This window comes from Syngnathus acus, chromosome 2, assembly GCF_901709675.1.
Source record: "Syngnathus acus chromosome 2, fSynAcu1.2, whole genome shotgun sequence".
Lineage (NCBI taxonomy): Eukaryota > Metazoa > Chordata > Actinopteri > Syngnathiformes > Syngnathidae > Syngnathus > Syngnathus acus.
In genome coordinates, this window is record NC_051088.1 from 6,202,951 (window position 1) to 6,275,039 (window position 72,089).

Below are 72,089 nucleotides of genomic sequence, written 5' to 3' on the forward strand. Positions count from 1 at the left end.
TGACCTTCGTGATTGTACTGGTGATTGCGTAATTCGCCTTTGCCAAACTGGCAAAACGAATCATGCAAGCTTTATGTTTATTGATTTTTTTAAAAATGTAATTTTTAGTAAAGAAAATGATAAATTAGTCTTGTTCAATCTTGCTGATGTATTATTATTAGTTTAAATTTGTAATTATGAAGCACTTCAGTCAATTTTTATCCAGCATTCTGCCGTTTGTCCGTCCCTCCATCCTTTTTACAGTTTGAAAAAAGTTTTTGGTCGTATTAGGGTCATTGAAGACTCTTCCCGTAGGTTTGAATGATTGTTATTTCAATCATTGCAGCCACACAAAGTTGCTAACGTTTTACTTGGTAGGTACCAAATACAAACTAAATTAAAACTCTTTTGATAATAGAAGCTATATAATATAGTTTTGGTTATGATGTCCACTATTTTGCACAAACTGCACTGGTGGAGGTTTTAAAACTTACAGATGATTAAAATGTATTACTGACTACATTCTAAAGCATCAGTAGGTAATGGGTCCCCTGATGCAAAGTTTATGTGCTACCAAATTCAAATAATGACATCTCCATATGTGTGTGAGCGGATACAGGAGTGGGAATCCTGGAGGAGGACACAATATCACAAAACCACCTTTGGCTTGTTGCTGGTGAAGAGAAGCTTGAGCAGCAGTGAGAATTTGAGCTACCGTCTCATCTCTTAGTCATGAAGTGAAGGGTGGGCCGCAGAGTGCGTGTGTCTGCATGCACACAACTTTGTGTTGGCTCTTGACGCCGCATTACTGCCGGTCAGCGTGCCTCTCCCTCCTCCGCACTAGATTCCTCTTGGCTTTGCTTCACCCAGTGGGAAGGCACACTCACCCAACAAGGACATGAAAAAAAATATGTACAGCAGAAAGTCTACACACCCCTGTTGAAAGCCCTGTTAATAAACCAGACCAATATTAGTCTGCGTCATTTAACGATCGCAATCGTATTAGTTGCACTAAACCGGCCCCTGCGTCCGATTCATGTCAGACATCTTGTCACTGAAACAGCACTAAATGAAAATTCAACTCAGTGGTGTTCAAGGAAGCTAAAGAGAGCAGTTACTGTTTCAAATGCCTTTAATGTTTCAGTTGGTATAGGTTTGGAAGCTTTAGATCAAGACATTGTCAGCAGCCAAAACAAACAAACAAACAAACAACTAATCAATGATGACCGAGATTAAAATAATATACAAAGTTCCACCTTCTAAAAAATGAAAAAAAAAATCACAGTAAAAAAATCCAACAGCAGCGTGCGCTCTCTTTTTCAGTCACACACACGCACGCTCACACACACACACACACACACACACCAAAAGGTTGCAGAACAACCTCGATGAGCAAAATGTACAGTAAGACAGCTTCAGAAGAGAGGAAAAAAAACAGATGCATAGACAAATAGAAAACAAAAGTAAACAGATATGTCTTTGTCATCCCATCTGTTGGCTGTTCACGTTGGCTGGTGAAGACATTAGGAAAAATAGGAATAAGAAGCGCACGACGAGCAAGGTGAGCTGATGCAAAGACAAGCTTGACTTTCAAACGTTACAATGACATCATTAAGTTATACAAAGTGTACTCAAAACACATTAAATACAGAGTGTGGCTATAGAAAAGCACACTGATTGGTAAAGATAGGCCAAGTCAATTAAAATATTTTATTTTTCAGTCTGAACACAATCTGTGTATCAAAATGTTTTTGTGCCAATATGCCAATTGATAATAGTGCAAGAGAGACAGTACAAACAGAATGCGCACACACAGTTGTGCTATTTTGGTTGATTGTAGTTAAAAATGACCAAATTGTTTTGATCACTGCAACGATGCGTTTGAATAACATGAGGCGGTTAAGTAAACAATAAATTACGTGTCTGTTTTTTTTCTTCAATGTCTCAATGTGTTACTTAAAAAGACAGCACACAATCAGGATTCCCAAGTAACTTTACAATAAACTTTTTTTCCACGTTGCAATAACAACCACATTTTAAGAATGTGCACCTGTCTTGTAGTGTCTTTTTTTTTTCTGTTTCACACATGTTAAAAAATAAAGCAGCACAAGCGCAACGTGGGGCTTCGTTTCAAAGGGTGGGGGGATCCCATAAATCACACCGAATCTGTCACCCCGCCCAATAATTGGCGACTGGTGATGAATGGTGGGCCAGCTGTGAACGTGAACATGCACACATATGTATGGACTAACTGCTCAATTTAGCATGTGCGTTCAACTAAAAGTGAATAAAGGCCATGTGTACTGTTTGTAAAAGCATTTTCATTCTTGAACAATGAGTGTTCCTAAAAGCCTTTAGCCTTTCGAGGCTTCTGGTTGCTCAAAATGCACTCGAGCATTGACATGCGTGTTTACATGGGAAGTTTTTTCCCTCTTTAAAACTCCATAATGTGTGGGCACCAATGTTTTTGACCTTGTATACAGGAATTCAAGCGTGCTTTGACAGAACCTGACACACCTCCATAGTGTTGAGGGAATCTGTGATAAAACTGTGATGGTCAACAACACAAATCTAAACCCGGGTGGAGGAGAAATAATGCTCAGCAGTTGCCACAGATGACGAGATGATCGGTGGACAAGTGAACGCTGCAGTGACTTTATGGCACAAATTTCTTAAAGGAGCAGCTGGTGTTTAGAAAGGAGGCCCCACCGATTAATCACGGCAGTCACCACACATCGCCGCTTCTCACTTGATCCACCACGTGACCGACAAAACAACAAAAAAGAAACTACATCTGATGTTCATCCACACAATTTGAGCATCAAGGCCGCCAGCCGCTTTAACGGCTGACCGAGCACTTGAGCCGCGGCCATCCGCTTTCCTTTAAATTGGAGAGGAAACGGACAGAGCGAGCGTGTCTGCCCCTTCCGGTTCCTTCCTCCATTCTTGAACTCTTCTGTGTTACGTACATATGAGGATTTGGCCGGGGCTGGGTGAGGCCAGATGCGGGTCGGGGCTCGTGGTCACTGTCGTCGATCCTCCGTCTCTGACCGCGAGAACGCCATCACTACGTCCTCTGCACCTGTCGGACAAAGAGTCAGAAAGGAGATGGTTTTTGGAGTCCATCTTTTGGAAGCTCGATCTGTCGTCATGTCCTGCGAGACATGTCAGTTCACCTCCAGATGACCCGGCCTGTCTATTTTGCGGCGGCTAAAACTTGTGTTCTCCTCAAAATAGCACCGTGCTGATGGGGACTTTCAAAGCAGCAGACGTTTTCCTGCGCCCTCCCTCAGATCGTGTCTTCTTGCTTGGTTTGTGCTACGACATGCACAATCAGCGGTGGGACCTGATATGGACAGGTTTGTGCCTTCCCAAATCATGTCAAGTCAATTTACCATATGGAGATGGAGATGCATCGCAGATGATCAGTGAGCGCTGCAGTGACTTTATGGCGCAAATTTCTTAAAGGAGCAGCTGGCGTTTAGAAAGGAGACCCCACGGCTCATGAAAACATGACTCCATTTTCAGAATAATTGTCTACAGTGAACTTCCACCAATGTGGTCTTCACTATTCAATAATTCACCTATTAGTGGCGGCCATTTTGGAATTAGTTTGACCAGTTCTGGAATACTTAAGTCATCTATCTACATTATGAAGAAATATTGATGGAACGAGTTGGTAAATAAACTAACCAAAAAATTGTTAATCAAAATCCCGTAACAAGTCCGACATACAATAGCATACATGCACAAGGATTCAGGTTCCAACATAAACTCCAATTGAAAAGACATTTCTTGTTCAACTCTCATTCTTGCCTGTATGTTGATGAATTGAATGTTGACATAAATAGCACCAACACCTTTTCAGACACCCATGAAGGAAACCAGCCAGTGACTGGGAAAAAAAGAAAGCTGTTATCTCCACAGCCCTCAAGTGCCTGTTGGATTTAATTACTGTGCAGATATCAAAGTAGGCCAGAGACCTTGAGCTTTCGTCTTTATTTGGCACAAACAGCGGACCCTCCTCAACAGAGTCAGACAGACGATTGTGTTTCTATATGGAATTGAGGTTGAGCTTGGGGGAGGGGGTTGGATGGGTGCTTTTAATGTGAACTTTGAAGCTTCTTGTCTCATGGGAGTTTACCGGCCAACTAAATGAGGTTGTGGTAATAAAGTGAACGCAAATAGGCAGCGGCGTGTTGACATTTGCTGTTAAGAAGGTAGGTGCACCTCAGGAGGATGAACACCTCAATTTCACAACGACATTTCGGCCGAATTGTGCATCATAAAACATTTGACACCGCCTGAGTGGAATGACTAAAAGGACGAATGGAACTAGGAGAGAATGGGCAGTCCGCATCAGTTACATGTTAAGAGTCATGTTCGGACCTTGCTCGGCCACTAACAAACAGACATACACGCCCTTTAATGCACAATAAAGCACTACACAAAGAAGCTGAGGCTTACGCACTGGAAAGGCCGGGCCCCTTAAAGCCGTTGCCAGGCGACAGATAATGGCCAGAATGCTGCAGGCAAAATGCTTTGAGCTTCAGCACAGCTCAATATCCGTCTGTAGTCCATGCCCCCCCACCTCACTGTATGAGTGATCAAGCTTAACAAGTTGACAATAACAAACAGATAAGCTACACATTTCAATAATGAATCACAGCTTACTTGATTATAGATCGGTGAAATGTTTAATAAAAACTACTGTTTCCTTAAAAAGACAGTAGCAGACATGAGGGTGGAAGATCGACTTGTCCTTGCAAAACACACCTTCTGAAGTAGACATTTGGGAAGCGAGCCATGAGCTAAAAAGTGTAGATGTGACTCATAACCAACCAGTATGTTAATGAATATGTGAGCTTCACCGATGATGTTTGTACTTGCTAAAAGGGTGTAAGACAATGTGCGGAATATTTGTTGAATATTCCATGATAAAACTATGCTGTACGGCAATCATGAAAAAGCCTGCAGTGGATACACAAAGCAACTCCGACTGATTAAGGACACCTAGGTTAGACTGGCGGCATATTTGCGCTGAAACATTTTTGCAATCGAAATTAAAGCGTATTGAAAGCTAAAATGGAGTTTATACATCTTCACAGACTTGTTTTGAATTTGAAATTCTGTCTTACATAACAAGTCTGCATTTTCCAAAACTGTAAAGCAAATATAAGACATTTGACTCACTTCAAGGTCGTCAAGTGAAATAAGAAACCATATTTATGCATGAGGAGATGCCACTGACAGAGAATCAAAATATCACACTAAGGCTGTGTAATTTGCACGCCAGCTCCCTTCTTATTCAGAATCCACTGCCGCAGCATGTCGCAACAACACCAAAAGCCCACAGGGGAGCTTAGATTTCCCGGGACAAGTAAAGTTGCTATGGAAACTCCTTTACGAATCGCTCCGCCTTGGTTGAGGCAGCTTTATGTTTCTGAGACAGAGAACTGTTAAATAAGACTAGATAACGAGTTCATTGGTTTTACTGTGACGCCAACTGAAATTTTAGCTATTTAACAAATGCCGTTGTTTGAATAAAATGTTGTTATCTCAGAATAACCGAATTTCCCGTATTATAAGTGGCAGCTTTTTTCATAGTTTGGTGCGACTTATACTCGGTAGCAACTTATGTGTGAACCTATTAACATATTATATCATTTATTTTCACACAAGAGGGCGCTCTAGGCCTGTGGAATAATTGGAACTGCAACTGACGATGAGTCTGATGTAAGCGACGTAGAAGAGGAAGCGCCACATCTTCTACCTCCGGAGTTGTTTAAAAGTGACAACGTTTGCTGTGCCCCTGCTGCCCTCTTACTAATCGATGAGGCTATGTCTGACATGACCCGCTATCACGCCATGATGAGAACCTGCAGCTATTGAAAGGGACCATGTGACCTTTGCATTTTTTTTTCTGTAGCTTCAATGCATTTCTAACACATCAGCCTATTATCGTGTCATGTCGAAGGGAACACTTGGCTTGCTGAGACGGAGGAGACATCCACCCCGGAGTCTTTCAAAATGTTGTAAATATAGAATGTTTACTTTTCAATCACAGCTATTTTCATACCAATATAAAATGTATGACATACTATGTAATGTAACAACAAAGCAACATAAGGGTCCATTACAGACAATCGCACAAGCGCAAGGAAGAAGGAAGTGGAGAAATGGGTGCCATCATGTTACTAATTCGGCTGCAGTTTTTGTCAGGTTGACAACATGTCTATTTTTGTCATTCTGAAGTAAGATTTGCACAGCTTGATCCCTTTTAGAAAAAAAAAAATCAAGTGTACAATTACAATGTAGGCAATCAACTTTAATTTTCTTTCATTATCCCCAAAACTATATTATGCAGTTATTTCTTATACTCGAGTTCCTAATATGTATCACAGAGAAATAAGAATTTTAGATGAGTAATTTTCAGATTTAAGTGGCGAGCTGATTACTAAAAAAAAAATAGTTGCACAATTACAGCATATAAATGAGATAAAATCTCAGAATTCATATTAATGAATCTAATCACCTTGATGGTTGGAGCGGTTGTCCTTGAGCGGTGAACTGAACATTTCCAAGTGATTAACGGCACTTTAGGTAATTCCATGAGGCCTAATCACTGCACTTTGGATAAGATGAACACCACTAATTATTTATTAGCACACAGTGAGAGTGGGCCGGCAGTCTGCCACCAGACACTAAATGTGTCTTTTTGTGATGTATTATGCATACCCAGCACACCTTTGGCCAGCTGTGCAGGTTCATAAGTACAGAGGGTTTGCCTATTTGCCTATATACACACATGCACACACACACATACATATTATTGTTTACACACACGCACGCACACACATAAGATTATCGTTAACATCCATCCATCCATCCATACGTACGTACATACATACATACATAAACAAAAATCTTATGTGTCTATACGTCTGTCCACCTTTCTGTATGCATCTGTGTACCCATCTCTAATATGTGTAACACTTGTAATATGACGCAGAACAGCATAAAACACTGCAGCCCATTGAAGGTCTGTGCAAAGTCATGCGGTCTGTCCATTTAAACAGCGTCATCTTGTGGCAGTCTCATGACAAAGGAGTGGTTGGAGCAAAAATGTGGTCAAAAGCGCCATCTGATGGCAGAAATCAATCACAGCAACCATAGCTCACTATGAAATGACAGTCTATGAATACTCGGTTGACAGAGGTCAGACTTGCGATGTTAAGAATTCTGTACGGACACATGTGAAAAGCAACCGTTGGGGGGGGAAAAAAAAAAAGCGCACTCAGCACACAGGATGATTCATTCTCTTGCAGTCAGTTTCTTTGCTACTGTGAGTAATCTTTCAGTGCTGTGGGGACAGTGAGTGGGGGCTCGAGTCAGGGAATGTGGGAGTTCTGCCGGAGTGCACACACCAGAAAAATGTGTGAACTCACAAAGATGCCAATGTGATGTGTTGAATACCATACGCTGGACGTTCTGCTGCGCGTAAGAGTGAGAGTCAGTCTTACCCTGATCAATACTGTGCTGTGGCAGCTGGCTCATCTGACTGTGGACCACACCTGCATAATTCCGGAGAAAAGCCTCTTCACTTGGCGTAAGCTGTAAATAATGTGCCGAAAAGATGCCATTAGTAAAGTTCCCTTTTACCAAGATGCTGCATGTTTATTATTACGGTTGTATTTTCATATGACACATCAAATTATTGAATTAATTATTTATTCATCGCTCATTTTATTTTATTTTATTTATTATTTATGGTTTGTGCCTTCCTGTTTTTGTTTTGTGTCGCCTACTTGTATGTCTCGTCACCGTGGGATGGAGGAAACGGAATTTCGGTTTCTTTGTGTGTCTTGACATATGAAGGGATTGACAATAAAGCTGACTTTGACTTTGATCATGTAGCTGAAAAGGATAACCAAAATATTAGAAACAGCCCTCAGTATGAGGCAGTGCTGTTCCCAACTACTCCAAATGCCAAAATATAACAATATTTCAGTTGGTACCGATTTGAACAGTACGGTTTACAAATGCAGAATGCGGCTCATAAGGTGGTGCAGATTGAGGTCTCATGTTGTGGCAATGGAGTTCACACGATCACAACTGATGCAAGCTAATGTAGACGTAAAATCAGCTCAACATGATCATTGCGTGTTCTACGTACATTTGATCCCATTTTTTTTAGCATTAGCAGGACCCGCACTTTCTGTTGGATGTACATGTCTTCAGGAGACTTTCCCGGGGCCTCCTCGCGGTTCATCCCCCCTGCTCCTGTGGCTCTGCGTGCACACAAAAAAACAACAATAAAACAGACAGATTACTTATAAAATAAAACCACAATTAAAAACTAACTACCCCATGAAATACTGAATATACTTTGACCTGAGGTCTAAATAAATCCTCCATTTTTTTTTTAAAGCAAAGTCTTTGCTTCAAAGCTTTGTAGCGATCACTTTCCCACAAGGACTAATTGTTATTGTCACACAAATTACTGCATTGTAAAAGACGGACAATGAAAATTTTTGAATCATTTCACACTTACAAAGGAAGATGAAGCTAAATTTGTTTACCCCAGAGCAGAATTACCTAACTTACTAAAATAGGACATATATGGTCACCAACGCAAGGTATCGAGATTAGCTAATTTTTACTCTAGCCTTGAACAGATTGCATTGCCTTTACCACTGGTCAAGGATAGACACAGCTACTGGTGCACTTTCAATTACTTTGTACTTAACGGAACAAAAAGCATCAAGATAAACTGTATACACAAGTTGCTAAGACCAAAACTGACACCCGTGCACTCAGCATGCCAGACTTACTAACGGTTAGCCAGTACACTCTTTATTTGCCGACTCCCACGTCACTCACCAGGCCAGGCACACACACATTTAAAGTAACAGACATTTATGTGGAATGTGAGGACAATAATACCTGCAGTTCACATGCACATTTTGTGGTTTGATCCAAAATGATTTTTCCTATCCATTAATCAAAGGACTAGTCGAACAATCAGAATAATTTATTCTAAAAATATTTGACAGTTGTATGTCACTTGGGGTTTTTCCCTTGCGGCCGTGGGGAAATCTCGAAAAGCCAGTGCAAGTCCTGGCGTCTAAATTCTATGACAACAAATTCAAGAAGACAGACATAGCATTGTCTCCTTCAGCAAATCATGTCAGCATTCAATGTGTCATCGCCTTGTCTCCGAAAGTCACTTTGTAGATTGGCCACCTGAGCTACGCTAGCAGTAGCATTTCATGTGAATGTTATTTAACCAGAAATGCAAAAGTGTTCTACAGTCTCATAAATTGATGATCTCACACCAGAGAACCCAGCCCCCCACCCGCCACCCCCTGAGGCAGGAATAAATCGTTAGAAGCTCCTCAGTAGTCCCAGCTACACAGTTGGCAAGGCCTCATTAATATTTAATGTGATTTTCCCACAGATCTCATCCTTGCCCGCTACTTCCATCTCTTCTACCCGGTCTAACTAATGACCTATTTTCACCGTCAGTCTGCAGAGATGCAAAATATAGGAAAAGAGGGAGGGAGTGGGGATCTTTGTTAAAAGACGATAAAAGAAATCAGCAAAGCACACCCGCATCAAAGTCATCGCATTGGACCTATCACGCACCGAGCATGCGGTGGAACTTCATAAACAACCAAATCTCGTGAAATAAATGCAAGCTCTGCTTTACACAAAAGTCATGAATCTAAATGAAACATTAGACTATAACCCTGGGAGAGCAGCATATCCGTATGCAATGATTTGTTCTTCTCTAAGAATTTATCTTCAAGAGTCACAGTGACTCGGCCAGTTCTGGCAATCTAGTTCAGCCTCTTATCTCCATAAAAGGGCCACTAATACATGTTGACAGGTTCTTTGATGCAGGGCTATAGTTAATTGAGCAGTTGACTCAAATAGGGATGCGAGTACATGGATGGAGCTGCTGTTTTGGTAGCTACTGTGAGCAAGTGAATTGACTATGATCTGATCCCATGCTTCTTTACCAATGTCTGTTTCATTTGCGTGTTCCCTTTCACCATTGTCTACATATATTTTAAGCAGAGGACTGAAAACTGTTGGGTTACAAGTAACCCAAATTGGGTGAAATCGCTAACGTAGCACTGGGTCCTAAAGGGGATGGCGCAGTTATACCCAGCGCATTAGGTTCAAACCAACATTTTTCCTTGTCACATGGATGATGTGATACGATTCCATCTTCATCCCAATTTGCTAGGTCAAAATAATAAACCCAACCTGGTCTAAAAGTCCCAGTCTGCTCAGAATCTACAGCCACCCAGCCAGTGGAAAGGAAAACTACAAATTTTTTACTGTGCACTTCTCAACAAGTCATTTATTTTCAAGGATAATGTTTTAAAATGGGTTTCAAATGCTATTGAACTGTTTTGGATCATAATTTGTGGTACAATTGAAATTTGCACTATTCTACAAACATTCAAATCAAAATCTGATGGCAACGATTGTAAGACTTAAGAATAGGATAAGAAAGGAATATTTTATGAGCCAACGCATAACACATCGTGAGTTATGGAGACGGATGTAAACGCACACTCCTTGGAAAATAATCAAAATCACCACGTTTCCCTGCATTTAGCGGACCATCAATGACGAATAGTCACAAGGTGTTGCCTCAAAACCCCCCTCCTCCCCAAGAGTGGAACGATTATACAACAAAGGCTCATTAATATTCATACCTATTTTGAGACGAATAACATTTTCACATCTGCTTTTGGCGGGACAAAAGGCTTTAATGTTTCACATCCATTTTCTGTGCAAAATAGGACAACTGCTTTTATGAAAAGCGTGTTTGGATCTGCTTGATGTTGGCACCTGATGTTTGAATATGTGTACCGTAATTTTCGGACTATAAGTCGCGGTTTTTTTTCATAGTTTGGGTGGGGGGGCGACTTATACTCAGGAGCGATTTATATACATATATATGGGGTTTTTTCACTTTTTTGGGCATTTTATGGCTGGTGCGACTTATACTCCGGTGCGACTTATAGTCCGAAAATTACGGTACATATTTGGAGTCCTAACAGTATCTAGGCTCCACAATGTCCCGATGGGTGTAATTTGTTTTTTTGTCCGGCTAAAAAAGACGAAAATGTCCAGCATCAGTGCTTAAATGCAGATTTTGGTGACGCAAAATTGTCATTTTGAGCAGAATGGGCAGGACATTCATCCTTTACAACTAACCAGCGCACTATGCTTTTCTAAGAAGTCAGAGAGGAATCGGGCCTCATATTCAACCATTAGAGCTATTTCTAAAGTAAAAATATTTACAAGTTGACATTTTAAGAATTATATATGTATACACACACATATATATATACACACATATATATATACACATATATATATATATATATATATATATATATATATATATATATATATATATATATATACACACATATATATACATATATATGCACGCGCGCGCGCGCACGCGCACACACGCACGCGCACACACACACGCGCACACACACACACGCGCGCACACACGCACACACGCACACACGCACACACGCACACACGCACACACACACACACACACACACACACACACACACACACACACACACACACACACACACACACACACACACACACACACACACTTCAAACTTGGGTCTTGGAAAAGAGGGGGTCATCTTATAATCAGGGTCGTCTTATATTATTATAATACGGTATATGTAAAAGCTATTCTACAAACGTACACATTACAGATAGATTAAAAACGTTTTGCAAACGCTCAACTCACAAAAACATTTCTGATGTGCCTGTGCTCAAACATAGTGCCCGAAAATTGAGAAAATAATTTTTATTTTCCGGCTGGTGAATTGCTATGAATGCAATTCTTTAAAAAAATACATAAAGCAGCGTTAAGTGTATGAATTGAACTTTTCGGTTGAATGACAACAATAAAGGATGCCGTCAAGCTCCTTTGTGTGGGTCTGATAGGTGGGTTGGATATACACTAATCCCTTGAGGGAAGCTCGAATGGGATCAGACACATACTGCTAATATTCCAGACGGAATCAAAGACGTTCTTTAATGCTGAGCGCAGTCCAACCCCCCCCAGCATCCCCATCCCGCCAGCCAACCCCCAAATCCCTTCACCCTTCGCTGTTATGTTGGTGCTGAGGCGCTAATGGGTATCACAACTCAAGAAAAATCCCATCTGCACGACAACAACCTCATCCTTACACAGGCTTTCAGATCAATTTGGTCAATTCTGATTTGCTTTACAGGTATATTACATCTATGTGTTTAAACAGCAGGAAACTGAACCAATGTTGGCAGTATATGATGATAAAAAAATCTAGTTTTAAAATACAGTGCACACAAATCTGCCTTTTTTTAAGTTCTTAGTAGTGATGGGCAATTGAGCATAACAAATTGTTTGCTCAAATAAAATGATGATGGAGTGCACCAAACTATTTGGCGCTGTTGATTCAGTCTTGACTCATTTGTGGACTTAAGATGAAGAAAAAGGACATTCAGAACATTCTGAAGAAAGATCCTCCGATCCCCTTCACAACCCTGTAGAAACTTATGGGCGTTAATGAATAACTAATGATCATCAAGCAAATATGTAGTCAAATACCCCTTCCTATCCACAGATAACATCAACATTTCTTGAATGATAATACCGCAATTGATAAATGGATGCGTTCTCCTTTAATTCATTTTCTACTGCTGCTAAATACAATAATTTGTGTGGTTAATACTTTTCGTCCCACATTCCCTCCTTGCACCAGGACAGCAAAACGCTTTGCCATTCAGTCGGCTGGAAGCTCGAGGATAATTGTAGCATTCATGGGCAGTTTCTGAATGCTGTATCATAGTATCATTTGTTTTGACATTTATGCTGACAAATGCTTTGAATGGAGCACAGTTACCATCAGTACATGCGCGTATTTAAGATTGGAATTTCCTTTCATTGGACGACTATCGCCTTCTCAACTACAGCAGCACCGCTGCGTGGATACATGCTAAACTGAAAGCATAGTGTGGCAATTATTTGAGTTTTTTTCCAAGATGGAAACACTATTTATGAGGACTCCGTAAAGTGCCCATTTGGCAAGCTCCTGCAAATGATACGGTCTTCCTTATTTGCTGAATGCCACAGTAGTGCGACATTTCTAAAAGACAGCAGAACGTTAAATTTAGAACACTATAAATAGCACACCAATTTAGTCATTTATGACATAGCATTTAGCGTCTTAGTGAGAAGATGAGAAATTCATGAAAGATATGAACAATCACTGACTGCGCTGAGTCTGCTTTGGGGGATAACATGCAATGTGATAGGTCCTCCTATTTGCAGAGGGTCACGAAGGGCAGAGAGTGTCACTGAGGCACGGCTCTGTCCACTTGTGCCACTTGGCTGACTCCGCAGCTCACATGATGCACAACAGCGGACTGTGTTGACACAAATCAAACTCCTTCAGGAAGCAGATGCACAGGAAATAAGGCAACAATGAGTCTCCTCCCAAAAGTTTAGTAAGTGGAATTGAGACATACAGACGGTAAACGTCCACGCTGAACTCTGGATGATTTGCAGAAAAGCAGAGCAAAATCAATAGCTTGAATTCGCAAGTGGGGCGCTCTAGTAACCTCGGCGAATGTGCGGGGAAACTCAAGTAGGCTGCCAGCAAGCATGGTGCAGCGGGTGCCAACTGAACTGCCAACGGTCTGGCCCGCTTCTGGAAAGCAGCTATGTGGCCACAGGAATAAAACATACTGAATTATGTCCAAGTAAATTTGGACAGACTTCTCTCTAACTGGTATGCTGGCAACCAGCAGTAGAAGAACTCGAAGCTGCTGTCATCTGTGTTTTGGAGTTTCAACTGTCCACGGCTACACGCATTCATTTTCTGTTCCACTCTACCAAAACTTACTGGTGTTTTTTATTCATTCACGCAGCCTTTTCCGTGCCTGCCGAGGTAATAACTGCTAACTGACTCAATCGGCACTCGGCCGTGAGACTCAGATGACACGACACCAGAGGCCGAAGGAAAAGCTTTGCTTCGACTTAGTGAACGTCGACGGGCTGCCCGTATTGAACGCCACCTACTCACATGGACTGTGCCTACAACAATGGCTACAGTATTGGCAAACAATGGTAATGAACTGGATTGTGACCGATAAGTAGGTCATGTCTTGTTGTCACCACTTGAGGCATAAACTCAAACAATCTAGCTCAACCGAACAGATCTGCTTCAAAGATGGCTAAGGTGAAGCTAGAAAAGAAGCCTTCTTCACATAATGGTGCACATCTGGGAGACAGTTTACATGGGTTGGTTGATGTTTTAATTCGCAACATGGGCTCTGCAGTTGATGTTGAGAATTGCAATAGAGTAGGGAATGAATAGGGACTGAAAACATGAATCCCTTGCAACGTTTTTTTTGGGGGGGGGAATCCGATGTGTTGTCTCACTGGTGGAGTAGATGCAGGATCAGTCATAATGAGTTTCTCCCAGAGTTCTTGCACAGGGATGCTCAAAGGAACCGCAACAGAAGCTGCAGCCTTTAAGTTGCTCCCTGGGGGTTTAGGCTGAAAGATTTCAAACGTGTGCACGTCGAGGCACAGAATTAAATTCTGACTTGAGAATATGATCTCTGTGCAAGGGGAAAACGCCATGAGCAACGTGCAGAGATGTCAGCCACAGAATGGAATACGGGCTGTCGTGATCAAATATTTTTAGAATCTATTCTATAGTTTATCCCATCGATTAATCAAAGAATCTGATTTTATTCATATAAAGGTGATTCATTTGATAATCAGTTTGTTGTCAATTAATTTTGACCGCCAGCACTAAATTGAACCTCTGCAGCTAAATTCTCAGTGGACGCTGACTGGCCTCACAAATTTTCATTTTAGGAAAAATAAATACAGTCGTACTTTTACTTCCGAAGTCGAAAATTGGTTCGTAAGAAGATGCAAAGATTACATCTATTCACATTAGGCTATTATTTTTTTCCCTTTGCATCGGGGCTCGACCTACTGTGCAGCATTTTCATGGAAACACGACTTCAGAACATTCAGAAGCACAGCAGAGTATGATTTTTCATTAGTATTAGCTGTTGATTTTCACCTATTATCATTATTATCTTTGTGGGCTGAACCGTTCGGGTACATCGCACAGGCCAAGATGGTCACCTGAAGCCGATGAAGGAAATTGTAATTATGTTCAACGGGCATCTGTTTGAACAAGTTGCATCGAGTCACGAAAGGACATATGCAGTTTTCGAGCCAATGTAACAGACCACAGGAGGATACTGTATGGCCCGGTAATGTTGACAGGGTGTCAAAAGAATGTGCCAAGCCAAGCAGGAGGCTGTGAGCTGATCTGCAGTTCACAGGCAACTGATAAACAACTATGGTCAACTCAATAAATACATAATAATAATCACTTGCCAAAATAACAGAATTGGGCCCCCCACAAGCCATTCAGTGAGGCTGATGTACAGAGTGAGGTTGACATATTGCGGCACATGAGAACAGACGTTCGTTGCCAGGAGGAGGTCGCAGCACTTGACCCCATCGGGCCGCCGCTCTCCCCAATGCTCCTGAAAGGATGCCAGCTTCAATACATAAATGGCTGTCGGCAACCTCACATGCAGAAAGCGAACACTGTGAGACAGGGTGGCACAATGCATCCATGCAGGCATGATCCCAAAATAGAAATGCCGAGAAGGAGTTGAGCCATTAGCGGATTCACACAGGAAAAGCAATTGACGTGCATTTGTGGTTGGAAAAACATGAACACACAAGAGTAAAGTAAGTGTACTCCTTATAGAGTTTAAATGTACATGATCTATTGAGCTGAAATAAAGCCAGTGATTCCCATCTACTGTGAGGCGATGAATCAGTAAAGGTCGGGAAACATTGCTATTATATAGTTATAGATACGAATGAATGAATCCAACTTCATTGTTGATGCTGGATGGACATTACTTTTGACTGACAGTTCCTTTCACAATGTCACGCGTTGTACTCGTACATCTACACGAAATACAAATTAAACTCACAAAACGCGTTTTTCTTTAAAAGAGAAAAAGCTAATTACAGTGATGGGTTCAAGCGTTCATGTTGCGGGACGTTCAAACTGTAGCAGCGCTGCCGCTAGCATGCAAGGGAACATTTCGGTCAACATTTTGAACATTTTCTCCCGATCATGGCATCGACTAGCGTTTGGGTATGACTAAACGTTTATTTGTTTACTAGACACAGAGAGGTACCACTTAATACGCACTGCCCAGAGTAAAGTAGCCAATGCTAAGGTGCCAAGCTAACTGGCTAGCACGCCCGAGACAAAAGCCTTGAATGCAGAAGTTCCTTTGGGTGCGAACGCCAACCAGGTGCCGCTACTCTGCGCGAGGGCTAGGAAGCCAGCGGTTTGGAAAACACCCCGAAGCCGCCGACGATCATGTGTAGGAAGGAACAATGGTGATCTTACCCCTCCTGGTCCAGCTTTTCTTTCTTGTGCGCTGTGTTTGAATGGAGTGTGTCGTCCTGTTCCGGGGTCACATCACTCCTGTCGGCGCACAGCGGCTCAACGCAGCGCTCCTGCTGCTGTGTGTAACGCCGCTCTTAGCCACTTGGGGCGCTGTGTAGCCAGCCCTGCCCACACCGTACGGCCCCCCGATTAAATCGGATACGAAACTATAAATATCCCTTGAATACACAGCCCCCAAATGAATAAATGACTGAATGAATAAATACACAAACAAATGACTCTCTTGACATTCACGGCCTTTGTTTCTCATAAGAGAGGGTGAATTATGAACAGATTTGAACATGTTTCCCAAATGTTACTGTTTTCTTTTTCATAAAACTTGAAATATATTTAGATGTTCAGAGTATAAATCACTGATAACAATTGCGTGAAATTATTAACATCAGTCTCCACACAGACAAATATCAGCCATTATTAATAAAAACATCATATAAGGTCATTTGAGTAACTTTGATGTCTTGGAAGTGTTAATTAAGCTGTCTGACCTTCATAGTAATCAATCAGTACCAAAGAAATAGGTCTCGATTTGAAAAAGCATGGTCACCCCGGAAGAGGCTTCACAGATGTCTTTTTTTTTACGCCCAGACAACACAGTGGTATAAGTGGTTAGCACGCCTGCATCACAATTCTGAGATGAATTTTGGTTCCGGGTTTCTCGTGTGGACTTTGTCTGTTTCACTAGGGACATTGGATTCCTTTCGCATTCTACAACGCATCCTTCTTAGGTTCATCAAAGATGCTACATTATCCATAGGTGTGAATGCTTGTTTGTCTAAATAGACCCTGGGACTGATTGGCAACCAGTTCTGCCTTTCACCCAAATTCAGCTTGGCTAGGCTCCCACAACCCTAATGTGGATAAGCACGATAGCAATGAAACCATAATGGTCCTCCTTAATTAGATGAATAGCTAGCAATGTAAACACAAATGAGATTAAGTTGAGAGGAACTGAAATGTGTTCATCCATCCATTTTCTATATTGCTTATTCTGTACACAGAATTGCTGGGAGATGAACCCTTTCCCCTCTGCCTCTGGGAGGAAGGCTGAATATACCCTAGACAGGTCGCCACTCAATCACATGCCAAAAACTCACATTGCCACCATCACTGAGCAGGGGGGAACTGAAGCCTTGCACACTGCACTGAAAGCAGATGAGTGTACCATGACATCATCAGCAATTAGGGGTACGTATCCATCCATCCATCCATCCATCCATCCATCCATCCATCCATCCATCCATCCATCCATCCATCCATCCATCCATCCATCCATCCATCCATCCATCCATCCATCCATCCATCCATCCAAAGCACATAAAGCAATATAAAAATTCAATGGAATGAAACGATGTAGTGCAAAAAGAAAAGGCGAGATTCTGCAGCGGGTTACAAACAGCAGTCAAACAGGAAAATGTTGGTCAGCAAAGACAATCTCTGGAATGACTGGAATCTGTCACATCTCTCAGAAATACGGTCAAAATGCGACTTCACTATCAGAAATCAATAAATGCACAACCAGACAAAGAATACTGCATCGCATTAAAATATACTCAAAAGTTTCATCCTTTCATAGTTGATGAAATGATGCGAGTGTATGTTTCTTTGCTGTGCACTTCAACATGTCTCATCAGTCTAATCTCTGTCCGTGGCACCAATGAATAAAAAATACATTCAGTAATAATACTAATAAACTTTCTAACTTTTTAAACAAAGTTTTAAACAGTGCAACACAATCTGATTCACACAAACTAAAGGCCTCACTCTTGAATGAATCAATTAAACACCATTATCAAATCTTCCCAACTAGTGGCACTGAAAAAGCAACACACTGCATATGAACTTAAACAGCAGTAAAACACCTTCAAAAATATGTTTGTACAAATGTTTAACATTAAATAAAATACAAATAAATCTGATCGTATCCTTACTCTAGTCCAAAAAAGACAGCGTACTTTGTATAGTGCAAAGTTGAGGATGATTCATCTCTGATTCCAACCATTATTTCAGTGTCCTTGGTTGCCTATTATTTCACACGATGGAGGCAAACAATCGTCAACAATCATCGAACACCATTTGTAAAATGTCCCATTGTGATGGCTTGCCTTTTCTGTTTGTAAGATTGTCATTTTAGTTTCGCTTGGGTATGCTTTATGGTCTGTTATCTTTGGCCAGAGAGTGCATCATCCAGTTGACTTTGGTCTTCCAGCTTTCTCGCAGAGCCTCATTGAACTTTACTTTGAAATTTTTCAGCGCTTCTTCCTCGGATTTGCCCAAAGCTAAAGAGTCCTGTTGGGGAAACAACAAAACACGTCATAATGTAATTATAAGACGAGTGACTGGGATCATTTGTGCAAACCTTTAGGTACTGAATATCCTTGAAGGAAGAGAGTTCAGGCAGTCCTGCTGCCTTCATCATCGCAAAGAGGTTGACAAACAGTGTCCCATTCCGACACAGAATTTTATATGCCCGCTCGCAGTATTCCCTGAACCTGACAACAATGACACAATATTCTGTCACAAAACACAGAACCCCTTATGGATTTAAAAAAATAAAATTGTACCTCTCAAACTTCTCACTGTTGTTCGTCCGTCCTTGTTGGATCACATGGACAAAGTCGTATGTCAAAATAAAAGGCACACGCTCCCTGTTGATGCCCAGTTTACGTTTGAAGTTGCCCAGGAAATGTCCAAAATCTATGTGAAACAACTAAAGAACAGTAGACCATTCACATAACTGGAGAAATGCTCAGCAGTTTCAACAAGATTGTCTGAGAGCAACAATCGACTAAAAGCCTTTCCATGAAAGTTTGTGGAAGGTGGCTCCACACTAAAGAATGCAGCCACGCCACCTTGTGGCAGATATCATGCCTTACTGTACATCATGTGTCGCTCACCTGTCCAGTTTCCCTGATCATGATATTGTCATTGTGACGGTCCCCGATGCCCAAAACGTAAGTTGCTACGCAGTAGCCAGCACAAGACAGCGTAAACTCCTCGATTGCTTGTTCCAGTTTGTCTCTGGTGAAGGGGAAAAACAAGGAGAATGAGCCTGCTGCTAAAAACAAGAGACATTTCCATCTTGGAAACATGGGATTTGTTTTTTGCACGGTGCATGTTCACAGGCAAAAGCGGCATCAAGGATTTAATCATATTTGGGCCCCTAATGCTGCATATTGATAATAATAGCTGCGAGGGTTCCTTGTAGTTTTGAGCCCTTAGAATGTGTTTATTTCAAAATGTATTTTTTGTAATTTTCTGGATACTCACTCTGGATTCTTAGATTTGAGCCAGTTGAGCAGGGCGTCCTTGTTAAAGGCAGCAGTTGCGGCACTGTTGCTGTTGTTTCGTTGGATATTGGCGATGGTGTCTGAGCTCTTCACCACCTCGATAAAGCCCATCTTGTTCCCAGTGGATAAGCAGCCATATGGGATCATTCTGTTCTCAAAAGACAGACCGATCACTACAGTCCTTCCAGGGGATGCTGGGCATGACAATAAATAACACCTCTTGATCCCTACCGGAGATCCAGTCCTTCTTTCTTCCACAAATTCTCCATGAGCTGTATCATCTGGAGGGTTAACATGTCTTGTCGAAGATCTGCACAATGAGGGAGTGGAATAATTTAATTCTTTAATTGTAATATAATCCAATGTTTGTGTGTGCGTGCATGTGTGTGTGTAACTCACCATCCCCATTTTTGAAGATGATGCCCATCATGTCTCCTTGAGTCCAGGGAGTCTTATACATCAACCAGAGTGGTTTCATCTTTGAGTCCATAAATCGGCACTTGTCTACACTGCAACAGAAAGCACGCATAAAGTGAGCGCATAAAGTTTTAAATGACGACGCAGATATTACGTTGTTCACTAAGTGTACAGTGAATGGTGGAGACGTCCATAAAGCAGAATCTACTTGACCAGTTACAGAAACTGTGAGCGAAAGGCAGCCGACGAGACACCATGGATTAGTTGCCAGTCAATCACTTTGTTAAAGCCACGTTGCATTATTTGTAATTTGGGTTCAATGTAATCATACTGTCGATGGCAAAATCTTATTGACTGGTTTTAATGAGGTCATTATTTGTATGAATAAACATGACCTATGAATATTCTGCAGAGCTGTATTACAGTAGTATAGTACATTCGGTGCACCTACAAACTGCAACAAGAGTTCAAATGTGTGTGTGTGTGTGTGTGTGTGTGTGTGTGTGTGTGTGTGTGTGTGTGTGTGTGTGTGTGTGCGCGTGTGTGTGTGTGTGCGCGTGTCTGTGACTCTAACCAGATCTCAGCGAGGACGATGCTGGGGTTGAGCGGTGACAGTAGGTTGGACAAAGCGTCTGACTCCTTTCTGATGAACAGCTTCAGGTCCTCAGCATTCATCTTCTGGGGACCTGATTTGACAAAGTCACTGAGGACCTTCATTTTGCCCTGAGCCTCATTCTGTACATGGGAAATGGATAAAATCAAGACATTTGAATGCTTAGACATTGACTTTGTCTGTTTGTGCATTTTTTCAAGTTCTGTATGTTGGCAGCAATGTTATTCACTCAGTGATTTTTCAGAGCGTTTGCGTGCTCTCATTGCTTTTGCAGATTCGTAAACAACAAGTGGAGTACCTGTTTGGTTAAGAGCTTGATGTGGTGGATGTTGCCCCTGCAGTAGGCCTCAAGAATCAAGCCAAACCTTAAGCTGACAGAGGGCACGTGGATCTCTGACCTAAATTCAAGACAATGTTCAGTCATCAAGATGAGACGCACATGTTGTTTCTGTTTGCTGCTGCGCCGTGCCTCACCTGAGATGCCAAAAGAGAAAGTGCCCGATCCTCCTGTTGAATAAGGCCCTCTCCAGCAGAAACGTTGTCAGGTCACAGTCTAGATAGGACTCGTATTTAAGGACCTGGACCAGCTGGATTAAATACTGCAGTAGCTCATCATCGCTGCGGGCAGAGAATGAGTTTCGCAAACATGTTCTACATCCATGAAAGAGGAGCAACACATATGAACACGGATTTGACTACCTGAGCTTTCTGAGGCATCGGATGGTGAAAGAACGGACCGCAGGATCTGGAAAACTGTAATCTAAGAGCTCTAAGGCAGGGATAGCAGGAAGCTCTGGCCAGCTTCTCAGAAGACCCACCATCTAACAGTCACATTGCATGTTGATTATTAGCTCCACCAAGGAGGATTATTTGTTTGTTCTAATCTGTCAACAGATTTTCACTTATTATACTGCGTTTTTGTTGAATTACAGAACAAGGGTACCTGGATCACATCCTCTCTTTTATTCCACTTGGTGATGAGGAGCAGCTTGGAAAGACTTTCGGGATAATGCTCTCTGACTTCCGTGCGGAGCTTCCACAACAGCTCCTTCTCGTCTTCAAAGAATTCGGTGTAGTTTTTGTTGTCCATTATTTCTTTCAGCTTCATGTTCTGGAGAGAGCAAAATAAGAATAAATAAGGATGACGATTTCCACATCATATCAATGTGAGCTCAAATAAAAGGAAATATAGTGATGCTAACCTCTTCTTTTGTTGCGACAGCTGCATCGCCGTTTGTCTCCATAATATTTATCTGGAAGGAGAGTCAATTTAATTGACTGAATGAAATATATTTGAAGTCAAATGTCAAGTGTTTTTGATAATGAGCACCTTGTCCAGCGGAGGATAGTAAAGAGGGTGGGGCCTGATGTTCGGGAAGCGAATGAGAAGCCCAGCTGCACTATCAACATTGGGATTCTTCTCAACTGTTCCCATCGGATTCAACAGGTCACTTTTGTCATCTGTGGGAAAAATTACACTCGTGTGATGTGTTTGAACGTGTCCTAATGAGTGCATTGAAAAGTTGATCTTGGGTCAAAAAAGGTTGGCCAACCCTGCTCTCAATTGTCCAGAGGTGTGAAAGTGAGTGTGAATAGTGTTTGTCTGTCTGTTTTCCCAATTAGTTACCAACAGATGGATGCTGAACATCCAGTCGCTAAAACATTACGCACGTAAACATTACAGTACTGCTCTTACGCTGCCACACAAATCAGATGTTATACTAGCCATATCTCAGCAACACCTCAACCTATAAAATAACACCAGGTGTCAGTATTGCACTTTAATAATCTTCACGTTCCCTCTTACAGTATAATTGTCAGGAATCCTCTTTTATTTTATTTTATTTATGCTAGTTGTATTTAAGTGGTTAACCTCTCTCTCTCTTTCACTTGTATGACAGTTACATAGATCATTGGTTGTACGGTTAAATATGCTTTTTATGGCAATAGTCTGAGCCTGACAAAAAAAAATATTTTTAAGAATATATAAAGATGGTATAAACATATAAAAATATATTTTACATTATTTCCATCCATCCATTCTTTTTCTCTAGCGTATGCAGTGTGGGTGAGATGGAGCCCATCCCAACTGACAGACAGGCAAAAGGCTCAAACTCACATTCACACGTATGGACAATTCAAGAGTCTTCGTTGAAGCTAACGTGCATGTTTTTGTCATGAAGCCGGAGAACATGGAAGATTCTATCTCTAACTTTGACAGCATAAAATTGCAGCAGATTGCTGTAAGTACCAGGAACAGATGGCCATGTGGACAAAAGAACTTCATCGGTTTTCAGCTGGTCCTTGTAGTCAAACACCATGGTGTTCCCCCAGGCTATTGGACAATCCTACAAAAACACAGATACCAAAATACTCTATTTTGTTGAAAATTCATGTGCCATGTGCTTTACTTCCGTTGGCCTTTTTGCCACACGTCTGCGAGACTTCTCTTCCAAGCAACAGAAGAGAGAAGTCTGCCAGAAAGCAGAAGTGAGGCGACCTGAGTCCATTACTGTTACCATGTTTGTGAGGCACATACTCAGTGCAGTGTGAAAACTCTGCTGTGGTTCTACCAGTTGTCACACTTTACTGAACATGTGGTGGGCCATTTAAGGTAACTGTGGCAACACTGGTTCCAGATATTACTGATGCGTATTTGCCATTTGCTGATTCATAGCACTGACATTTCCAAGAAACACATTGTTTCGTACTTTAGTTTTATTACTGCGTGACTCAGGTCCATAAAACAAGGGAAGTCGTCAGTTGTGAACACCACAGTAGGCGGGGGTGCCACAGAAGCTAAATGGTGTGAAAATAAATTTAGTATTCCTTGAAAACATTGACCAACTTCCTCAGAGTCGTGCACAGATAAAAGAGCTGAAGCAGATGGCGTACGAACCGCAGCCTGCCCACTGAACACACAATTGACAAGCGCACACACCCACAGCATAAACATGACTTCACACTACACACACTCATCTAAATGTACTCACAAACTCATCACAACTTACTGCTTTCTTATTTTTCTTTCTGGTCCCTCTGGGCTTTTTGGCCTTGTCGAAGACGGCATAGAGGGCAAAGCACAGGCGGCTCATGCGAGGTAGGTCCTCCACATTGATATCAAACTCCACCTTTTCGTCCCATGACGGCTCAGAGCACACTGCCACCTCGGAGCTGGTCACCACCTTGCAGAGCAGCTCGCTGCCATGAAAGAGGCCAGCCTGAACCACAAGCTGGTGGGGGCATGAAAACACATAGCGAGTGAGGGGTAGACAAAAGTAATGTAATAAGAACATTTGACTGTAATTCAGACCATTACTCATCAGACGCTGGTAATATAGTACCCGTTACAATTTTACGTGCAATGGCCAGACGTTAGGCCCACTTATTGGCCATATAAAAGGCATCGGCGATGATATTTTGGTTTTTTTTAAGCACCTCACTCATACACCTTCATAAACTGTGGTGATACTAATAGGTATTAGATTTTGAGGAAACCCATGCCGGCACGGAGAGGACATGCAAACGTCACACAGGACAGGAAGGCCGAAGCTGGAATCAAACCTTGCACCTCTGAATTGTGAGGCGGACCTGCTAACCAATGCTCTACCCTGCCGCCCCATTTGTTAAGCATCGTTTTGTTATTATCTTGTTAAAGGCCAACGACATTACACTACAATTCCGCAAGTGTTTAGGTAAACATAAATTCGTGTAACAAACATTCCAGTTCAGTCAGTAACATAATGTACCGGTAACTATATGTGACACGTGACATTTTGAAAGCAAAATGCCCACCACAGCTAGAGGACGGGGGCATGACATACAGGGTGGAAGCTTGAGTGACAGTTGAAGATTTACATGCTTGACGAGATGATTAAGCGTTTCCTGTGTCACTCAGGCGATGAGTCAAAGGGTGTATGCTTTGCATTTCCCTTCAATACACAAGCACTGGAGCCAATATTCATGTCCTGCCCTTTGCCAAATCAAGATAGCCCATATCTGTATTGCCTAAATATAAGAGTGTCTCATCTCCCCTAGGGGCGTGTTTTCATGCATCTGCCTGCCAACAACTGACATGACGGATCATTATGTGATGGGACACATTTACCGTGAGTCATGAGGCAGCAGCTGGAAGTGCACTTACACATGTCAAAGCAACCTAAACGGTAACATGGTTAGTGTGCAATATGACGACACACAGTCACTCATTGACAGGATTCCCTACGTGTATTGCGTCTGGGAATACAAAGAAGTTGATATGGCGTATTGTTGAATAAAAGGTGTCATTTTTCAGCAAACAAGATGTGCCCTCTAAATGAATCAACAATAGAAACGAAAGAGAGAGGGGGAGGGTTTTCTCAGAATCTACAACCCAGAATGAGGCATGTACAAAAACAGAGATAGGCCCTCCCCACTTCCTGTTTTGAAACATTAACCAACCGCTATGATGAATTATGGGAAGCGTGTGGTCAGAACCAATGTATCCCCCCCCAGTCCCCAACCATGTCATATATATATATATATATATATGCATAAGGGTCTTTAAGTACAAGTGAAATTGAGACATTGAGAAGACAAAGTGGTTGTGAAATCCACTCAGATACACACAATACCTTCATTCCTTCATCGGCATTGACTCGGCTGCCCTGCAGCAGGTGGATGTAGAAAGGTTCATGGATGGACCACAAAGAGGTTGTGTTCTGCTGCATGAGCGAGTCAGGAGAAAGGACATTTATTCCCTCACACGTCTACAGTGTGTACATCTATATTGCATAGAAAGCACGCACGTCATGTTGCTACACTTTCCTATTGAGCAATATTTCAAAAGTTGCAAGTAACAAAATGCATGTTAGGTAGAATATAGGAGAAACAGAAGAACTCTTTGTGGTGCTTTTGTTTTGCCTTGCCTTTTGGTGGGAAAGTGAAATGAATTCGACCAGATAAGATGCATCATAAGGATTCTAAGGAATCCTTTTAATGCTGTTGTTGGAGTCGTTTCCTTCCTGCGTGTCTGGCTAGCTTCCTGTACCTGTCATGCCCTAGTTTGCCATTCAAAAAGCCAAATGACTGGCACACGCAAATTCCTTTTACTAGCCGATGAGGCAGAACTCTGCCTGCTTGTGTTCACATTTTATAATGTAAACTTAGATAATTAACTGCAAATGAGTGATTTATAACACTGTTGTTGAAAGAGAATTTAGAATAAAACCAAATGAATAAAGTGTGGACAAGTGGTAAAAAGGATGGATGGATAAATAAAGCATATTAGAACATTATATATATAGTACAGTAGTTTATTGTTATATAAAAAACAACAGCAAACCTTTGGACTTAAGGGCCACATTTAAATTTTAAAACACATGAGCCATTTGTTGATGAGGCAAAACAAGTTAAAATGTGTCTGTAAATGTGTTTAATTTAAAAAAAAAAATCATCTTTATAATTAATTATATTTATAATCAACCAATTATTAAATGACGTTTAATGAATGTTAAATGTACTGTATAAGTAAAATAGCTTATTTTGATCAAATGTATGAGTTGATTCATTTACAACATATGTAATTAATTAATTAATGTAAAATTGAGTATTTTAACAAAATATTTTTAAAAATATTTACAATTAATCAACCAATTATTCAATATTAGTAATGAATGTTAACTTCACTGTATATGTAAAATCTCCCTTTGCTGATCTAATTTTAGTTCAATTACAATAAATCATCCATCCATTTTCTGTACCGCTTTGTCCCTACGGGGGTCGCGGGCGTGCTGGAGCCTATCCCAGCGGTCATCGGGCAGTAGGCAGGGGACACCCTGAACCGGTTGCCAGCCAATCGCAGGGCACACAGAGACAAACAACCATCCGCACTCGCTCCTAGGGACAATTTGGAGTGCTCAATCAGTCTACCATGCATGTTTTTGGGATGCGGGAGGAAACTGGAGTGCACATAGGCACGGGGAGAACGTGCAAACTCCACACAGGGAGGGCCGGAGGTGGAATCGAACCCAAACCCTCCTAACTGTGAGGCAGACGTGCTACCCAGTGCGTCACCGAGCCGCCTACAATAAATCAATTATCAACCAATTCCCAAATAAGATAAGCAGAAATTAATGCAACAAATACTACAAGGCTCTTGATAATATAAATGCTAGAACAGGGGTCACACTTTGTCCACTTCCTGCTCTCCAGTGCCTACATCCACAGTCAAAGCAAGACATGAAATGTCAATTATTTACATTGTGACGCTCATCACGTTTCAAGTGTGCCAAAGTCCGCAATGTCCCAGTGGAACAACTGTGACGATGACCGGAAGAGAGAGACGAGTGTTTGTGAAAGATGCAAAATGCCTGCTGACCTCTTACCTTCTTGACAGGCAGAGGAGGCGGTCTGGACAAAGACCGACTCTTGCACATCTGACTACACATCCTCCCATGCTCCTCTTGGTACTTGCTGATGGTGGAGTGGTGCACCACGGTGAGATGAGGGTTTTGGCCAGTTCTCAAACAGGAGAAAATATACTGGCATAAAGAAAAGACATGAAAAGACGTGACTTTGCATTAAGGGACTGGAGAAAGATGCATGGTGATATATTAAAAAAAAAAAAAGCACAATAATAAGTTTGTCTTAAAATTCTCCTGTTTGCACTCGTGTTCAAAGAGGCAGAGCATGCTCCCCTCCCACTAATTTCCAAATGCAACCTACGTATATTATTAACCAATCGGCAGCTTGTGCTTGTACTTGTTTCCATTTGTACTGCCAGATAAGATTACCAAAGAAGTTACCCAGAAGTCCAGCATCCTGAAAACACATGCAAGGATCATACTAATTGGGCCGTAGTTCTTGATAGGGGGGGGGGGGGGGGGAAGGTGATGTTCATGCACGGTTTATTTTGTGCGCCAGTAAAAAAACATACGTCTTGAGTTTAAAAAAAATTGTTTTTATTTTTCACTAGAGGGGTTCAGTGAATGCACATATGAAATTCGTGGGGTTCGATACCTCTAACAAGGTCAAGAACCACCGCTCCAATGGTTATCGGAAAAATTCGAATGAAAAAGAAAAACTGCTTGCATGCATGTCTTTTGTGCTCTTATTTCTTTTTGTCTTGGATATAAAGACAACTCACACAATTTGGAAATAACTACTTCTTGCATGTTTTTATGTCAGTGCTCCTTAAGCTCAGTTTACCTTCTGTTTGGGAGGCTGTTTGTTTTCTGTCTAGATTAATGCAGCCCAAATCTTGTTAGGGCTTGAATGGATGCAGTTGCTTCCTGCAGTGCTGCTAGCTGGACTGATATGACTTAGGCCTGCAGGTAGCATCAATGGACTGTGCTTCCAACCAAACCTAGAATGGGGCATGGTCAACAAACTCGAGTTTGCCCTTATTCTACTACTTGACAGCCGTGGAACAAGCTGGGCTAAAATAAATTTTTAGTTTCATTACAGCTATGGAAATCAGAGATGCTAGTCTTAGTACAATCCAAACTGCATTCTATTTTAAGGCCAATTTCCTACATTAGCGTGAAATGAATTTTCTTTACTTCATTTGAATTTGGAAAGTATTTCAAGTGAAAGCCATACATGAATAAATTCATTAAAAACTTACTTTAAATTGGCACAAGGGGTGTTCCCCATAGATGAACTCCCACCTGCCGTTGACCTGCAAGGTGTAATCCTCGGGCTCTTGCCGCAGCGAGCGAAAGACAGTGGCCTTCTTCTTCAGGGCACTCCTTATCAGAGCCAGTGGCAGGTCCTGCGGTTCCTGCTGCACCATGAAGCTCTCCTAGCACACATTAACGTTTGCATCTTACTCCTCATTGAGATTTTGAAGAGTTTCATCGTGAAGTTTGTGGTGTGGGAGGGGGCTTGTATAGCTGCTCACATTTCCTCGAAAACTTCCTTTCCTTATAAACACCCACAGGCATCCGTACCTTGTGACCCCATCATGTCTTCACTATGTAGACACATTCAATATGAACTCACATCACAAGCCTCAAACTTGATGTTGATGAACATCTTGGTGTTTTGTGACTTTCCACACATCGGCAGAGAGCAGCATGGCTCCAGGTCACACGGGAACATGTATGTAATCCACTGTTGCCATGGCGATGCCTGCCGCTGTTGAGCCTTCTCCTCACAGAACGCTCTTATCTTGGTCCGAAACTCGCTCACCTCATGGTTCTTTTGGGCCTCAAATTCATGCAGACCTGAAAACGACAAACGCTGGTGAAGCACTGTCTGACTTTCAAATGAAGTGTGCGGAGCAAGAAACTTCCAAATCAATCCTGTAATTTAGGTTTGTTTCACTTTTTCAATAAAAAACACATATACAAACATGACAAACTATTATACTTAAACAGTACATTAAACAGCATGCTTTTTTTTAAATTTTCCAAGCAGAGGTCCGCTGGACTTGCAGCATCTCAGCTGCTGACAGGAGCAAAGTGGACAGTTTGATAAGGACAGTCAGCTCTGTGACTCCCACCCAATGCGGGACACAATCAAAGCACTCAGCATTTCCTTCCTTGACAGACTCCTCAACCCCAATGTACACAAATATTTTGCCACATAGTGCTGGCTGTTGTTGCCGTTCATAATCAAATATGTATATAAATAAAACATGTATGTATGTATGTAACATTATGTATATATAAAAAAAATGTATATAAAAAGATTGTAGACCCCATAAAGGCTTAGTCTATTGTTTTCTATTTTATTCTAGCTTTGGGTAAGGTAAAAATAACTCTAACTACCATTGTCAGACCTGGAATTCCACTCAAGCATATAAAATGGTAACTGCGTGTTCGATGTGTGCTTTTGACAGAAGGCCTCATAGGGTGTCATGTGACGTCGACCAAGTGGATCTGTGTGAGTGTCTGGCTGTGAGCTGTGGCCGAGAGCAGCTGACAATGTGTGCACATTAACTTTGCCAGGAAAAAAAATACTGGAGATGAGGTATATGCTTTGCATTGGATAGCAATAATTAGCCACAAAAAGGAGAATAGATCAGCTACCTGGTGATGGGTATCAAAAGGGAATTTTTCAAACCTTTGCCAATCAAAAAGCTGATTTGGCTATTGGTGAGTTTCTCAACGCGGTCACCCTCCCTGGCCACCAGTCGCAAAACACCCATGAAGGGCTGCACGTCACTTATACGCCTTGACTCCTCCTCCAGCTCCTCCCTCTCGCCCGTCCGCTTGATGCAAGTGAAGACATATGCATCTGGCTGACCCAGGGCCGTGAACAGTGCCTCCCCTCTGGCCTTTTCCCAAACCATCTGAAAAAAAGTTGAAACAAATCTCTCAGGTAAATAATATATGATATGATATCAAATCAATCTCAGTTTCAGCCATCTTACTAGTACAAAACCTGCAGGTTTCTGCAAGAAAGCAAAAAAATGTGTGGGAAATGCCTGCAGCTACAAAACTAGAAACCTGCAGGCTTTTGCAAGAAAGCAAATAATGTGTGGGAAACAGCTGAAATGTAATACCACCAATCGGTCCTTTAAACTGTGGCGGGTATGTATTGACTCCTATTTACCGTGAGTTTGAATGTAATTGGTTAATTCTGAACACAGCCACATTCCAACGCTTGTGCAACCACATTATTACGGTTAGTTATTTTTACTTCCCTTCTTGAAACAAAGAAAGAACTAAAAAGCCCCCAAATTTCCAATTGTGTTGTACAGGTTTTCATTCACATTAATCGTGGAAAACGTTTTGATAAAGTCCTTACCCCACATATCTAGTCCTCTCTATGTTTTATCTTAGTTGATTTCATATATATAGTATCATCGTATGTAATTTAATCCCTCAAGAAGAAATTCACTTTACACATTGTTGTATATTTTGATAGTAACTTAAAGTATATGAGGGAAATGGAATGGGGTCCACTGGCAGCAATTCCTTTTCTGTCCTTATAAGTTCACCCAAAATGTCCAATATTTTTTTGACTGAGAGCCAGTTTAGTATAATAGTAGATAAAATGCAGAGGAATTTGCACACTGTTAAAAGATGCAGAAGAAAATAAAGAGTGAACATGTTTTTGCCTATAAGTCTGACAATATCGAAATAAAACACTACAAAGAAAATTTGATAAATAACTTTCTGACTCTGAAAATTCTGGGGCACTTCAAAATAAAAACAAAAACAACCTGAGAGTCATTTCTTAATTATCTTAAAAGCTTCCAAGAGTATCATTACAAAACAAAGCTAAATCACACTGTCTGAGGTGGCGGAACGGTTGGCATGGAAACAGCACTTTCACATTCATAAAGAGCTTGACAGCGAAAAAGCCAAGGAGAAATGTGGCTTCTAAATATCCAAACTTGACGTTCACATTGGAGATGATTCAGCTCGTTTGATTTTCATCGACATATTGGCCATCAAAATAGAGTATACTGTTTTTAGAGTTCACAGTACCGTTTTGATGCTCTTGATGGTGTCCTTGTGAGAGACAGGGAATGTGAGATAGATGCCAGTGGGCAAGAGGAAGTCCATCTTGATGCCTTGCTCGTAGTCCCGCTCCCACTCCTCCTGCATCCCATACTTCCCTGGGGGCATGGTGACGATGAAGGCCTCTCATTAACCGTCAGCTCCTCTGCGCTGCTCATCACAAAACAAATGTACAGACTTAATACAGTATGGCCGCCACCAGCAACGCATGCGCATAGTTTCAGTATCATAACACGCAGGGTGAATCATCATTAAGGTCACAGGGTAGCCGGATCCTATCCCAGCTGTCTATGGGCTAAAGGTGAGCTATTCCCTTAATTGCTCGCCAGCCAATCACAGTGCACATATTGACCCAAAAACACCCACTGACACTCGTATTTCGACCTAAGGACAATTTAGAGAATACAACTGAGATAAAAAGCATGTATGTGGAAGATGAAAGTCCAAGGCAAGGCGGGGGAGAATATGCCAACTAAGACTGAAACTCTGAACCTCAGTACCGTGAAGCAGATGTGCTAACCACTGTACTAGTCATATGTGTTAAATATGAAGATGACAATGGCAATCAATTGATCTAGCTGCATATCGTAAGAGAAATATTGTAATATTTCTTCTGCTGATCTGCTATAGCAATATAATAATCTACTATGACGTTATTGTGACAATTTCCCAATGGGACTGACAATGTAATGCTATAACAATTGTGTGATACGTTGGAAAAATTAATGATGAAATGAAAACTGCAAACATACGGACATGCAAAAATGGCACAATTACACTAAAAATAAAACCAGGTGAGTTAGATGAAAAGATGGCCTTATATCAATATTTTAAAAAAAAAAAAATTAAATGGGACAACTGTGCCAATCTATATTTGAATATGTATGATAATCATGCATATAAGAAAAACGTGGTTTCATGAAATGAAATGTTTAAGTGTTTTTGGAAATGTGATGGTGCGCTTCCAACAAATCAATTACAATGTCAGTACAGACATTAAGTAATTCTACACTATTGATTATGGTAAGGGGACACTTGCAATGTGGGATCCATATAACGCAACATGAATGCACACGGCAACTAAAATAGCAGCAAATGAGGAGAAAGCAAAGTTATTTTAGGAGGAAAACCTCTTCAAGGGTAAATTCACTCTGGTATTACTCACGACGACAGTGTGCGCAAATTAGTGTGAAAACACTTGCCTGGGAAAGCCTCACGCCGGGCATCTACCTCTTCGTGGGGTTGTCACAGAGAAGATGGAGTCTGCTATTCGGCCATCGAAGACATGAATCACGCACCGTGACGCGTTGCAGCCATCGTCTGAAGTTGACATCAGGTGCACGAGAGTCTGTGGGCGGCAGCGGGGAAAGCGTCCACGCTGGTGTGTCGCGCACACGCGTACTGAGCGTCTGTACTTCACCACGCAGGTGCAGTCAGCCAAGGGATTGTCTGACAAAAGTAGAGCTTCCTGCACGCGAAAACAAATGTCAACATCAATCGACAGGGGATTGAATGTTTCACGTGACATGCAATCCTGTGAAACCATCTTCAGAACGATGCTGTACTACCACGCGACCCCAAAATAATGAATTATATCCAATATTATTTGCCAGTTCTAATGAAATACCGTATTGGCCCGAATATAAGACGACCCTGATTATAAGACGACCCCCCTCTTTTTCAAGACTCAAGTTTGAAAAAAGACTTTTTGAACACTAAATTCAATTTTTATACAGAAAATGATTACATCTGAAACAAATGATTATAACAATATATTCGAGAGAAAAAGCATCTTATTTTGCCTCATTCAAATCATGTTTATCACATCTTAATATCTGAACATTTAAATATGTAAACTAAAGTGCAATCACATTTGTAAATGAATGGCTTCTGGTTTTTCACAGCAACATATTCAGCCGATACCAGCAACCTTTAACTTACTGCTGCGCACAAGTGAATGGGTATAATGTCTAGACCCCAAATGTAAGACGACCCCCACTTTTTCAGTCTTATTTCAATGCAAAAAAACATCGTCTTATATTCGGGCCAATACGGTATATTCCTAACTCTCAAAGTACATGGCTCCTGAATTTAAAATTAAAAGGTTGTAAAATCAAAAATAGGAAAAGGGAAATACAGGAGGCTACGAATCTATCAGTGAAAAGCTTGAAAATAATCAAAATGTCAGGAAAAGACAATTGTGTTTCTTATTGACCGTTACTAAATCTGCATTCAACCCTAAATACAATCCTAAATCTGTATTCAACCCTAAATACAATCCTAAATCTGCATTCAATGAATAAGAATTAAGTGAATCATATGCATCTATATATACAGTACTTCTACTGTACATATTGGATGAGTGTCTCATGCATCTACATTTGGGGTTAGAATTCTTTCACACTGTGCCGCCTAGATGTAAAATCTAAACTTAACATTTTTATAGTAATTTAGTAGTAACACATAAAGGCATGTTTTTCCCCCCCTGTTTATCAATCAGTAATGTATGTTGTTTAAGTCCAAAATAATTTCCTGTAGCACCTACAATGGAATGCAATGTGAAAAACGCAAATCTTTGTAAGGGTACTCAAGAGTAAACGAGCTGGCAAAAACAAAACAATACAAAACAGGAAGCGACTCTGCAGAAGAGAAACTTTTGGTCAGGGCTGCAGCAAAGGTATGAACAATATTTCTCACACTGAACAAAGCAAGAGAGCGAAAGAAAAACACCAAATTAGCGTGACCAAAAGTGACACCGTAGTATGGACTAGTGACCCTAAAGCAAACTGGATTGTTCACATTAGACAGTTTACATAGTGTAAGATAATTCTGACAATGTCTCTTATGTGCGTATGAAACCCTGGATGCAAATATCAGGTTTTGTAAAAGAGGTAGACGTCCTTGCTTATCATGTTGAATTGTATTGCCAGCGACCCTAAAATTGTCTGTGCACACATGCCTGCGACCCTAAAAAAGTCAAGCGCTATAGGAAATGAATGGATGGATTGAAATTTAAGTCCACAGTGCATAGTACAATTATTCCCCCAAAAGATCTCACTAAATCAAAAATTGTGGCTACAGGATCAACTACACGGCTCAATTGCACACAGTAATGAAAAAATATTCATATAATAGAAACACAAATCATCACAGTCGTCACAATCGAAATGAAAACAGTTTGATATTACTTGAGTGGTTGTGACAACACTTACTGCAAAAGAGCATGTTGGAATTACCAGCTGCAGTGTACCGGGAGACACCTGAGTGGAAAGGAGAGATGAAAATCTATGACCATTTCATATCAGGACAAAATAATCACAGTGATCAGTATTGTCATGATACTGTTAAAAGAAATACACTCATATTCACAGGTATTGGAACTATTTATTTTCTTGACTGAAAATAATTGCGCCGGCTTAATAAAAAGACCACCATTAGACAAGAGATCAACATTTCCAGATACCGTTTTTTTCCGTGTATAATGCGCCCCCATGTATAATACGCACCCTAAAAATGGCATGTTGATGCTGGAAAAAAGCCTGTACCCATGTATAATACGCACCCAATTTTTCTTTTTTTTTTTTTTTTTTTTTTTTAAGTCCCAATGATCGTCACACACGCAGGGAGGCAATGGGTCCCATTTTTATAGTCTTTGGTATGGTCTTAACTAGGCTGGATGTATTTTTTTTTGTTGGCGTTGATTTCTCCGACTGCCCGTAAAGGCACCACCGCGATCAGATGAAAAGAGAGGAAAGTGACGTGCGGACATGTGAAAAAGGTGGCTCTGTATGGGAGAGACGTTGAAGAGGAATAAAAACACCCTTGGAAACCAAAACTTGCCCCTCGTCGTGACTCGGAGCCGCAACAAATGTTTCGGATTTGTGTAGGGTACATTGTGACAGCAAACAAGCAGGTGATCGAGCAAGCGTCTGATACGAGAGCATTGCGTTCGTATGGAGCGTGTTTGAAGTGAACAGCAGAGACGAAAGGAACAAGGCAAAGTGTTGTGAAATAAAATATTACCTGTAATACGTATTTTGTTATTTGCTGAACTATCACATTCATTGTCAGTCAAGAAGAGAAGAGGACTATTATCCCTTCTTTGACGAAATGACCAGAGCACAGTACAAACACACTATTGTCGGTCAGTCCTGTTGTTGGTTTTGTTGTACCATGATTTTCTTAAAAAAAAAAAAAAAGTTTTAAATTTGTACCCATGTATAATGCGCACCCCAGATTTTAGGACAATAAATTAGTTAAATTTTGCGCATTATACACGGAAAAAAACGGTAATTACACAATACAAAGACACAACTCCCAGTAAAGGACAACATTTACATTTTGCAGTTATTGTGAATATATGCTACAAAAGTGGCTAGCTTTAAAGGAATAAGAGTGAACAGGTGGAAAGGAATATACAACCTGTTAAGTAAAGAAGATACGATACTGTCTCATGTTAATACATCACAGTGATGGCAAAAAGGGTCAAATATGGCATTTTTGACAAGACACTGTTGCAAAATGATTCAATCACACAGTTTGTTTTATTTAAAATAAAAACACAAAAGCCCACAAGTACAAACTTGCCAAACACATGACATTTTGATAACATATCTATTTTTTGTGTGCACACAAGACAGATGACCAATATGAGGTGACAATGTACAGTACCATACGACATGTAATAAAAGGCCCTTAATGCCATGTATGATACATGTTGGCATGTTCAGACAGTTACACTTACAGTAGTAGAAACATTTATAGTCTGCACAGAAAGAAAAAAAGGAATGAGGGTATTTTCTCAAATAGTTTTCTCAATTTTAATTCTCTCAAATTTTGAAACTGCAGAATACCATGTTTATTAGAGGAGGGTCCTATATTAATCTTTATTTATCATATTAAGGTATTTATATATATATATATATTACTTGTATGTCTCGTCACCGTGGGATGGAGGAAACGGAATTTCGGTTTCTTTGTGTGTCTTGACATATGAAGGGATTGACAATAAAGCTGACTTTGACTTTTGACTTTGATATATATATATATATGGATATATTGATTCATATAGTGGTGGACACACCACACCAGCAAGGCAAGTTGTCTATTTGAATAGAGGCCACTATTTGAGGAAATACGGTATTTGACTCAAACGGTTGTAGATGATATCCAAAAGTGCAAGTACAGTATGCAGTCAGGTGTTTTGGGGGATATTTTCTGCACTGCCTGTATTTCTTGGCTTCACCATGAGAGAAATTTTGAAATGTTTCATAGAGTTGATTCTTTTTCAGCAGATTTTGTTTGATTCTGTGCTAAAATGCATTTGTTTCACGAAAGAGGCTGTAGTATTCGTCAGGAGCTGCGCTAACTGGTTGAATAAGCACCTGTAATGTGTTAATATTGTAGCTGTGTGTGCGTTTTAACCCTTTTAACATACATTTCTGAGCGGTTCATTAGAATCTAGCCAAACCACTTTTGTATATAGAAAACAAAATGGCAATGCAACATCGATCAATGTGAGAATGTCTGCGTATAATTCCACCTGAATATTAAAAACTTCAAGATGAATTTCTGGTACAAACCCTGAGGAAAAATAAGACTTTTTACTTTCTTTTTTTTTAAGTAAGCATCTACAATCAAGAGACCTGTGAGTGATGTGAGTGTGCTGTACATATTTATCTTTCATCTTTTTTTGCAAAGGTTTAGCATCACATTAACTGGTTCTTACTTGCTAGATTTAATCTTGCTGCTGTTAAAATAAATGAATGCAGCTTCAAGTTTGCTGACGAGATGGCTGATGTAATTTAGAAGCCAAAAACAGGCTAACACCTTGATGAAGTTTGACAAATGATTGTCTGGACTCTCCACTGCTCCATTTAACATGGTGCCAAGAGGGGAGTAACAGTGCCCTCTAGTGAACACACCATGCAACAAACATTAAAAACAGGACTGACAATAAAATCCTCCCTTTTAAAATATTTTCAAAACTATATAACATTAAAAATGATTTGAGCTGGCTGACTTTGAGCAGTGTAATCCAAACAAATGTTGATATGTACCAGGAGTCAAAGCATGAAACTCTGCAGAACTGTAGAGCAGAAACTGCCCTTCTAATATCACCAACACATTTCTTGTGATACCAAAGGCAGAGTGGAGGAAGAATGGTTGAGAACGTAAGCAAAAGCATGTCACACTCCACTCAGAAACACAGGAAGACCCGTTTCTGTGATTCATACGTAGATGTGCAGTAAATAAATATTATTTCCAGCACAAACACAGATGGAAATGCTCCACAGATGACATATTTACTGAAAATGTCACCAGTGTAGCATTTGTTTGGGCCTGAGACTTATTCCTTTCCGTATTGTCCATATGTGTGTATGGAAAGCTCATTCAGAGCTACTGACTGTGAACTAATGACACATGGTAGCACAGGGCCAGAAAGCCAGTGCCCAAAAGGTCTCCCAGGGCTGTCAGGTACGGGATGGAGAAGTTGTCAGGGTCCAGTGAACGTCGCCACATCATACGGACAATCAGGTCGGCCACATAAAGTAAAATGGCCACCTGGAGCAAGGAGAACACTGAGCTCAGCAAGCAATAAAAAACAACAACATATAAATATGGACTCAAAAGACCAGGGCAACGATAACAAAAATGGGAGTGAATTTGACACTGCAATTTCTTAGCTTCCTTGATAGTATCAGAGCTGTGACAGAAGCAAGACGGTGTCTATGTACGTATTGGGGTATCTACAATAATGGTGATTTGAATCCTCCACCTTGTTGAGTGGCACGATTTAACAAGGAGCCTATTGCGTACTTAAAATATGAAATTATACATCTATTTTAAATAACAAAAGTAATCAGTCACATTTTGCTTTTGCCAAACTCATTTGCGATCTGAAGACAATATTAATCATTATGAATGAATTGAAAAGTATGTTGTGATCATGGTGATGTATATGATATCAACAGACGTTGGGAGAAAGATATCAATCGAAGATTAAGAATGACTAACAACCATTCACGTCAATGGACGATTTAGAGTTTTCAATGAACCTAAGGAGCGGAAAGGCCGAGATGAGATTCAAACACAGCGATCAATTCTAGTTCTCTTTTATAGAGTCACAGTATATTTCCACAGTGTGTCCCGTAAATATGATGCTGTGTGAGTATACCTGTAGGAAAGCAGCACACAGGTAGCAAGCAGCAAAGGCTAAAGTTATTGCCACCTCATCTCCCTGCAACAGAGAGACAGCGTAGAGAAAGACCAGTTGTCCGGGCATGACCAGCATCAGCAGCACTCGTGCTGACTTGGAGTTCAAACCTGCAGGATTTGAAATAGGAAACACAAGCATATGACGTGGCGTGGTCGTGTAGCATTCACGTCTAAAGTACGGTAAATGGTAATGGTAACCATTTTGTATTTATTTCCGCTTGAATTTATTTGGGTGTTAACTAAGCTTTGACTGAGACACTAGTGATCTTGTACACTTTGTTATTTTTAAGTATGAAGGTCCTCTATTGAGTATTAATCTCCTGCTCAAACACATTCTATTGGGCTATACACACTGACTGACATATTTCATAGCTTGTCCCCTGAGCACAATTCCTTGCTCTAGATGAAATTGGTAAACAAGAGAGTGGTGACAGTGAATCAAAAAGCCATAGTCAGGAAAAATAAAACACAGAGCTGTAAAGGCACTAAAATACCACAAGAGAGTCAGGAAATATTATCTTTACAAAGAACAGTCAACTACTTCCAAATGGCTACTATTGTTATAAAAATAATATATTGATGGTGTTACCTGAAGAAAAGAAAGTCGTGTAGGGATTGGGCCAATACTGCCTCATCTTGTATGGCAGCACTCCTGGAATGCTCCAGAGGTGGAGGTAGGTCGACAGTCTGCTGGCCTGGATGGCTACTAAATTGCCACCAACTCCTAATCCAGTCAAGATTGACAGACAATGAGTACAGTACACCACAATATATGTACTATTGTACGTCACCAAAAGAATCAAACAGAAGGTGAAGCTTTTGCCGAAACTGAATCCATGTACATCAAAAGATCAGTGTATGTTATTACTATGACTTAATTATTAAATGCAGTTTTTTTTCTTGTTCTGTTCATTTTACAATGGTGGTTTGTACAACGCCATCCAAAAATGCCCTATATTAGTACTATATGTTTTAATCTTACCATTGATAACTGGTGTAAAAACAGCCATCCCCTCAAAACTGGGATTACTGACCGTCCTGTCCAGTATCACACCTCCAAGGCTGGAAATACACAGAATGTCAGGACAGACAAAAAAATAAATCATTTCTACATAAACAACTCTTGTGAATAAAATTGTAGAATGAATGACCAATGACAGCAGCGTGTGTTTATATACCTGCTAATACACATGGCAACTAAAACAGGCTGCCACCCTGAATAGAGAACTTCCCTACTCTGAGGGTTCTGTCGAGCCACCACAACCCAGAGGGGGATTAGAGCCAAGAAGATCAGACACACCAAGGGAGAGATGTACCATATTTCTGTGGACCAAAGACAAAATACTGTACCTGAAAACTACTAATGCTATACACAAAATTTACAATAAATAACCAAATACAGTGTTGATAGTGATCATACATGTAATTCCCAACACTTTTCATGATATTCAACATCACCTCAATTGACTTTTATCGACAGTTAAATCATAGACTTTCCGTGTCTTTTTTTTGGCTACACATCAATTTCAACATCCTCACAAGGTTGTTGCACCTCTCACAAAGCCAACAAAGGCATCACGCAAAAAGAAAAGAAAAAAACAAACGCATTCTTTGTAAACTGAAGGAAACGTTCATGCACCCCCCAGCACAGGCCGGCTGTATGCCAACTGTATTCCCCTCACCTATATGTTCATAAAGGGTGCTGCTGACACCAGCGAGCAGGGATAGGGTGATCAAATCTCCCAAACTGGCAGCTATAGGGGTGGCAACATTATCCGGGTTAATTCCGACCTTTCGGGAGCCGATGATCACTCCAATCATCAACAAGCCTGTGAGGGAGAAGAAATGAGACAGAAACACGACTAAACGTTAAAGAACAATTCAGACTCCTTTTTGGTGAGAAACGTGAACATGCTTTGTCCGAACCTTACAAAGCTTCAGGTTGTTACCGTTACCAAGACGTGGGCTACTGACCTAAAGAGAGAGCAGCCACAAATGCGGTGACGATGCTGCTAGCACACAGAACAGCTGCCTGGTTCAATTCAATCCCCCCTCTGGAAATTGCTCCTAAACACACAGCTGCAACCGCCGCGAGGAAGCCCACTACAGTCGCTTGAACCTGTGGAGTGTGCAAATTCACATGATCACTCATAAGGACATTTATGGCTAAAGTTAGGGATGGGCACTCTCATGCAAATGGCTGCTAGACACGAGAGGTGGCGGCGGTCGCCAAATGTGGGGACACCACCAATGAGATGGTCTTCTCGGTCTTGGGCTCCTTATTTTCCAAGTTCAGAGTAACATGCTTCACAATTAATGGGTGAACATTTATTATTTAGCACTATTTGATTTTGAACAAAGACTCAAACTCAGAGAGTTGGCCATACCTTACCTTACCTGTATTAGTGCAAGATTGCAGCACAGCATGGTCCATTGCTTATTCGGGTCATCCATTTGTCCTGTGTTGGCCTAAGGACATGAATGATATTCAGCCATACTGGACAGAAATTCATAATTGCATCACTATGAACACTTTAAGAGTAAAAGCAGTCAAACAGGCTGTTTTGATGAAGGTCTTACCTTCGTGACGTTTGATATTTCAATTAATACGAAGCTCAACTTGGTACAAAACCAAGCAAACTACATACCTTAACACCACAAAATGACCATGTGGAGTGATCAATATTTATTTATTTTATTTATTTTACAGATATCCAATTCAATTCAGAGAGCTCAATCTGTTCAAATTAAAATTGTTTGGTCTTGGCAGATCAGATGCCTGTGCTCCAACAAAAATTGATTGGCTATCCATCAGCTCGATTTTAAATTGCTCTGGGGAACAAACCCTAGTTTAATCGAGGTTCTTAAGATGCAGTCGCATTCGTAAACATGGCTTCTGCGGTCATATTTTTATCTTCTCTCACCGCGGTGGAGAGGCGAGCAGCCAGGGTCATCTCCAGGTTTCCTTTGAGCCCAACCAGTGCAGGTACAAGGATAAAGACCTCTGTGATTACCTTGAACACATCCCAGTGCTGAAACACACAAGAACATGAACATTGGTTAGTGTATGTACAATAATGTAGGTGTCCTTTTTTCAAAAACAGTAACTTATTGAAAACAATATGTTCCTCTTTATAGATGTACATCATGAACCATCTGCCGTGCTGATGCGGTAAATAAGTGCATAGCATATTCTCGACTAACCTACTGGCCTACATTCCCTCATCCCAAGTCTTTGGTCACTCTGTGACAGCACAGGTTCACCAGGTGCACAGGATGTACAGTTTGTTTGCCTCTGTTTTCTCGATGACAAGTCTACTTGGCAGGTTCATGGGGTTCTTGGGGGGGGGGGGGGGGTCCAGGGGGGTAGGTCTTTAAATAGAAGCGCATAGAACGGAGCACCACAGCTGCCAAGAGAGGTGATACAAGGGAAAAGGCAGGGAGGAAAGAGGCACGGAAAGATGCGCAGTCAAATGAAAACGGGGATGTTCTGTAGTTAGTAAACATACATGATTTACAAAAAAAGTTCTGCTATTTTCTTGGAAGCTGATTTCAAGACACCTAGCCAAAAAAAAAGGTGTCAAATCTTGGTGAATCAATACAATGCCTGCACAGATATTACGAATGGATGGATGAACAAAAAGATTACTACTTAATTAGTTTCCATGCGATAACAAATTTTCCGCAAGACAGTTTCCTTGAGCGACTATGGGGAGATTTGATGAATCCGATTAACCACATATCTTCGATTCGATTGTGATGGATGGTGTACAATAGCGTCAGGACTCTGAGCAGGATGAATGCCTTGCTCAAATGCACCCACAATTCTCATCAAGGGGAATGGGATCCATGAGTTCTTTCTTGTCCCTCATCTCCAAGAGATCTTCAAACCATGGCCTTTTTTGCAGTCCTTACATAGCCACCACAATATCTATCTAGTTTCAAGTCTTCACTGTCTTCAATCTCATATGCTTCAGTTGTTATAGATTTCAAACATGCACTGTCGATCATGCAAACTGACACGTTAAAACCCTGAAAGTTTTTGATGTAATAAAGCAATGCAAAGCACTCAATCATCATGTTGCTGGCATTCTTCCATCATTTCATTGAAATTGCTGCCAATCTGGACCACATCCAGGCAAAACTGAATTTTACTTTAAAGCTTCTGACTCTGCTTTTGAGAAATCTGGCATTGTAGAAATTGAATTTCTGGTAGTATTTTAGGCATCTGGAATAGCTTCTCATTTTCCATGGGAAATAACCAATTTTGTAGGTTTTTATTCTCTCAATCCAACATTTACTTTATCAGGAGATATTTGCATACTTGTATCAGGTCCATGACAACACCAGCGAAGACCAGTCCGAGTCCTGACACCAGGAATGGTACCAAGACCTGCAGCGCGATGAGCCAAGAGCGCTCAGGTAGAAAACCATATTCCGAGTGTGTCAGCTTCCATGTCACACTCCGTAACTTTTTCCCTTGGTAGCAAAGCTCCAGCTCGAGATGAGTCACCGCCATGTTGTGTGAAGGGGTTATCCAAGTTCAATGTAGTCGTGCCATCCCAGGAAATGTTGAGTTGTGAATTGAGGCAGTGGAGGCAAAAAAGAAATTTGGCTCCAAAATGAGAATTGATCAGTGTCAAAGACCTTGTGGTTCATCCATAACTGATCCGTAAATTATGGAAGTCGAAAAATAGCAGCAGCATCAATTTAGAAAAAAAAAAAAAGTCAATGGAAGGTCTTCAAATGAATGGGCTGGGCATTTGATTGACAAGTGCAAGTAATAACATTAATTAAGCCTAACCTAAAAGCATGAAATACACTTAACCAATTAACATTGCTACATTTAAGATTGAGGTAAATTTCATTTCCAGTAACTGCTTTGCTTTCCCCGTTACGTCTAAGTGGAAAGCGAGATGTTTATGTTTGGAGGTTTTAGAAATTAACAAGAAATAAACCAGAGAGCATAAGTCATATAACCTTCAGCATTATAGTAAGACTTAAGGAAGAATAAATAATTGAGTACATTTACAATGTCTACAGTAAAAAATACTGTATAATTTGTGATGGTACCTTTATGGGATGAGTAAAACATTAGAATAATTATGCTTCATTCAAAAGTGATGAACACGTTGTTTTAGAATAATCTGTGGTATGAAAAACCTGTTACATCTAAGTGACAGGTGAAGTTTACATTCATTTAATTTACATTCATTTCATACACACATTTAGTTTACATTACTATGACCAATAGATTTAATAGATTTTATTACATTTTTAAGGCAAGTTGAAATTAACTTTTACTTTTTCACCTGCCATACAACGATGCGTGGAATCTGTGAGCTAATGGTGAGTCAGCAGTAATGAAGTGATTCATTTATCAGCACCACTTGATTTAACACTATAACTCTACCATCGGTCACAATCATTCATCTTGTTGCCCGACATGTACTATACAACTCTTGCCATACCCAAACAAATAGCTTAAATTGACTATTCTTTCAGGAGGAAAAGTTATTCAAATAAAAAATTAAACTGCACTGATTACGTCTTTGTTGTATTCAGTCCTCATTTTGATCCAATCAGAAGTAAGCGAGATCTCCTGAGCAGAACCACAGCCACATTACTGACAAAAATGATATTGGGACAGTTTAGTGAAGGATTGAACCCAATCAGTCTGAGGAGTCTGGAACGAGCAGTATCTCTGGCTGTCCATCCAGCGTCTCTCCATCAGTGAAGGGAAAAAATAAAACAGGTCCGCGCTGTCAATAGGTGATCCAAAAGATCCTGTAATAAGATGCAGCGACTGGTTGTCTGACTGGCTCTAGTATTCCTCGTCTGTTGTAGTGTTGCTCTGCTCTGCTCTGCTCTCCTCCACTCTGATGTGACGTAGAACATAAAGAGGTGGGGCTGTTCCTCCTGCACGTCATCCTCATCCAGTAAGGAAATGACAAGCTTACCGGTACACACGCTAACACTCTTGCTTTTTCTCAACACTGGTCTTCCTCACCATGTGACCGTAAGTTTCGACTAAACAGCATTCTAACATGTTTTTTATAGTCAACCTTTCATATATCCTGCCCACCGTTTCCTTTATCCATTCCCTTCTTTTTCAATTTGATAGAGACTAAAAAAATGTTCAGGCTCTCCCAAAACGAGTTGCCAGAGATGACCTGTAGTTCTAACTTGCATGCTCTGTATGGTTCGGTTATAATGCCAATTTGCACCTGGAAATATGAAGCTCCTGGGGTTGGTTGTTGGATAACTAATTGATAACTGATAACTAATAATAATATAATAACAACACAATTATGACATTGACAAGCATACATTTTGGAAGCATTGCTATACTAGCCATCTCTGAGATCAGTCACTATTTTCTTTTTTGTTTGTTTGTGAATAGGTTGTTTGTGTCTTTTCATACCTTTTATATTTAAAAAAAAAAAAAGGACATAGAAATCCAGGTACACCAGTTACATCTGGAGTAATTTTGTCTTCATGTCCTTTCCATTCAGACATGTGTCAATTTCAAATCCCCCGGAGGACACACTCAGCCAAACCATTATCAGTCGCAGACGGGATGACGATGAGCAACTGACACTGCGAAAGGTGTGAGCCAATGCGGATAAAATGTGTTGGGAAGTAGGCATGAGACATCTATCAGCTTCTCACAAAGCATCCAGCAACACCTCTGCTAGTAGGTGGTAAACAGAACCCCTGAGAGGAGACCAGGGGTAAGTTGGACCACTCACACATCCAAAGGTACACAAAAATATTCATTCTTTCCTGCTAACTCTGGTTCAGGTTGGTCAAAAAGGGGCTTACACAGAACGACAGAACGTGCTCATCTAGTTTGAAACCCTAACTCTAGTATGAACCCTAGTTTGAAACCCTAACCCTAGCTTTAAACCCTACTTTGAAACCGTAACCCTAGCTTTAAACCCTACTTTGAAACCCTCACCCTAGCTTTAAACCCTACTTTGAAAGCCTAACCCTAGTTTGAAGCCCTAACCCTAGCTTTAAACCCCACTTTGAAACCCTAACTCTAGTATGAAACCTTACTTTGAAACCCTAACCATACATTTAAACCAGTCAATTATTTTATTGGTTCTTTTATCACAAACAAATTATTTAGGTTTCATTACCTGACATGTTTCGGCTATCACTTCCGCCTTCATCAGAGTGTCATCCATCAACTGATAAAGACGCGTCACAACCACACCGGTGACACTCTGATGAAGGCGGAAGTGATAGCCGAAACATGTCAGGTAATGAACCCTAAATAATTTGTTTGTGATAAAAGAACCAGTGAAATAATTAAACCAGGGGTGTCAAAGTCATTTTTTTCACGGGCCGCATTGTAGTCATAGCTTCTTTCGGAGGGCCATTATGACTGTCAACCCAAATAAATGTATGAGCACCTCAAATTATAAACAGTAAAAGCTACAAAACAAACTGACAAATAACTCATTTTCAAATCAGATGAGTAAAAACTGGTCAAATATTAAAAAAAAAAAAAGATATTATTAAAAGTGAAGACAATTTGCAATTCTAGTAATGACACGAATTTGATGCACGATTTGTCTTCGCGGGCCACATAAAATGATGTGGCGGGCCGTGTCTGGCCCCCGGGCCTTGAGTTTGACACCTGTGTGATAGATGATTATCATCAGGTCTAAAATGTTTTGAATGAACTCACCTGTACATTATCCAGTACCATTCCGGCCATCACCATTCCCATTCCAGCCAGCAGGTATGGAAAAAGAACCTGTAGACATATGGCTCGAGATGACTCCTCTTCAACTTTGGCTACAGCTACTTTGGGCCTCCCTTCTGATGACTTTTTAGGAAGTGGCTGAATAATAGCTGGTAAGGTGAGTTCATGTTGCCCATTCAAGGTACCAGCCAGACCTGCATTTGGACCTGCACCAGGGCTCTTCCCTTTGGAGCGGGATTTTTTGTTCTTTTTCCTCTGGCGGGTTTGTTGTGATGTCTTGTCATCGCCAGGCATGATGTCTGTACTGGTAGAACTGGCACTGGTTTAATCTAGGAACATACAAATTATGTGATTAGGGGTTATAGATGTGTGTTTAAAATTTGTTGTGCACTGTAAAACTCATGATGCTTTAAAAATGCAATCTCTTGTTTACACTGAGTTGAGGCAATAAATAACAATGTACTGATGGAAAAATAAAGAATTTTTCATTGCATCAAGATGACAACATGCTCTGGATGACTATGGAATTAACGACACAGTACGTCACGTGTATCACTGTGAAAGAAGTCCTCTTTTATTTGTTTTATTTGTGCAGGACTCTGCACAAGTAACGCATTTTTTTCACAATATTTTAAATTGACAAAACTGTTGCAAGCGTTCACCCTATCTGCCCCCTGCGCTGGACTTGGCATGTTCTCCCTATTTGCATGGGGTTTCATGGGGTCTTTGCTGTATTGTATCCAAGTTCAACCTAGTCATCATATTATTGTCCATCCATCCACTTTATCAATGTACCTCTTATCAATCCCGGTGTTACGGCTGGCTGGGCGAGAGGCGGGCAGACGTGGGACCACCTATGTGTCAATCGCTGGCCACATAGCCAACCATTCACACACTTAAACACTTATTGGCATTAAAGTCTGTATTTAATAAAGAAACATGTTTTGGTGAAGCTGGAATTCGGAGAGATCATGCACACTCCGACAATATCCCCCAGTAATACGCTCCCGTTACTAAAATATTAAGAAATATGAATACACACATTAAACGACCAAGATGTCCGAGAAAACACTCATTTATCCGAGTCCATCAAACTGGGAATTAAAAGAAGAAGAAGAAACACAGATGAGTTTGGAGAAATCTGTCGACCGTACACCGGAAGTAACAACGCGCACAGCCCATAATAATGCTCCTATGGAAACCGCTGGAAAAGTAGGCGCTCTCTGATTGGCTGTGAAGACAAGTAAAAGTGTTATGAACTGAAAGCCTGCCCCCGTGTGGACATTGTATTTTTTTTCTCCCTCATGTACTTTTCCATGTTACGCACATTCATCACACTCAATAAAGCACCTTTATCAAACTCAAATGTTCAACAAAACAAAATTAAAAAGGAATTTATAAAGAAAATATTTTCTTGGCAGTAATGTTTTCAATGTCATTAAAAGGCCACGTATTGGCTGGAAGTTACTGTATTTTGCACAGTACAGTAAAACAAAATGAAGTGTTAAAAACCATGCCTGCCTCTCTTTAACAAAGAACAATAGTCTCCATTCTTAGTGAGCATACTTATTAAGTCATTGTGGCTAGAAAAGAACTTCTTCTGCACTCCTCCCAGAATGCATTTTACATAAGGCTATAATACACACAGTGGGAATAACCAATTTAAAGTGAGGTTGAGATTTAATTTGTTGTCCTTACCTTTGTCTTCAGAGTTTGTGGGGGGGTGTTCATGCAGCCCAGCTAGCCGCAAGCTTCCAAGAATAACTACACTATGCTCTGAGAGGGAGAGTGCATGCCTCCAAAAGTTTTTCCATAAATGTCTTTCTATATTGAGTTTACAAACATATATTTCTTAATCTTGAACTGTGTCTTGAGTACTACATGGAATATACCAAGTAGTGCGCATGCATCATGGGGCACCGTCTTGAATTTCATTGCACTGGCAGATTATGAAAAAAAAAAAAAATAATCTCCACCCCCTTCCTCCTGTCTTAGTCCATCTCTGTTCGGGTTGATGACAGCAGCCTACATAACTTACACTTTGTCAGCTGTGGAACAAAAATACATGACACTAATCAAGCTGAGGTTTAAGCATTAAATTGCAAATCAGGCCACTATGTACTGATTTTAATGGTGAGCTTGACTATTATTTTACTTCAAGTCACATCTTTACTTATTAAAACCATTTAAGATAAACTGCTGCTTATCCTGAGTTTGCAGCATTGTGTAGCGTCTCTAATGTACTGTTATCTACAGTGCATAGAACTGGATAGGAATTCTCTCTCTTCTTTTTTTTGTTTAGAGAAATGACTCTCGGCTTGCCAAAAAAGAGCTTTGTCAGCTCCCAAACTCCTCTTCAATATTTTGTTGTTGCCTATGTTAATGTATTGTCAAAAATGATGTCAACTTCTGCATTATGTAAAAAAAAAGTATTCGGAAAAATGTTTATTAAAATAAATGTAGCGCAGCTAAACATTGGGATCTTTTCAGTTTACTGGTTTGATTAATTTATGAGTTATTTGCCATTAGAAAAAAATATCAAATACAAAAAAAACATAACTATTTAGAATTGAACTTTAAATACTTAAAGCCTTTATTTTTTTTCTACTAATTTAAAGTGAAACAACACAGAATGAAAACACTTAACACAACAAATTATGATCATCTGCTCTACTATTTTTGTTGTTGCAATAATGCACAGTCTCCAGCATCAGCAGGAACCGTTGCATTAGATACACTGGCACCTTCATTAATATTGCAACATGTGGTACACGTGCTCATTTTCTTCACATTGCTTTATTCCCAAGAGTGGTAACAGAAACCACACTCATTCAAGCGCTGCTATTAGCAACTGGCTTCACCGTTACTATATACGTCAAGATTTCTTTGGTTGCATAATCTACACGCCATATCTGTTTGTATTGTCAATTAGGTTTAAATGTGGTCGGATAGTTAGTTAGTTTTTGTTTAAAAAAAAAAAAAGAATTAATATTCATCTCCGTTATGGTAATGTTCTCTCAATTTAGGTTTGAGTTATTTCATCAGTTTTCATTAACTCTAATAATCTTGCAACCCTGACGTCAATATAACACTGGAACATTGTCACTTGTAATTTGACTTGCCCTCATGTGCTAGCTGAATTTCATAATAACTGTACTGCAGTGTATTCACAGAGACAAATAGAGGCCAAAGAGCCTCTTAGCCTCTAAGACACATATGCATCTGTTTTATTTATACAAGGGGTGATTTGGGCTTTCAAAAAATAGATTTCCTGAAGCTAAACCAACTTGACATACATTAAAGAGTTTGGGGGGAATCCATATGGTCAACATATGCATTGTGGTAGTTTAGTCATAGGAACACAGAGTGTCTTCTTGAGCCTTAGCTCTCCTTCCAATTGGCTGATTCATGAGGAACAGTGATATAAAGTAATATTGGCCAGAGCAGAGACTCTTCATGGAATTCCTCAGAGACATACACTAAATGTATTTTCAGTCAGATTTTATTGTGGTTAATGATTTTGATGACTTGGTTGTCTACAAGCTAAGTCATATTATCTAATTTCATGTTATGTTATGTTATGTTGTGTACTTGTGTTGTGTTGTCTTGTGTACCTGTGTTGTGTTGTGTTATGTTGATTGAATGTGGCTGGAGGCAATATGTGAAGGCCTCTCGTGTTTTATTTTTTTACAAATTTGGTCAAAATACCAGTACTGTACAATGCAATGTTGTAGATATTATATTGGACTCAGGAACAGTTCTCAATTTTACCACTAGAAGGTAGCATGGCTTAATGAAAGAGGTTCTTTACAAGTCACCTTACAGAAAGGCACCATCCTTGTGATGTATACTACACCGCAGGTATTAGAACAACAGACCATTACAACACTCCATCTATCCCTTTTTTCTTTGTAACTCCTACTCCTGTTTCCTTTTCATTTAGGGTCACAAGTAAGTGGGTTCTATACTAGTTAACTTACAAAGCAGAATTGATTTATATATATTATATATATATTATATATAACCAGGCTCATGACATTGGCTGACATTAGTGCACCTGATTGCTTTGCCTTAGAATCACTACCATATTTATGAGACTCAAGTGGTACAGCAAAAAAGACACTTTAACAAATGTACATTGAGGGCATTCAACCAAGCACCCATCCATCCGTCCGTCCGTCCATCCATTTCGGCATATACGGGGGGGTGTAGTGCCCACCGCAAACCCCACTCTGGCTCCACCAGTGTCAACAACAAATATGCAAACATTTGCACATGAAGTTACAAGTCATCTGTTTGATAAGTTAATGGCAAAAGGGGAAAAGCTATAGTAATGCCTGGTGTTCATTATTCGCTAGAGCTGGAAAAATTGGTGTGTTCCTTATCCTGGTCAACACATCCTGAATCATACAGCAGACTCCCATTTTCCAATATCATTGTTTGTATATCTTGTTCCGACTTATGGGACAACTTCTCGACTGGGTGCTATCATCTCTTTAAGTCGTAATGCCGTAAGGCCCAAGTGTCACAAATATGGATACTTTTATACCTCCAATGAGGGTTGAAAAGACCTTTAAAGTCAAGTTATTTATTCTCAGCAGATGTAGTGATTATGATGTAGTTTCACATTGGGGCCATTATCAGCACCTTAATAGACCATTAGTACCGCGACATAGCGTACATACGTAAAAGGACACGCACATCCCTCCATGCGGTGCCTATGACGTGTCACAATAATTTTAAGTAGGACAGTGTGCGTCTTTGTCCATTTTACAGGCTACCACTGACAGAGTACATGTGTGTTGATAAGCACAGCGCTTGACAGATAGGTGGGTATGTGTTTCCAGAGTCTTTGGCAAGCATGGTGGAAACTATCATGGAAATTTGTAATGTGGCTATAAATAAATCTCTCAGTTTCGTGTTGCCAGTCATGCTATCAGGGAAAGTCACTTAGTGGTGTGTGTATTTGCAGCGTTCTGACATTTAGTAAGTTTGCTAAAATTTCAAATGCAACCGGGTAGTAGATCAGACCCACAGAAGACTCAATTAACTATCTGTAGCTTTTTTTGCAGTTACTAACCACTTTGCAGTTACTAACCAATTTGTAACACGCTCCCTGCCGTCTAAACTTTAAAATATTTCTAACAAGTTTTAATTCAAGAGTACTTCCTTTGAGGTATTTAGTTCCTTGCTGTTTGCCTACTGACTTCACAGAACCAATGTTTACTTTTTTTTCATTTTTGAGTTGCTGAACTGGTTTGATGAACCAGTATGACTTAATTGCAAATATATGTAATTGCAGATTACAACCTTAGAAGGTTTTTTTTTGTTTTACAACTTTTGAATTTTTTTGGGTTTAATATAAAGCAAAATAATGCTTTTTTTTTTTTACCCTCGGGCATCTGTGCCGATCACACCAGCTGTCTTATGATACCTCTACTTCCCTCGCTTTATCACATTTTGCACACACACACGCACATACACACACACACATGCACGCACACACACACATACACGCACACACACACATGCACCACAGAAGGGGTCTCACCTACTTTTGCAACAATTACTTCCATGAAATTTGTCTTCTGGCTCCATTTTCACCAGGCAAAAGTTGACTGTTTCTTAACTCAATTGATTACTTAACCGGCTGTTTGAATTCACACTTTTAATGATTATGAGAATAATTCACTTCAATTAACTTAAATGTAATACATGTGTCATACATGAGATGTTTAATGTGTTACTGTCCCATTCATTTATGACTTATCCATTATATGTATGTGTTTTGGAAATACAGTTTTGCAACTTCATGTCCAATATGCTACACAACAATCATCAATGGTATGAATCTCTTCATACTTCAGCACAATCAAAAACTAATGGAACCCAGTTATTGCTTGCAGACTGAGCCACTCCTGCAATACATCAACATAATCGTTCCACAACCATTGTGTGTGCATACATGAGATGAATGAGCTATCATGTGTGGTTTCTTTCTACAATCAAATTTATGTGCGAGGTTTTAATACGTAATCTTAATGCGAAAGATAAAGCATCAGAGAGTGACTCATTCAGCAGTTTGCTGACTCGCCTGTACTGTACAGCAGCTGCACTTGTGCCGTTACAGTTGTCTTTAAACAGATGTTTTGAAATTGTAAGAAGCGTGCGTGTATAAACAGTATATTGTGACTCACTGCTATCCACCAGAGCCAGCAAATTGTCCGCTAATTATCCAAAACCTATGGTTTCTTATTACTGAGTCCAAATCCACACATGGCATCTTCAGCCAGCTAAAACTTTGAAACTGTTTCCATTTGCATGATGAGAAAACACAGCTATTAAAGATGAGCCTCTTTTTATGATCATATCTTATCGTTTCCTCTTGACTATCTTATAATTGGGTGAGACTTTTCCTATACTTGTTTGTTTTCCTCTATTGACTTCTTTCAAGATGTTCATTGGCTAAAATGACTTCTATGGTAACTGGATAATACATCTTGGGTATGCAATTGATGGCCTGTCATTTCATTTTATTGTGGAAAGAAGTATTTTTCAAAGTAGCTTTTCAAGTGTGCGGCGCAGTATTCAAATGAGAAAGAGAGGGAGGGGGTAAGAAATAAAACTGTCAAAAATGAATTCCACAAGCTATTCAAAATATGCTCTTGTAAGACGGGAAAGGCAAGCAGTTTGCTGCATGCACAGAACGTTTCTTTATCCAACATGGCTTAGCCTGCATTTATTACAGTGTTATTAATCTTACTTAGACTATTGTATTGTCTTGAAGTCAAACTTTATCCCACCAGTGAACACAGGAAGCACAGACTTCTTTTTTCAATCCGGCCATATGTTAATACTTCAACAAGAAAACAACAATAGAAGACAAAAGTGTCATTGTAGAGCTTCTCCAGAACGAATTACATTCACTGCGCTGCTGATGTGTCCAGTGGAGTCAAATGCATTTTTTCAAAGATCAGATTTTAAATCTACCCAATATGTATACGAATAAAGCCAAGAGCAGCATAGCAGCATGCCAGCATATCCTTACAAAGAGACACTGCCAAGATTTGGCCTGCCATGCATGTTAGGTTCTTATTATCCAGTTTCCTAGTAGCTCATTGTCATAGTCTCAGGTTAGTGCAGGATATCGAGTTTAAAAAGTTGGCAGGTACAGCAGGCATACGTTAACTTGATCAGCATGTTCTGTATGTGCATGCGCAGTGAGTGTGTATGTGTGTCAGCCGTTACAGAGCGAGCCAATCGCAACACGTGTTGATGTGCTGCTGTGTACGCACTGTGGGACATGTTGCATAATAAGGCAAAGGTTTCTGCAGCGTGATGGATGACTGGAGCTACTCACAGTTGTACATGCCAACACCTTTACTCAAGGATATTGTGTCATTACACACACATGAATCCACAAACGCACACATTTGCATACATGTAAATTTTGGGGATGTGCAACTCCCATGATTTATAACTGCCTGTGATTTCCATCCATCTTCCGATCTAATAAAAAAAATATAAATATATTCTCCAAAGTATTTCTTCCTTTCGAACAGCCTATACTTGAAGTACTTTCGGATCATTTTGCTCAGATAGGTATGAAAAGTTGTGAAGAAAAATCTGAGGAAGCCCAACGAGTTTTTTTTTTCTTGTAGCACAATGTGGAATTCAGCAACAGGCGTAAATTGTTGGGGTTTTGCAGGCTGTCTGTGATGAGTTAACAGCAACTTATGCTGAAGCAGCATAGATTCTGAAGAGAAAGGCAAACAAAGAGTAGCAAGAGCTATAGATTTGGACTCGCAGAAATTCACCTCAAAATCACCAAGCGTTGCTTCCATTAATCTGGCCATTGCTTGAAAACGACAGGCCTTCACTCAGCCGCTATGCCAGGCCAGGCCGTGGGTGGAGAAACTCAGTGTTGGGGCAGTGTCATGCAACTCAGCCAAATCGTGACACACTTTCCAAATCAAGGACAACTTCTAGCCTAGTTGGGTGTCGTAAGTCGTTCAGTGACTAGGGTGAAATGAGGGTGAAATGAGAAATGATTCCTGACCATATGACAACTAGATGAGGTTGTGGTATGTTACAAATTTGGCTGGTGAGAGAGTGAATAGTCTATCTCCATATGAGCTGGAAATGACTGGCTGGCTGTAGTCTGCCCGAAGTCAGTGGTGATAGATTGCAGTTTCCCGCAAGCCTAAACTGGCTAAGTGGAACAGAAAATGAATGCCTGGATGGACGGTTTAATTGTGTGTTAGTGACTGTGGTTTAAGTGTGTTTCAGCAGTTGACCGCCGTAAATCACAGTTGCTAGAGCAGTTGTTGAATCTGCAAGCGCACCTTGTTCATATTGTTCACGTTGCTCAATATCATTTTGAGACTGCCCACCAATATTGTTACGATAAAAAATCATGACAATACCACATGTGGAGGCGATTGACAGTCGCTATAGATATACAATCACCGTGTGACAGATGCCCCTTGAGAAATGATCGGTGACAGGGTGGGTGGTGCAGACAGGAGATTCAGCTGGTTGATACATGTCTTGTGTATAGCCCTGCCAATTATTTTGGGTGACAACTGCATTTTATGCTGCTTGTCCCATAGGTGAGTTTAAAAATGAAGAGAAAATGTTGCTAACAGGCCACGGTGCACGTTATATAACAAAGTGCGCAAGAGTCTTTGATTCCTCTCACAGGCCAGTGGCCTGCTGTGAGCAAAGGGAAGCTGCCAGAAAGCAGCAAGGTTGTAAACACAGCATTGAGAGTGAAGTAAATGACAAGCACTTTTCTGATGTCATTTAGGCATGACAAAACAGCAGCCAGCGTCAATGTCTTTCTGTATTGTTGTTGTTCAGCCAAAAACATTCTTCCACTGTTTAGCAGCTTCCTCATATTTGATGTACTGTTCAGATAAGCAAACATCCAATATGTCTACTTTCCAAAACCTAAAAAATAGAAAGTAACCCTAATCTTTTAAAATGGTCTCCAATCAAATCAACGGGTCAAATTAGAACGCCCCTTTTCCATCGCCTATGCAGGTTTCAGAAACAAACTATTACTGCTGTATTATTCAGTCGAATGTGTGTTGTAACGTTCTCCGTGTAGGGTTCTGCAACTACTCACAATGGGCACTAAGATACTTTTTGTGAATCAAATATCAGTTTGTGTGCAGCCTTGAAGTGGATTTGTTAGAATGTTCCAAATCAGCTTTTGTATTACTTTCTACCAGCAATCTCTCATGGTGGAAAGCTGCCAAAGTGAATGTGCAATAAGATGAAAGAGAGAAGACACACAAAGGGTTTTTATTACTTGCATGACTGAAATCACAGTTCTGCTTTCCGTTCAAGAAGTCTATTGACAGCCGCAGCGGAACCCTCGGTTTGGAACGACCTTGCCAAGTTGAAACAGATTCACTGATACACAAATCAAACACTGCCGCGGACTACAAAAGCAGACTGCATATTTTTAACGCCCATCGTCATATGCTCGTGTCATGGTTTAGATTCGGAATCCACCGAGTGTGATGCGGCACGGGATCAGTAATAAATGACAGCTTAGGATGGATGACTGGGTGAATAAGGATGGTACTGACAAAAGTACAGAAGAAAAGGCTCCTTGTAAATGACTTTTCCATTGCAAAAACATCACTCAACTCAAATGTCAAAACATTTATGTAAGCACTGCAGACTCATTTCAAGTTGATTTTATTTATATTATGCTACCAATCAGAATATTTTACATATGGCAGATCGACAGAGAGAGTGAGACATGGTGGATGTTGTTTAGGAATGTCAACATTCAGTCTTTCATAGTACGGCTCTTCTTACAGCTTAGAAATGGATGATTTTAGACTCATCAATTTATTGGACTGCAACCATTCTAGATTGGTACCACCATCTGGATCAAAGCAATATTTTTGATGGGTTCTTTTTTAGCCTTGGCCCCTGCCACCACCTGGAAATCATTTCAAGTACCGGTCCACACGTTTTTTCCCCACCAGTGATAAACAGGCCACTGAATTGACTCACGTTCTTTAAGGGAGCACATCAATTATATGACACTGCTTTTAAGAAGAATAAATTGAAATCTAGGGGCCAATATTGAAAGATTCTTTTGACAAAACCACATTGATTCTTTTTCACACCATCCATGCGGGAGTTGCTTTGGATGGCACAAACTAAGACTTTTGAATATGCTGGTTTTTATTTTCTCCCTACTTTGTGGTCCGAGAGCGTGATATTGGTTGAATCAGTTTACGAGATAAATGTTTCTTTTGGAAACGTCACAAGCTGCTCCCACAGTCATAGAAATGCGTTTTAAACTGCTAGATGGCACACACTCACACAAACACGTTGGTGTCTGTACAAAAATGCAGAAAATAGTGTGACCGCTACGCAAAACTGCAATCGTAACCAGACAGTTTTGAACCACAATAGCAGTTTCTGGAAAACACATTGTCTGAGTGGCCATGCATCTTACATAATCATTGTGAGCATTCTAATAATGTGCTTGTAACCTCATGGCGAGAGAGAGTGTGTGTGTGCTTTTGTATTGACTTGAAATAGGAAAAAGTCATTTTCTGCCAAGTAATCAGTCTTATTTTTGGTCTTAGCTGTCAAGAGAGGATAATAAAACTACAGCCCACAGTCTCGAGCATTCCACACCGACACGCAGATGAAAACATGCAAACATACTCTATTTTCTACCACGTGTATGTAAGCATGACTGGAAAAGCACACACACGCACACAAGCATGCGTACACGCACACATGCATGCATACACGCACACACACACGGATGGATACATGCACACAATACAGTGTGTATTTCATTCGCTGCTGGATTTGTAGCATGTGGTAACATTTAAAGTCTTGTCTTCAAGACAAAGCTCAGGCTCAAGCTGTGTGTGTTCACGCATTTGTGTGTGTGTGTGAGAGAGAGAGAAAGAGTGTGAGAGCGAGCGAGTGAGAGCGAGGGAGAGAGAGACAGAGACAGAGAGGGAGAGAGAGAGATCCTACCTCTGCTCTCTTGGAAGTGAAACCCTTGAGTCTTCAAAGGGTCTTCATGCATGTCAGTGGATTCTTGTGTGACTGAGAAAAGCAGACATTCCAAAAGTTCTGTTTTATAATTGTCACTCAGTGCCGCAACATTGATTTGTTTACATGTAGAGGTGTCAAATCCGGGTCCAGAAAGAGAGCCACAGGTCCTTGTCATCAACTGGCAGGAAAACGCTAGCTCCCTGGAACCTATTTCCCTACCATCACCTGTGGCTAAAGTAAAACTGTAGCAGGGTTTTTACTTTCTGTACCTAGCTTTGACACATCTTTTTACATGCAGTCAGAATTGGGGTTAAGGTCAAGAATACGGTTTCTGAAACATTCGGAATATCCCCTTTTCATTCACTTACATATTTAAATATCTCAATTGATGCTTGTTACTTTCTACTGTTAATAAAACACATTATAGTCTTCTCACTCACCAAAGAAATAAAGCAGCCAGTTTCCTCTGCCAGGACTGTATACATCTGCTTGTGTGAGTTGCGCACCAGACGAACGAACTTATATGCAATACTAAATAGACTCAGTGTCATTTTCGCCATAGAGCCAGAAATTTGTGTGAAAATGCCACAACAAATCAATATATTTAATTTAGGTCCACTATGGCAAGGAAGACGCGTGTGCAAGTACCTCCTTTACTACAAAGACCAAGATTGCTTCTGGATAGAGCAAGAGTAATGTATAGGATGTGAAATTATTATTTCTTTAGAAGCGTTTGCAAGACAATGCTGGGGTTAACTCTTCCAATCAGACCACAACAAACTGTGCAGTAACTGTATTGCCTTGAGCCGCTTGATATTGACAATGTGGTTTAGCCTTTTTATGTTGATAACAGCAACCCAGCAGGACAGTCTACACTTGGATTGTCATTTTTTTTTGTCATCACGGGCAACCACAACAAAATGCCAGCAATTCAAGGAAAGGACATTTGCTGGTAGAGATTTACTTTCTTGCTATAATGGCTCTTTTTGGAGACAAATCTTCATTCACAGTCATGGCAATTTACCCTGGTTTCGGTAATCACAATCCAAAAGTGAGGCAGTTCTGCAGAACTACTGACTATGGATAAGCTCTTACGAAAGCCTTTCAGCATGAATGCAGAGTACTATAAGGCCTTTCATTGTGTGCTTCAATGTTTCCTTCCATCTGCTCTGACGGTCAAGACTATTTTCAGTTGATTGTGATCAATTGGTTTCCAAGTATTCACTTTTTTTCATAGCTCATTGTCACAAACATAGGGGGCATTTGACAGAAAATCACAATTGCTACTCGCAAGACAAATAACTCTGTTTTATTGAGTTGAAGTGTGTATTCAAAAGCTATGGCAGTGAGCTTGTACACATTTGACCATCATCTACAGAAAAGGAAGTCATGGGCCGTTGGCCCATCGCTGATGTTATTGGAGCACCTGTTTTCACCACATAGTCAAGTGAATGTGTTTGCTGAGTGCTAAACCGACTGCAGCATAATACGGAGCAAGTGTTAATCACTAACATGACATACACTTGAATTGTCCAATATTGTGACATCACATTGAGGTTTTCCGATTGATTGGCACTCTTTAAGTGGTGGCCTCTTTCCTTTTCTCGTTCCAAGCCAGCTCTGGAAAAAGGAATAAAATGTTTAACTCCCAGGATGAGCAATTCTGAAATTTGCATTCAATAATGAATTAGAGTACTACGACTATATTGGCTGGAGCAACTAGAAGACCCACTTGACGGTCGATGCACACATCTCAAAGCACTGTGTTATGTCAGGTAAGACAAGAGAAGCCGTTGACTCATTCCAAATCATGGCAGTCACCCGATGGATGCTAAGTGCGAAGTCTTTAAAGATTTTTAGAAAGCAAAGTGGAATGTATTTCATGGAATCTATTTGTGACTGAAAGATGCACGGTATGACTGTGTTATAAATATGATTCAATTACAAGAAAAAAAATAGTACTCCAAAAATCTGAAGTAGCACAGAGAGAATATTCAGAGATACGTATAGACACATTCTAAATATTGATATGACAATGCAGTAAGATAATAAAACCTTTGCATGCTCAATCTAATGACTGCTTTGCTCAACTCTTGACACAAAGTCATTACATAAACTGACCCATTAGTTTAGTTTTAGAGAACAGCTATCATTGCCTTTGCTCCAAGACACTTTTGGACCTATTGAATTATGGCTAACTTTCCAAACTTGACTCTGTGCTTGTGCGGGTGTAAAGAATGCAGTGGTTGTTTTAACATCACAATGGCTTGGCAGGGCTCTGCTGTGGTCCCAGACACTCCCAGACTTTCACTGCAGGATGCCTCCAGCACCAAGCCATAAAGACTAGAGGTGTTTAGCAGTTCACGAGAGTAAAATATGATAGAATGCAAGAAGAACTAGAGCATCCCACGCAAGTTAGATACTAATAATGCACTGTGGAATATTGTTGAGTCGACACGAAATTTGCCCCTGCACTATAATTCACACTAATCGGTTTAAGGGACATTTATTTTTAACTCTAATTGATGTTTGTGATGTTGCACAGTTGACTTTATTGGTGGTTAGTGCATAGAGTCACTCTACTGTCATAAATATAATGAGGTAAATGAATCTGATATTGGCAAGCTTTGTCTCATAAATGTTTTTAGACTGAAAATGCTGTTGAACCACATGCACGCACGCACGCACTCGCACCCACATAAACACTGTACTGTATACACAATCTTTTCCCTCTCTTGCCCTATCACTCTCCTACAGTACATTTACACATGGATGTATTGTTTTTCATTTGCATGTCTATGTGTGTTTGTGTATTAAGATTAATGTTTGTACTATGGCCAACACACTGACAGGTCATCATCACCTAAATGAAACAATCACACACCCAAAACACACAAACAGAATATACAGTAGTCATTCATTGTGCAATCAAAGACAAAAGGGCTTGTTTTGTTATTTCTTCAACGACATTTACACAAAATATAAGTGAGTAAAAGCAATAAATAATTGCCTGGTTTGCTCTGTGTTTTAAAGAGTATCAGCAAAATAGTGCAGATTTAACACACGTGTAAATAGGAATTGTCTTTGTTTTGGTCTTTGGTAGATATTTTTCTCTGTTGTACTATCTTTTTCTTGGTTGTAGCTACCATTGGCGGACATGCACAATTCCTGGAAAGCGAGATTACGGTTGCTGGGAGATTACGGTAAAAAAAAAAAATTGAAAGAATTTAGGAGATTGTTTCATAAAAGCAAGAAAGGGAAACAGAGTGTTGATTCAGGAAGAACAGAATACACCAACAGTTCTGAAAGAGTTGAGCTTTTTTTTAAACAGTGAAACACACACAAATGCACCATCATTGTTTGAGTGTCATCACGTTGTAAAAGGTAGGATTGCTTACTTCTGTTAATCACTCTAGCAAGAACATCAGAGTCATTGTGATCCCGCAAACTTTCAGCAAAGTTAAGGTAGAGACCATCACCGCAACAGTTTGAAATGCACTCAACACCTAAAGTGGAAATACTTGAAATTCAAAAGCAGGTTCAGCTAAAGATGTCTGTAGAACAGCTTGTGTTTTATGTCCATTGCTCCTCGTTTTCAATTGCTTGTGTCTATTATTTACCCTTCTTTGAGTCATTAAAGCTTACTATAGTTGAACATCAATGGATAAGGAGAGTAGTCTAAGTAGCATGGTAAAGTTGACCACATGAGGATTAAAAGTTTAAACACACCTCCCTGTGTCCTCATGAATGTGTATGCACTGTCAACAGGGTATTTCATTCTGCATGCACAAACACACGAAGGCAAAGTAAACTTCTTAGCGTATTCTATGAAAGAAGCATGTGTTTTAGGTGTATTTTCCATCACACAGGGTGATCACTGAGCAATCAATCTCTGATGGAAACAAGCCCCTCAGGTAATTGAAACAAAAAATTCCCCTCTTAAATTGTACAAAAATCACCTCTACCGCTTCCTCTGCGCTTCCGATACAATGAATCATCCACAGAAGAGGAGAGGGTGGCTTTACCCTCCCCAGGGCTGTGGACTCGGACTCGGGGACTCGGACTCGGTCGGACTCGGTCATTTTTTGCCGGACTCGGACTCGGTGCTGATTTTGACTGAGTCCACCGAGTCCGACAATAAAAAAAATACGTTCAACTTTATTTTCATCATGCTGCTGAGAATGCGCGTAGGAATACTGTCCACAGCCCTACTACGGTTATTTAATGTTTTGGTTGCCCTGGTTACAGAGGCGTTGCTACACTAAAGGGAGGGGAGATTGTGAATGTAGTGTGGTGTAAATTAGCACTCAACCAGCTGTTCGTCTCCCATTGTTGGCTGACTCGTCCGCGAGTGAGATCAGATAACTTGAATTGCTGCTTTCCTGTGGAACAATGCAACTAAACCTTTGCTAGACTTTATCTACTTAGTAAATGAACACACAATAACAATAAGTAACTTGTCCTAAACACTTAAACAAACATTGAGTAAATATGGGATAACTTGTACGCAACTACTTCAAACTGTATATAACGCTTGACAAAGAAAAACAGTTCTGACCAACAACAATCTATGAACCAAATCAGAACACTTCGCCTATGCAAATATGCTCTGCTCATTGTTGGTGAAGGCCTCTTACAGGAACAAAAACACACACACATAACAAAAGGACAGTAAGGACTCGGAGACATATGGCTGACAGGGAACAAAAGACATCTCTGTCACTAAAGAGGAAGAATTTAAATAACAGGAAAGTCATAACATGTAAATGACAAGGCTTTACTTAAATTATTCCAACAGTCAGGGAAAATGTTAGCGATCCGACGTCCAATTGGAACGTCGCCTCACTTTTACGTCCGCGCTCTCAGCAAGGGATCCTATATAAGCCGAACCAGCCAGTGTGAAAGCAGTTGCGTTCGTTCTGCATATATAATTAGCTATTTTGTCCCTCGGATAATCATGGCATCCAGAAAGAGTCATGTGTGGACGTATTTTGATGTGCAAGAAGAGAAGGCCATGTGCATCGTAAACGATACATGTAATGCTTAGTTATCGATGGGTTCTGCTGGCGCAAATCAGCAGGCCAACCTGAAGCGCCATCTCAAGAGGAAGCACCCAGAGGCCTTCGCGAAGGTAAGCTTTTGATAAGTGGATTACAATTGATTTCCGGTATAATACTGTGTTGAGATTACTATAGTCGAACATAACAAAGATTCATGAATTCAAACTCAAATCTGTCCAAAGGTGGAAGAGGAGAACAAAAAGCCGAAAACGACGGCGACGCCTGGTCCATCGCAGATGGCTCAGACATCGATGATGAAGTAAGTATAGTCTGAAATGTTTTTTTACATTTTTACAAATGATGAAAAATGTATCGATCAAAACTCAAAACGAAAATTGCAGATACATTATTACTTTGGCCATTTCACTAATGATTTTTTTTCTCAGGTTTGTGACAGCGAAAGTGACGCGCAAGACGATCCAATACATGATGGACCGTGAGGAGTTTCAAAAGGCGGTCATTTCTCTGATTGTTCATGATGGCCTCTCGCTCGTCACATTCCAGCAGTCGGCTATGCGGACACTGCTAGGGCCTGCTGCTAATCAGCTCTCTGTCAGCCTAGACAGAGATCAGATCCGCCGCATGGTGGTGGCTGAGGCCGACAGGTTGAAGGAGGAAATCAAGTCGGAGCTGAGCCAGGAATGCGTATTCATCAAGGCAGACGCCGCCACCAGGCTCATGCGGAACTACATGGGCATCAACGTCCAGTACTTCCGCGAGGGGGAGATTAAAATCAAGACTCTTGCCATCAAGGACACCGACGGGGGGCATGACAGTGAGGCGGTCAAGAATGTCATCAACGCCGTCATCAAGGATTTTGACCTGCATGTCCTCTCCATCGTCGTCGATAACGCAGCGACCATGAGCAAAGCCGTGCGGCTCATCAATGAGGACGACGAAGATGCTGATGATACTGAAAACGAAATGGATGAGGACGAGGGGGGCGTCAATCTGGACGACGAGGTCCAGCTTGAGAAGTTCGCTGGGATTCAGGATGCAGATTTTCGAATGATTCATCACATGCGCTGTGCTATTCACACGCTGCAACTGGCAATTCGTGACGGATTGAAGGCGGAGCATGTCATGAAACTACTGGATAAAGTCCGACGGGTGGTGAAGAGACTGCGGACCCCCAATCTGCTTGCTGTCCTCCGTCGTCGAGGAGGTCTTCTCCCTGTCGTCGATGTGCCCACCCGTTGGGGAAGCACCTACCTCATGACAAAACGGCTCCTTCATCTACGAGAGCATGTCCAGGACTTGGCGGCTGCTTCTCCGGAACTTCACCTTAACGAGTCAGAATGGAAGAAGCTTGAGACCTTGGCCACGATCCTCAAGATGCCATACGATGTCACGGTCAAGCTCCAGTCGGCCTCAATCACCCCCGGCAGCTTTCTCAAGGAGTGGTCGGCCTTGAAGGCAGCGTTGCGCAAGCAGCCCCCTCTGGCTTCACCAATCGCCAATTCAATGGAGCAACGAGAGGACAAGCTCTTCGACAATGATTTTTTTCTGGCAGCCGTCTTCGTCGATGCGCGTTACCGCATTCTCCTCAGCGAAGAGCAGCTGGAGCGCGCCAAGAATGGCCTCCGTGCCGTTGTGAGGCGAATCTGGTCTCGTACCCACCAGCACCTGGAGGGGCCGTCGATGAAGGCCGAGGTTGATGGCTCCACATCGACGGAGGAGGATGAGTTTGAAAAAGAACTTGACAGCATTGAGCGCCGCCAGCGTTTGTCGGCCGCCACCTCGCCAACCGACATAGATGAAGAAATTGGGGCAATGTTGGCACTTGGTCGAATGAAAGAGAGCCCATTTGTTACAGCTGATCGTTATCCGTCCGGCCTCAAGGCAGCGACTCGGACACTAACAGCAATGCCAATCAGCCAAGTCAGCGTAGAGCGCCTGTTTTCCGGGCTCAAGTTTATCATGTCTGATCAGCGCGGCGCGATGAAGGCTGACTTGTCGAGGCGATTTTGTTCCTAAGAACAAACTCAAGTCGTTGAATTGAAACTTGAAAGTATCTGTTTATTGTATTTCGTTAATATGTTTAATAAAGACAAAGCCATCACAAAACTGTTGCAATTATTTAGATTTTGATCTAAATTAGCCTTGAATAAAGACTAAGCAGTCACATGAATTAACAGAAAAAATGGACAGCCGGACTCGGACTCGGACTCGTGGTCAAGAGGCCGGACTCGGACTCGGTGCAAAAATCCGACCGAGTCCACAGCCCTGCTGCTAACTATGTTTTTCCAGTGACTTTTTTTTTTTTTACAGAGAAGAAAATGGAAAATACAAACCATAATAAATATTTGTCCACGTGAAATGGCTCTCCAAGAAATGAAGTAAAGCTGTTTTGAGAAATTGGGCATGTGTTTAGTCTGCAGGGCGGGGTTGTTTCCTCACTTTGTGACATCACACAGTGAGGACCTGGTCATTTTCTTGGATCGTACGAGGGTACGAGACTGGTGCTAGAGTAGAGAAAAATGCCACTTTTTTGGGGAAGGGTCTTGTAGAGGAAGTATCATTTGAACATGGCTAAAAGCTAAAAAAGTTGATCGAGCGTGATAAGGCTCCTTTAAATAAATGCCCTGTATCAAGTTCAATAATGTGAATTCGCAGCAATCTATGTATCTCCTTGTGAGGGATACAAGGCGAATGTCAGAACTGGCAGCTTGCTAATTGGTGTGACGTACATGCAAGCAAGATCAAAGTAGATGAAGAACTATTATGAGCTGACTTAAAAGATATCCTGTTGTGTATGTGTGTGTGTCCATATGCCTTTGCATACTCATTGTATTGTTTACTTCATACCCGTATTTGAATGTGCGTGAATTTGTATCACACGTGGATGATACACAACAGCCGACACAAACCTGGCAAACAGCTCGCTCCCCCACCCCTTGCTGTGAATTCCTTACATTCAAAGGACCCGAGGGCAACTCAGTGCTCTCTCTTTGCAGCATGTTATGATTCCCTTGCTTTCCTTTTTCTTGTTTTACGGCACCCCTTTCAAGAACGCGCCTATTATTCATGACTTCTTTTCTTCAATCAGAAAGACTTGAAATGCATAGAATGTACCTGCGGAGAGCTTATGTGGCTGTAAATAACAAGCGTCGAGAAGGCGGCGAGGGCTGGATGAATGCTGTTTATTGCCATTTATATAGCTACCATGTGTAGGACTATGCACATGCATACGTAAGCCAAGCCACACATACATACATTTAAAGAGCACATGGGATTGAGCAAACGTGATTACATAAGAGTTTGTTTATAGCTTCATGTTTTCACTATTGCTTGTTTTGCTACCAGATATACTGCAAGTATACGATACATTGAAGAAAGTAACCTGCTCTGTTTCTCAAATTACCATAGATGTAATCTGGCAGTGCAGTGGAAGGTTTTAGAAGAAAGAAAGGTTTGGAAGAGGAAGAAATACTGTACGTCAGGGGTCTCAAACTCCAGTCCTCGAGGGCCGCATTCCTACATGTTTTCCAAGTTTCCCTCGTTAAACATACCTGATTCAATTATCAGGCTCCTGCAGAACGTGAGGATGAACTGATCATTTGAATCAGGTGTGTTAAACGAGGGAAACTTGGAAAACATGTAGGAATGCGGCCCCCGAGGACTGGAGTTTGAGACCCCTGCTGTACGTAATGGTTCATGTCAGATCACTACACCAAAATCGGAGGGGAAATTGGATCAGTAGCTTTAGCATAATACTTGCAGTGAATAGTCACTCTTGAAAATGTCGATGTGTATGAAAGAATATCAAATGAGATGTTGGAGGGAAGGGCGGCTCGGTGGAGCACTGGGTAGCACGTCCGCCTCACAGTTAGGAGGGTGCGGGTTCGATTCCACCTCCGGCCCTCCCTGTGTGGAGTTTGCATGTTCTCCCCGGGCCCGCGTGGGTTTTCTCCGGGCACTCCGGTTTCCTCCCACATCCCAAAAGCATGCTTGGTAGGCTGATTGAGCACTCCAAATTGTCTCTAGGTGTGAGTGCGAGTGCGACTGGTTGTTCGTCTCTGTGTGCCCTGCGATTGGCTGGCAACCGGTTCAGGGTGTCCCCCGCCTACTGCCCGATGACGCTGGGATAGGCTCCAGCACACCCGCGACCCCCGTGGGGACTAAGCGGTACAGAAAATGGATGGATGGATGGATGTTGGAGGGAGTTAACGCGGGCTACAAAGATTTCTGAGGGGACTATAGCCCTCCTTAGCACCTGAGGGCAAATTGTGGTCCTGTGCTAGTGTCACCAGAACAAACTGTGGAAGAAGTAGCCAAAAGTCAGGCTTTCTGATTGTTACATTGGCTTCAAGTGTTGATAGTGTTGCTCGACTGGAATGACTTTGCCTCACCTTGCCTCTGCATCCATTTAATTTCTATAGTGCTTGCTCTTGGGAGTTGTGCTAAAGCCTTGCAGCTATCAGCTAAATCATAAATACTGTAAGTGTAGCACGAAAGTGGAGTGTAGTCTTCCACCAATGCAGAACAAACCATCCATCATTCTGCCCGTTCGTCTGTCCATCCGCCTGCCCGTCCGTCCATCCATCCAGTTGAACTGTTAGTGTTTGTCGTTAGGTTGGGTGTAATCTACTATGTAGTAGGCATCTATGACATCTGCTCGCCAAAGGCTGAACTGCAATGTTTGTTTACAGAGAATGTCGTGACTAGAGTACAAGTGAGTAACATTTTGTGATTCTTACCCAGTATTGTACCACATGTTCTTTGTCGGAATTTGGTAAAGCTCTCTACTGTTCTGAATGTTTTGGGAATATGTTCCCTGCGAATGACTGGTGACAGTTCAGTGTGTACCCAGCCTCTTGCCTAAGTCAACAGGGAGAGGCTCCAACTAACCCTTGATCCTCATTGAAACTGCTCAATAATCAGATCTTGTTCTTCTTTAGTCGAGGCCTACACTCGACTGCCATTTTAGCTTCTGATTAGTTGTACCTGAAATATTGTGAATTGCTGGTGACACGTGATATTTCACCAGATCTCAAATGATGTGGAGTTGTCATCACATTAACATGCCTGTGCTTGTCCAAACATACATTTAAGGCAGTACAGTTAATCTTCAAAAAATAGTTTAACATACACACACCCACCCTCTCTCATACAAAGGTACAGTGCTTACAGGCATAATGGGCGTCTTTGTAGTCGAGCATGCATTATAGTGATCATGATCTTCAGCTGCGGAAAGTCAATACACAAATACAAACTGAAGCCAGCCCAATGTTGACACACGATGCTGCATTGGGCCATGGCTAAGACTTAATAATTGTGACGAATAGATAAAATTGTAATATTTTGGACTATTACACAAAATAAACTTGGTTTCATTCAGCTCAAAGTGGAAATGAAAATTCATTTGGGAATTGCTTTAGAATGCTTCGAGAAGTTGTAGGCAAGACAAAAATGCCAATTAAAGAAATTAATGAAGGATTACAATGACAGTGAATACATCTCTAGTTCAACAAACGAAATGCAGTAAATATGCCTACTCGTGACTGTGAGCGGTATAATATTGGCACTAGTGAAATCTGATTGGATGCAACCAAGTCATTATTCATTCACTATTCTGTTCATGATCTCAACTTTTGTTCCCGTATTTTAAAATTGATACAGTACACTCAGAATAGTATTAGCACATGTGTCCTGAGCAAGATGCATATATAAATTTTCCTTCATTATAGATTGAATGCATTGAACTATGGTGCTTATATTCGGTGCAATGAAAATGACATAGGAGTAGCAAATTCAAAACGTATGAGATATAAATATATTTTCCAGCATTATATTGTTGTCAAATGATGATGCATGTCCAAAAAGATTTAGTCAGAGATGCTTTTCAATAGACTTCAATGACTACAGTAATAAATCTGAAATACAGTAAAATGTCAGGATTCATGTAACATTGCATAATAAAAATACCACATATTTCAAGGTTATTTATTTTGTAGAATTTTTTACAGAGCAGCTGTTATTCACGTTCCTCTTGAGGATTATTGTAAAGCTTGACGACATGAGTTGCGAATAGCCCTGACGTTGAGGAATGATTGCGTGCAAACATGTTGAACTTGTTTATGCTGTTCTGAGACACTAAAATCACATCTTGATCACTGGTGGCATGGTGATTAAGGCTGGGAAATCTTGCTGTAGAAAGAAAAAATCTCGTAAATCATCGCATTGGCCTAGGAAAGCAAATGGTGTTGATGTGAAAGAATAGTGAACATTTCTTTTTCTCTCTAAACCTATGTTATTGTGTATTTAAACAACTTAGTTATACAGAAAGTAACACATTTCCATTAAACATTTCACAGGAGCAGAATTAAACATTGTGCATATATGTCTGGTTAAAAGTTCAACCTTGGCAGAGGTTCAGATTCATTTTTTTCCATTTATTTTAGGGGACTCAAATATCGGAACAGTAAAGTTCTTCTTTTCCTTGCTCTGGGTGACCACCAGCCTGCTGGTTGCAACACACGTATGCCTCACACACGTTTCAGGAGGGGGCTACCGTGTCCCGTGATCAGAACCGGAGACAAGCAGACATAAATCAGACCGAGGGAAAGACTGAGTTCATGGAGACGACTTGAGTTCAACAAGCAGAATCTTTGTCCACTGCGGTGACGCCATCATCCTCAGGAAGCTAGTTTGTTTCCACCTATTGCAAAGAGCCCATTGGGAGTTATGTAACACATGCAAACTCTTTCCGGGAGTGTGGACTCTATCTTCACATTAACTGGACTCTGACTTGGCAAGCTAGCCTTCCCATTACTGACAAAAACTGTATCTTTGTAGTGTGATGATGACGACAGCAAGATTATAATGAAGCACTTTTCCTGAAGTAGCTTGACAGTTTGCCCCAATAAAGTAGCTTTTATCTCAGGTAAATGTCATTTGGCAGCTTTTATTTTGAAAGGGACATGAAAATTGCTTGTGTGTGTGTGAGTTGTTAAATCACATTCAAGATACGTTATTGATGTATTGCACAATAGCTTACAGGTGTATATGTGCGCAATGCGACATTTATGTCTTCATGCGATCGGATTTTGATTACGTCCATTTGAAACTCAACGACTTTGGCATTTTGATCCACGGAGGTCACAGTTGGGCTGTACTGACTTCTGTGCAGGCAAACTTGGTTTAGTGCCCACTCCGTGACGGTGTAAATTTGTAATGGTTGTCTGTCTCTTTGAGTAACCTGTGACTATTGACCTGTCCGCACGTAGTACACGCTACCAAGAGCCCAAAGTCAACTGGGATGTACTCCAGCTCCCTGTGACCTTGAACATGAAAGAAAATGCTTGAATCTGTCGTGGTGCAACCCTTTTCTCTTTTACATAACAGCTACTCCAAATCCCTCTAAAACAAACAATCTATTTACACGTAACCTGAGGGTATATGGAAACTCATCATTTATTACATGCAGTATAATTAATTAAATCTGAGACAAACTGCGATTGGTGGTTTTGCATTTTCAGTTTAGCGTGTTTGAAAGGCAGGTGTAAACAGCACCACTCTGCGTGACCATGAGGACGGGGCAAATGGGAGACGACGGGGAGAATGTATCTGTGTAAACTTTTTTTAAAATGCTAGAAGCAACAATGACACTGCTCGACAGCAAATGTAATCACAGAAGGCTTTATGTGTCCTAAAATGGATTTTTGACGATTAAAAGAATATCAACTTTTTTGTTGCACATTGGTTTTTGACCAATTTTTATTTCGTTTGTTTTCAAGTTTGACTTTGAAAAGCCTCCACAATTTCTACCATGCATTGTAATTTATTGTTATGATGTTTCAGAACAAAATGTCACCAATAATAATAATTATAATAATAATAATGCTGTTGTAAAAACCTGATGTGCTAGAATAAAAAGCGAGGGCCCTTTTCAAAATCAGCGCTAAAAATAAAGTTGACTGGCATCTCTTTAAAAAATCGAGTGAAGCTTGTTTTCCAGTGTTATTGCAGCATAGCATCTACTCAGAAATGCTGTTTTGGTGCTTCTGTATGATCAAAGGGCTGACTTGAATTCATTCACATTCACGAGTCACGCCATATCACCTTCAACCAAATTCCTTTCAACTGCCTTTGCGCCTTTCCAGTGCACTATAACAATTGGTCATGGCCTTTTCTGGAGCAGTTTTTCAGGTGCTTGATCCCAAGTTTTAAAAGTTATGATACACAGAACGGGCACTTGGGATGAGTTAAATTATACATAAGATGCTTTTTATGCAGTTACTGGCACTACATTTCATTTCTGTAACCTTGTAGTACTGTGTTTTTGTATCTTCCATCAACGCTTTTAATTGTTTATTTTTCTACAAACGTTTTCATGATGAGTACCATTAGTGCTACCCAAAGCGTAAAAACCTTGTTTAATTACTACGGTTCCCACCACTTTTACAAAATGCTGTTGACAGTGTGCAACGTCAGTCAATGAATGTGCAAATTAATGACTGGTATGTTGGATCTTAGTAAAAGATTGCAATTTTAGTAAATCATCCACAACATTCCCACCAACAGAGTGCACATAGAAATGGCATATGAATTTGAATAGATGAAACACTACACAGCGACAGCTGTCTGTGCTCTTTACCCAATGTGTCAAAGAAATGAAGGAAGAAGCCGACAGTGTGCATAAACTGAAGGTCAGAGCCGAGTTTCACTTTTGCAAACTACGAAGGGTTTTCGGGTTATGTGCTGATTCAACATCTGGGATCAGATGATAACTGTTATGTAACGACACTCAGCAACTCTGTGTGAGCTTTTCTTTGCATCCGGGAGGGACAGGAATGTGGCTAAATGTCATTGAAAAAAACAAAACTAAACTAAAATAAATTAAACTAAACTAAACACAATCTACATAAGAACTGCATTTGTTGATTCAGGAAGGTTATTCTTCCAAGTTTATTTGTAAATATTTTGCAATTTCTTTCTCTCCAGATTTGTGCCGTATCACACAATAAGGGCGGAATTGACAAGCGGTTTCTTAGCGAGTGAATATGATTTTGGGATGGTGTTGTGTTTATGTTGGGAGCAATTCTGAGATGGCAAAAATATCGGGCTAATGTAAACAATCTCAAAAACACGATGTCAAGCTCACCATCATGCCTCTACACCAGGGTTCGGCAACTGAAAATGTTCAAAGAGCCACATTCGCCCCCCCAAAAAACAAAAAAACATACCTGTCTGGTGCCGCAAAAATCTAAAAGCCTTTTATAATGCAACATAGACTGTCAATACATAAGTTGTATGCCTACTATTAAAATAATAAAATATATATATAATGGTATCAATTTGATCATTTCTTCTTGCGGCCCATTAGAGTTCTCGTACCTGCATAGCAGAGCTGTCTGTTCGATATCGGTCACGTCCCACGACACATCCATCACAGGCAATTGTGAAAAAGCTGGAGGTGAATTGATGTCCTTGATTTGTTGATCGGTGATATTGTTTGTGCGGAGAGGCATGTCTTTAATTTTCTGAATGATCTCGGTTTTGTTTTTGAAGTCCCAAAATACGCAATTTATTATCTCCCGGGCTGCAACAAAACTTGCATCAGTAGAAGAGTTTGGAGATGCAATCCACTTCTTGAAAGTGTTTTTTCGGTCCTCTAATTTCTCCACCAGCACTGCAATTGCATGTTTCCTCTCAGTTGCAACTGGGTGATCGGCAGCAAATTTAGCATGCTTTAGCTGAAAATGTCGCTCCAAATTCCTCTTCT

The 72,089-nt window shown here is 40.7% G+C and overlaps 3 protein-coding genes across 8 annotated transcripts; all 3 read right to left on the reverse strand.

Annotated features, from left to right (window-relative positions):
• Nucleotides 1–1,093: 1,093 nt before the first annotated feature.
• On the reverse strand, nt 1,094–16,648 carry ctnnbip1 (catenin, beta interacting protein 1). Its single transcript, XM_037278990.1, has 4 exons — nt 16,491–16,648; nt 8,156–8,270; nt 7,503–7,593; nt 1,094–3,061 (listed from the first exon to the last, which is right to left on the reverse strand). The coding sequence occupies exons 2-4, from the start codon at nt 8,249–8,251 to the stop codon at nt 3,003–3,005; spliced, it is 246 nt and encodes an 81-aa protein (XP_037134885.1). The 5' UTR covers nt 8,252–8,270; nt 16,491–16,648; the 3' UTR covers nt 1,094–3,002.
• A 1,253-nt stretch (nt 16,649–17,901) lies between these two features.
• On the reverse strand, nt 17,902–32,738 carry pik3cd (phosphatidylinositol-4,5-bisphosphate 3-kinase, catalytic subunit delta). Of its 3 annotated transcripts, none has more exons than XM_037275610.1 (23): nt 32,524–32,738; nt 31,289–31,471; nt 29,916–30,144; nt 28,851–29,074; nt 28,474–28,650; nt 27,233–27,388; nt 25,481–25,567; nt 23,879–24,100; nt 23,119–23,215; nt 22,198–22,328; nt 22,070–22,120; nt 21,811–21,978; nt 21,567–21,688; nt 21,342–21,485; nt 21,166–21,265; nt 20,829–20,989; nt 20,237–20,346; nt 20,069–20,147; nt 19,818–19,985; nt 19,445–19,568; nt 19,112–19,257; nt 18,907–19,039; nt 17,902–18,836 (listed from the first exon to the last, which is right to left on the reverse strand). In XM_037275610.1, the coding sequence occupies exons 2-23, from the start codon at nt 31,427–31,429 to the stop codon at nt 18,699–18,701; spliced, it is 3,108 nt and encodes a 1,035-aa protein (XP_037131505.1). In that variant the 5' UTR covers nt 31,430–31,471; nt 32,524–32,738; the 3' UTR covers nt 17,902–18,698. The 3 variants fall into 3 exon arrangements, with proteins under 3 accessions (XP_037131505.1, XP_037131497.1, XP_037131513.1); XM_037275602.1 differs by having other exon boundaries at nt 25,481–25,570; XM_037275618.1 differs by lacking the exons at nt 28,474–28,650; nt 28,851–29,074; nt 29,916–30,144; nt 31,289–31,471; nt 32,524–32,738 and adding an exon at nt 28,056–28,073 and having other exon boundaries at nt 25,481–25,570.
• Nucleotides 32,739–36,856: 4,118 nt separating this feature from the next.
• On the reverse strand, nt 36,857–48,186 carry LOC119136851 (solute carrier family 41 member 1-like). 4 transcript variants are annotated; one of them, XM_037275639.1, is made up of 11 exons: nt 47,955–48,186; nt 46,239–46,585; nt 41,464–41,571; nt 40,937–41,008; nt 40,514–40,658; nt 40,222–40,368; nt 39,718–39,862; nt 39,522–39,601; nt 39,129–39,263; nt 38,499–38,647; nt 36,857–37,885 (listed from the first exon to the last, which is right to left on the reverse strand). In XM_037275639.1, the coding sequence occupies exons 2-11, from the start codon at nt 46,548–46,550 to the stop codon at nt 37,721–37,723; spliced, it is 1,458 nt and encodes a 485-aa protein (XP_037131534.1). In that variant the 5' UTR covers nt 46,551–46,585; nt 47,955–48,186; the 3' UTR covers nt 36,857–37,720. The 4 variants fall into 4 exon arrangements, with proteins under 4 accessions (XP_037131534.1, XP_037131526.1, XP_037131542.1 ...); XM_037275631.1 differs by lacking the exon at nt 47,955–48,186 and adding an exon at nt 47,299–47,444; XM_037275647.1 differs by lacking the exon at nt 47,955–48,186 and adding an exon at nt 47,052–47,274.
• Nucleotides 48,187–72,089: the final 23,903 nt, after the last annotated feature.

Coding starts and splice junctions, on each gene's coding strand:
- ctnnbip1 (XM_037278990.1), bottom strand. CDS start 8,251: ATGAACCGCGAGGAGGCCCCGGGAAAGTCTCCTGAAGACATGTACATC. Junction 7,594..8,155: donor TAAAAAAAATGGGATCAAAT/GTACGTAGAACA, acceptor CATTATTTACAG/CTTACGCCAAGTGAAGAGGC. Junction 3,062..7,502: donor ACAGCACAGTATTGATCAGG/GTAAGACTGACT, acceptor TTTGTCCGACAG/GTGCAGAGGACGTAGTGATG.
- pik3cd (XM_037275602.1), bottom strand. CDS start 31,429: ATGCCCCCAGGGAAGTATGGGATGCAGGAGGAGTGGGAGCGGGACTAC. Junction 21,689..21,810: donor AAAGAGAGGATGTGATCCAG/GTACCCTTGTTC, acceptor TGTGACTGTTAG/ATGGTGGGTCTTCTGAGAAG. Junction 19,986..20,068: donor AAAGAAGGACTGGATCTCCG/GTAGGGATCAAG, acceptor TTTTGAGAACAG/AATGATCCCATATGGCTGCT.
- LOC119136851 (XM_037275639.1), bottom strand. CDS start 46,550: ATGCCTGGCGATGACAAGACATCACAACAAACCCGCCAGAGGAAAAAG. Junction 40,369..40,513: donor TGTGGCTGCTCTCTCTTTAG/GTCAGTAGCCCA, acceptor TCTCCCTCACAG/GCTTGTTGATGATTGGAGTG. Junction 38,648..39,128: donor CACGACTTTCTTTTCTTCAG/GTAACACCATCA, acceptor CAAATCCTGCAG/GTTTGAACTCCAAGTCAGCA.